Source organism: Lactuca saligna, chromosome 6, assembly GCF_052625555.1.
Source record: "Lactuca saligna cultivar CGN05327 chromosome 6, ASM5262555v1, whole genome shotgun sequence".
Lineage (NCBI taxonomy): Eukaryota > Viridiplantae > Streptophyta > Magnoliopsida > Asterales > Asteraceae > Lactuca > Lactuca saligna.
The window spans coordinates 9,429,503-9,501,591 of NC_136422.1; the positions used below are offsets into that span (position 1 = coordinate 9,429,503).

Here is a 72,089-nt window from a genome sequence, read left to right on the forward strand (position 1 = left end):
AGATCTTATTATTACCTACGCGTGGATATAAAGAACGTCAAAAACGGAGGTCGTATGTGAAAGTTACGGATTTTAGAAGTCGGAAGTGTGCTGTGCGAAAATGGGTGATGTGGCACAATCTTGGCCATTGCTTTCTCCCCAAGGCTTGCCACCAGATGGTGACATGTGGCACCAAGTTCAGCCACATTTCACCCTATAAATACCACCTCTCCCACCCTCATTTTCTTCACACCTTTCCCATTCTTTCTTCTCTTTACTCTCTCTCTCTCTCTCTAGAACCTCTCTCTAGCCCCGAAATCCCCCGAAAAGCCTAGGGAACCTCCCTAGCACGAGGCGGAAGCCCCGGAGTGCTCGAAGGCTCTGAGAAGAAGAGCTTTTCGGCTCGGGAACGCTGCTCCAAGCAAAGCCCGGTTTTCTATAAAACCCGCTGTAAGTGAGCTACGCCTACGCTATTTTTAATATAACTTTTATTTAATTATAGTAACGTTATTAGGAACTTATAATAAATACTTGGGCTATTATTATGGGTTATATAAGTATTTTTTTGACGCTTATATAATAATAATAATAATAGCTAGACTATTAATTAGTCTCGACGAATAATAAACTAAACTCTAGTGGTAATAATACTAGGTTTCGTCGAAGAAAAATTCTTTTTAAGAAGCGAAGCGCTGTCTGAGTTCGGAATCACCACCTTTTCCGGTGAGTGCATAGTTACCTTCAACTTACACATAGATATGAAGTATTTTATATAAATTACGTGCTATGTGTGCATATTATCTGAATACTTGCTATCTATGCTAGATGAACGTTGTTATACATGTTTTCAATGATTTAAACTGTATATGTATTTTATATCTACGAAAATGTTGGGGTAAAACATGGGTAGATGTAATAGGTGATGTGTGATAAAATGATGAGAGGCCTCGATGTTGTTGTTGTTGATCCAGTCATCTAGCGGAGTATAGATGACGACCACGGACTCTTCTAGACAGTCCAGTGGAACACTAGCAGGCTCGCAACCTGTAGGTGTTGTGAACGATGTGTTCACCGGTGTACTCCATCCCCCACATGGTTGCCTATTAGGACATTTATTGCTGAGGAATCCCCTTAGCAGTAGTGTCCGTCCCGATGATAATCCTTAGGCTAGGTCCCTTATGATAGGTGTTTAGGGACGTAAAGTGAGGATAACGGGAACGGGTAATCGGGTTATTGTTGATTGATGAAATTAATAAACTTATTTATTGTGGGTTGAAAACCCTATGTGCTCACCAGGCTCCCAAGCCTGACCCACTCAGTTTTATGCATTACAGGTAGTAGCGCATGAGCATAGGTGTGATGTTTTGGACGAGAGATTACGGATATAGGCCTGTAGATATGAAATAATGTAGTAAGGCTTATATTGTACTGTTTATACTTTTGATCTGTACGAACATGACATCCCGAGTCTTTTAATGAAATACATTTCTATGGAAATGCTTTTGATAAATCTTTATCATATTATTGTTTTGGGACAAATTCCGCAACCCTTTTATTAAAAGATAACTCTGATTTTGAAATAAAGTATAAACAAAACCGGTCTTTTCTGGCCGTGATTTTGGGGATGTCACAGTTGGTATCAGAGCATTAGTTTAAGCGAACTAGGAATTTGTAGGATTTCTAGACTTAAACTTAGAATGCTAAGCGATGATTGTGAGGGGTGAGCACTAGCTTATTTTAGGAATTGTGCCTAAAATGCTTTTATGTGCTAAATGTTTTATGCATGATATGCTGTTATTTTGTTCGGGATCTATGGTCTGTTGCCGACCGGATCTGGAACCTTATGTGTTTAGGATTCTAAACGTACGACTACGATATTAGAACTAGCATGTAAACGTTTCGGAGTGATAAGGATGATTTAAAACGTCTCTCCTAAATAAAGATCTAAATCCACCTTATTCGGTATATAGATCAAGATGGTAAGGACCCGTAGCGGAAACGTAAATGCAAATGGGAACGGACACCAACCCCCCGTGATCGAGCAAATACCAGTTGTGGAAGCCGCCGCCGGACCAATAACGATGGCCGGAGTGCAAGCGATGATCCAGGCAATGTTGGATCGTCAAATGGAGGAAACCAGGCGTTTGCTCCAGCAAAATCGAGAGGAAGCGACTATTCAGCTCGAACAGCCCGAGTTGAACGAAGGGCAGACTGAAGAAGGAAACTACAGTGGGACTATTGGTCAAGCCAACCCACCGATAGTTAGGCAAAACCACCAGGATGGAGGAAATGATGGACGTGGATGCAAATACAAGGATTTCATGGCATCCAAGCCACCGAGTCTATCCGGAAGCCCGACGCCGGTGGAAGTCATGAACTGGATCTCTGAGATGGAGACAATGTTTGAGAGTTGCGAGTATAGCAATAGGCAGAAGACTGCTCTTGCAGTTCCTCTATTGAAATCTGGAGTACTAAGCTGGTGGAAGCTATTAGCTGATTCAATGCCCAAAGGTGAAGCAAGCAAAATGTCGTGGGAGGATTTTCTGGTACAGTTGAAGATGCAATACTGCTCTGAGCAGGATCTTCTGGAGATCAGCAACGAATTCCAGAATCTGAAGAAGGGAAGAATGAGCGTTACTGAATACGCTGCAAGCTTTACCGAGAAAATGAAGCTTGTTCCTCACCTCGTCCCAACTGAACTCTCCAAGGTTAACAAATTTCCCCTCGGATTACCAGCGGACTTCGGTCCAATGGTCAAGCAAACTACCACTCTAAAAGCTGCCATCTGGGCTGCTAAGAATGTGGAGACCCAGATACGAGAAAAGGGTCTGGAGAGAGCGGAAGTGGGAGAGAAACGGAAATTTGACGGATCCTCGAGGTCCGGTAAGAAAGGTAGATTCTCGAAGTCTAGTTCGAGAGGAGGAGGATCAGAAGCAAAGTGGTGTGACAAGTGCAAGAAGAAGCACTCTGGGAAGTGTGATGGAGGGGTCACTTGTTACAAATGCGGAAAGCCTGGGCACTATGCCAACGAATGCACTCTTAACCAGAAGGCCTGTTATGGGTGTAATGAAGAAGGGCACATTTTGAAGGACTGCCCGAAGAAGAAGGAGGCAGGAAGACCCAACATACCACCAAAGCCGAAGGCGAGAGCCTTCCAGATGATGCTCGAGGCTGCAAAGGAGGCAGCAGACGTCGCTTCAGGTACCTTTCTTGTAAATGGTTTACCTGCAAATATACTATTTGATTCCGGAGCCAATTACTCCTTTGTATCGCATAAATTTGGTGGAAGATTAGCATTGCCTGTAGAAAAACTAGATAATGCCCTGATTGTAGAAGTTGCCAGTGGCAAATTCGTACCTGTTAGTAATCGTATTAGGAACATCGTCATTAACCTAAACGGAAACGAATTCCATGAGGAACTATTACCCATAGAGTTAAACGGTTTCGACATCGTTTTGGGTATGGATTGGCTTAGCGCCAACGATGCCGAGATATTATGCCGAAAGAAGATAGTTAGGATAAACCCACCCGGAAAGGAATCATTTATGGTGTACGGGGACAAACGCAGAGTGAATTCTGGAATCATCTCCTTGATGAAAGCCAGAAAATGTTTGTCCAAAGGATGTGCATCATACTTGGCATTCGTAATCGATGCTAAGAAGGAAAAGAAAGAGGTGCAGAATATACCGGGTGTGTGCGATTATCCGGAAGTCTTTCCCGAAGATCTTCCCGGATTACCACCTGATAGGCAAGTAGAATTTCGTATAGACTTATTACCAGGAACAACACCGATAGCAAAGGCACCTTACCGATTAGCACCGACGGAGATGAAGGAGCTCATGACGCAACTTCAGGAGCTGTTGGACAGCGGTTTCATTCGACCTAGTTCATCACCCTGGGGAGCTCCGGTGTTATTCGTGAAGAAGAAGGACGGAAGCATGAGGATGTGCATAGACTACCGATAGCTGAATAAGGCAACGGTGAAGAACAAGTATCCATTGCCGAGGATTGATGACCTATTCGATCAGCTGCAAGGTTCAAGCTACTTCTCAAAGATCGATCTTAGGTCAGGATATCATCAGCTGAAAGTGAGAGAGCAGGATATTGAGAAGACTGCATTCAGAACAAGATATGGACACTACGAGTTCTTGGTTATGTCGTTCGGACTAACCAATGCTCCCGCAGCATTCATGGATTTGATGAATAGGGTTTGTAAACCATTCCTCGATAAATCTGTGATAGTGTTCATCGACGACATTCTCATTTACTCGAAAAGCCAGGAGGAGCATGGCAAGCATCTACGAGAAGTGTTGGAGGTGTTAAAGAAGGAGAAGCTTTTTGCAAAGTTCTCCAAATGCGACTTTTGGATACGGGAAGTCCAATTCTTGGGTCATGTTGTTAACCAAGAAGGAATAATGGTTGACCCTGCCAAGATCGAAGCTGTAATGAAGTGGGAACGTCCGAAGAATCCCACGGAGATTCGAAGCTTTCTAGGATTAGCCGGATATTACCGACGATTTATCCAAGGCTTTTCTTCGATAGCTGCTCCATTAACAGCTTTGACCCATAAAGGAGCTACGTATACATGGAGTGAGAAACACGATGAGGCGTTCGAGAAGCTAAAGAAGAACTATTACCCGTCTTCATCTTCGACTTCATCGTCATCGTCTTCGTCTTCCGGAGGTGTTGATAAGCCTTGTGCATATTCTTCATCCATGATCTCCGGTTCAACATTTTGTGATAGTGGGCCTTCTAGTGATGCCAAGTGTTGTATACGTTCCACAGAATCCAAGTAATCCTTCAAGCAAACGCAAACCTCTACCGCAACCGGGGTAAGATTCGTCCTCAACTTTGATAAAACTCTTCCACTAAAAGAAAAAGCGGATTCCGAAGCTACCGTGGAAGCTTGGACGGTTAGTAAATCACGGGCCATGACGGAGAGAATAGGAAATTGTGCTTCCTTTTCTCTCCACCAAGCCAAAAGATCCAAAATTTTAAATTGTGGTGCACTCATGAATTTTAAAAAGTTTGAACCCATATAAATTCCAAGTTCGCTACTAGGCGTTAATGTGCGTGCTCTTTTGTTTTGCTCCTCCAAAAGGTAGTTATAGAGGTCGATATGAAAATCCGTTCGACCCCCACCACTACCCGATGCACCGCTAGTAGAGTCGGTTACACTTGCAAAAGTGTTTGACATATTGCCATATTTTGTAGCGTAAATGTCAAACAAATTAGTAAAAGTATCATTAAAAATGTTTATTTGGTTACGGATGTAGTTTGAGTTATCTTTGTGCAAATTTAAAGACATAGCAATTTTGGTAATCAAAGCCTCTACACCCGTAACATTGATACATGGGTTTAATGCTGCGGCACAAGTAAAAAGTGGTGGCATTTCTTTGAAATATTTGACTAGTTTTTGTCTCATTGGTCTCGTAACCAAAACAAATATTTCACTTCTTTGTTCAAAACGTTCCAATTGTGCGGACATCAACCATAATTCATTTAGTAACAACGGACTTGTAGGGTAATACACACCCGATAGAAAAGTGGTTGATTGTTTAAAAACTTTTAACATTTCCACAAACTCTTCCATCAAATCCCAATCATAATCCGAAACCGGGTTTTTTCCTTTTGAAATTGTGTCGTAAAATAATTGCAAAGCGATTCTTTGACGTGTCAAACTTTCAAACATCATGCATGTTGAACTCCATCTAGTGTCACAATCCCAATGAGGACTATATGGAGTTACGTTAATGGAAATGACAAACTTTCGATATTTTTCCATTGTAGCTTTATGTCTTCCAAAAACTCTAGTTAACACAGTTTTGAATTTTTCAATCGTCGAATCTATCATTTTTAAACCATTTTGTACCACAAGATTAATAATGTGACAAACACATCTAGTATGAAAAAACGAGCCATCCAAAATAGGTTTATATTTTGCAATTAATCTTTTTGCCGCGGCGGTATTGTTACTTGCATTGTCAAACGAAATAGAGAAGATTTTGTCGCGTAAATTATAAGTCTCTATAACGCTTACTAAAATTGAAAATAATCTTGCCCCCGTGTGAGGATGCGCAAAAAGTTCAAAAGCAATAACTCGTTTGTTCATTACCCAAGTAGAGGGATCTATCTAATGTGCCGTGACACAAAGATAGCTTTTGGGACAACTACCGGCGGAGGACCAAACGTCACAGGTTAAAGAAACACCGGTTTTTATATTTAAAAATCCCAATTGCATATCTTTTTTGGCTATATCGCAATACTTTAAAGCATCACGTCTAAGAGAAGTGCGACTTACTTGCCGGTATTGCGGTTGCATTTTTTCCCGCAAAATCCTTGTTAATCGTGGGTTGTCGAAGTGGTTGAAAGGATAGCCCTCTTGAATCACGAACTTGCAAAAGCTTTCACGAAGGTCATCATTGTTGTAAATGAAGATCGACCCGTCGGGAGTAATATTTGGTTGACTTGGATCGCTTTGACCTTTTACAGCCGGACAAGTTTTTGTTGTATGAGTCCTTAACGTGCTATTGCCATCTTTTCCCAAAAACATTCCGCACTTCTTGCATCTCGCTTTTTCCTTCCCGTTCGACAACAAACACAAATCGTAATGTTCCCACACTTCTTTACTCCGAGTGGTTGGTATGATTTTAACCACCGTTGCATCCGAATCTTGACCCGCGGTTGAATTTCTCGAGCTCATTTTTTTGAGTATTATGAGAATAAGTAGTAAATTTTTTGTGTAAAATTGAAATGTAGCAAATGAAAGGTATATATAGGTGTTTAGAAGTGCCAAAAAGTCAAAAAAAGTCATAGTAGCCGTTTTTTTATGTTCTAACGGCTAGTTTTAAAAAAAAAAAATCGAAATTTTCCGTTTTTTAACTGTAAGAAAAAATCCGGTTTCGGATCCGGTTCGGTCAAAATCCGGTTCTCGATCCGGGGGTCTAATCCGCTTGCTATCCGAACTCACAAACCGGTTTCGATCCGGTGGCCGGTTCAATCCGATCCGGTTCGGTCAAAACCGGTTTTGACCAAATCCGGTTTTCGGATCGGATCGGATCCTATAGCCCAAACCGGTTTTTGTGTGCATGTCTATAAACTCATAATGACCATAGCGAGTCCTAAAAGCTATCTTCTGCACGTCCTCATCCATGACTCGCATCTAGTGATAAACCGACTGTATATCAATCTTGGAGAACCAAGATGCGCCTTGTAGCTGGTCAAACAAATCATCGATCCTCGGGAGGGGATAACGGTTCTTCACCGTTACCTTATTCAGCTCCCGGTAGTCTATACACATGCGATGTGACCTATCATTCTTCTTCACAAACAGGATCGAGGCTCCCCAGGGCGAACTGCTCGGCCTAATAAATCCTTTGTTTAGCAGCCCTTGTAGCTGCGTAGTCAACTCTTGCATCTCGGGAGGAGCCAAACAATATGGTGCCTTGGTTATCGAAGCCGCACTATAGACTAGGTTAATCCTAAACTCAACCTATCTCTCCATAGGTACCCCAGGTAAATCCTCCGGGAATACGTTCGAGTACTCTGATACTACCGGTACATGAACAAATGTCGCCTTACCCTTATCCCGGGTATCCATGACATAGGCGACGTATCATGCGTAACCCTGATGAAGGTGATGCCTAGCCCTTGCCGCTGAACAGAAAATAGGTCCGCGTTGTGGTCTCTCGCCCTGGATTAGTAGCCTTCCCCTACTAGGAGTGTGAACCCTCACTAGCTGCTGCTTGCAGTCAATCACTTCCCCATTGGGGCTCAACCAATCCATACCCACTATAACCTTATTCCCTCACAGGGGAATAAGAACCAAGTCTACTGAGAACTGCTCATCGAACAATTGTAGTGTACATCCTCTGTGAACCCTCGTCACCACGTCAGGACCTGCTCGTGCCTCCTCTACAGTAAGTTAAATAGCCCTGCTCCGTGCCGTAGGCGTCCCAGCCCGGCCCTGACGGCCATCTGTAATCCTCAATGTGGCAGGAAAAGGTGCTGCCACCTTCCATGCCGCCGCTAAACTTAGGCACTGGGACCCCTTGTGTCCCCTCTGATTGTACTCAAAGCAAATCAGATCTAATGATTTCGTGGTGGTGGTGGCTGCTGTGCAATCTCAGCTCACATGACAGGTTCGGCCGCACTTTTAGTAGCCTAAACTCCCCCCTTTGCACGTTCCCTCGTGTATCCTACCGCATTTGCCACAACGTTCGTGGCTCTGCTGGCTCCGAGATCTGTGATCCGATACCTTAGGCTTCTTGCCTGAACTCCCTGACTGACCCCTTCGGGTTTTCTCTTCCTCTCTATCTCCAAATCCATCTCTCTCTCCCTCTCTCTCTCTCTCTCTTTCTTTCTTTCTGTCTCTCTCTCTCTCTCTCTCTCTCCCTCTCTCTCTCTTTTTCTCTCTCTCTCTCTCTCTCTCTCTCTCTCTCTCTCTCTCTCCCTTGCAATCATGTCCTCTAGCGTCTTGCAGTTGAAGCGACTCACAAACTGGCGGATATCGCTCCGCTACATCTCATGATATCGGGACTTTTTCATCTCCTTATTTGTCACGTACTACGGAACGAGAAGGGCCCTCTCCCTGAACATTGTGGTGATCTCGACCACCATCTCAGTCGGAGATCCTGGAACTCCTTAGCAAGCTGCTGCACCTCAATCACAGGTGCAAACTTGGCCCTGAACCTGGCCGTAAAGTCACTCCAAGTTATAGCATCAAGAGTTGCGTCATCACCAATGACATTTCTGACCTCCTCTCACCAGTCACGTGCCCCGTCCTTCAGAAGACAGGATGCAACTCCAATCTTGTCCCCCCTCGGGACATCTGTTGGTTTGGAATGCGTTGGCAACATTCGCCAACCATCTGGTGCTCGCAATGGGGTCTTGAACCCCATGGTAGTCGGGAGCTCCACAAGCTCTAAACTCCCTAAAAGTCATTGTACGCGATCCCATCATGGACACCACCTCGGTGCGGAAAGCACTCATCCTCTCATCCAAAACCTCTAAAATACCTTCCTTGATCATGCCGAAGATCACAGGAATCTGATCCAGGATACTACGCGTGATCTCAGAGGATATAAAGTCCCTAGTCTGGTCGTCTAGCTACATGGCTCCTGAGCCTGAGTCTGATCCATCACCGGCGCCTGAACTGCCGACTGGTCTAGTGCGTAAAACTACCATTCTAAAAAACACATCATAATAAACATCAGAATACTAATCATATCTCGAGGAATCATACATATACTACAAGTTCCTTGGATTAATCTTAGCCTTCCTTGACTTGAGTATGGATCCTATGCTTTCAGTAGTACGAGCCCATACTACCTTCCACATCTATCTGTACTTTCCTTAAGAACTGCCTTGACTTCACCAAGTCCCTGTCTACTTTTAATGCTTCATGCACTACTCTCATCCTAGGCTTGCCATAGGGTAATCACCATCCTACTCTCCACCATCAGTTGCATAAGAAGTCCCTACTATCTCCCCTAACTAGCTCGTGAATACCGTTACATACCATTAAGACTAGATAATTCTTCGAATGAGAGATCTTACCCTACAACGGTTGGACTCAGACAAGAGCTACGAAATAAAGTTAGACCTAACCTTATGAAACTATTTAGTCCTCGCAATATGTAACTTAACATATTCGTTTACTAGTTAGTAAAATATAACTAGAACTCCTAAAAGCACAAAGCAAGAAACATTCGAGCATTGAGTACACATAATCAAGCATATACTAACGTGGCTATCATACTAACTAATTTGTACTAGCATGCAATACATAAAGCTAATTTACACATAACAGGCACATAGGGCATCCTTCATAGATCCTTATCCCTAATCTAGCATGAAGTTCTCATAAACATATCATAACATAAACTTGTATGAGTAATTTAGGAGTACTTACTTGAGCTCGACTAATTGCATGCACCACACCCTTTTCTCTTTTTCAAAATTCTTTCCATTTTTCTAAAATTCTTTTCTTTTTCTCAAATTCCTTTTTATAAAAAATGATTTTCTTTTTGAAAATTTTCATACCAAGTCCTCAGTTTGAGTTCAGACACACCCGAGAGTGTGTCCGAATCCCTCAAACCAAGGCTTTGATACCAAAAAGGGTCAAGAATTAGCCGACGGAGTCAAAATGAAACTTGTAGATCTTATTTTTACCTACACATGGTTATAAAGAACGTCGAAAACGGAGCTCGTATGCGAAAGTTACGGGGTTTAGAAGTCAGCAGGGTGCTGCTGCAAAAGGGGTGACATGGCACAATCCTGGCCATTGCTTTCTCCTTAAGGCTTGCCACTAGATGGTGACATGTGACACCAATTTCAGCCATATTTCACCCTATAAATACAACCCCTTCCACCCTTATTTCTTCACAATCCTGGCCATTGCTTTCTCCTTAAGGCTTGCCACTAGATGGTGACATGTGGCACCAATTTCAGCCATATTTCACCCTAGATAATGCCCTGATTGTAGAAGTTGCCAGTGGCAAATTCGTACCTGTTAGTAATCGTATTAGGAACATCGTCATTAACCTAAACGGAAACGAATTCCATGAGGAACTATTACCCATAGAGTTAAACGGTTTCGACATCGTTTTGGGTATGGATTGGCTTAGCGCCAACGATGCCGAGATATTATGCCGAAAGAAGATAGTTAGGATAAACCCACCCGGAAAGGAATCATTTATGGTGTACGGGGACAAACGCAGAGTGAATTCTGGAATCATCTCCTTGATGAAAGCCAGAAAATGTTTGTCCAAAGGATGTGCATCATACTTGGCATTCGTAATCGATGCTAAGAAGGAAAAGAAAGAGGTGCAGAATATACCGGGTGTGTGCGATTATCCGGAAGTCTTTCCCGAAGATCTTCCCGGATTACCACCTGATAGGCAAGTAGAATTTCGTATAGACTTATTACCAGGAACAACACCGATAGCAAAGGCACCTTACCGATTAGCACCGACGGAGATGAAGGAGCTCATGACGCAACTTCAGGAGCTGTTGGACAGCGGTTTCATTCGACCTAGTTCATCACCCTGGGGAGCTCCGGTGTTATTCGTGAAGAAGAAGGACGGAAGCATGAGGATGTGCATAGACTACCGAGAGCTGAATAAGGCAACGGTGAAGAACAAGTATCCATTGCCGAGGATTGATGACCTATTCGATCAGCTGCAAGGTTCAAGCTACTTCTCAAAGATCGATCTTAGGTCAGGATATCATCAGCTGAAAGTGAGAGAGCAGGATATTGAGAAGACTGCATTCAGAACAAGATATGGACACTACGAGTTCTTGGTTATGTCGTTCGGACTAACCAATGCTCCCGCAGCATTCATGGATTTGATGAATAGGGTTTGTAAACCATTCCTCGATAAATCTGTGATAGTGTTCATCGACGACATTCTCATTTACTCGAAAAGCCAGGAGGAGCATGGCAAGCATCTACGAGAAGTGTTGGAGGTGTTAAAGAAGGAGAAGCTTTTTGCAAAGTTCTCCAAATGCGACTTTTGGATACGGGAAGTCCAATTCTTGGGTCATGTTGTTAACCAAGAAGGAATAATGGTTGACCCTGCCAAGATCGAAGCTGTAATGAAGTGGGAACGTCCGAAGAATCCCACGGAGATTCGAAGCTTTCTAGGATTAGCCGGATATTACCGACGATTTATCCAAGGCTTTTCTTCGATAGCTGCTCCATTAACAGCTTTGACCCATAAAGGAGCTACGTATACATGGAGTGAGAAACACGATGAGGCGTTCGAGAAGCTAAAGAAGAAGTTATGTGAAGCGCCGATACTTTCTCTACCCGATGGAGTCGAAGATTTCGCAGTTTATAGTGATGCATCTGGAGTCGGGTTAGGTTGTGTTCTGACCCAAAGAGAAAAGGTGATAGCATACGCATCTCGACAATTGAAAGAGCACGAAAAGAACTACCCCACTCATGATCTGGAGTTGGCAGCGGTAGTATTCGCCTTAAAGATATGGAGGCATTACCTCTACGGCACGAAGTGCAAGCTCTTCACTGATCATAAGAGTCTCCAGTATCTCTTTAATCAGAAGGAGTTGAACATGAGGCAACGACGCTGGCTAGAACTTCTCAAGGACTACGACTGTGAGATACTTTACCACCCAGGTAAAGCAAATATTGTTGCTGATGCTCTCAGTCGGAAAGTCAATCTTGAAAGAAGAAGGCCAAGAGCGTTAAGAATTGAAGTCGTCTCGACGATTGTGGAAAGTATCAGGAAAGCTCAAGAAGAAGCCTTAGAAAAGAATGACCGAAAGGAAGAACGTTTGGGAAAAACGTTAGTGTTCGGTACGAACAGTCGAGGACTGAAGGTATTCCAAGATCGAATTTGGGTACCTAAGACGGGAGGAATAAGAGATCTTCTAATGGAAGAAGCACACAAGACCATGTACTCGATTCATCCCGGTAGCACTAAAATGTATAGGGACCTAAAACCCTACTACTGGTGGCCGACGATGAAGCTCAATGTTGCGAAGTATGTGGCTGAGTGCGTAACATGTGCGAGGGTTAAGGCACAACATCAAAAACCGTATGGGAGTTTAGAACCCTTACCTGTACCCATGGGTAAATGGGAAGACATCACCATGGATTTTGTGACTAAACTGCCCAGAACGAAGAATGGTCACGACATGATTTGGGTAGTCGTGGATCGTTTCACCAAGAGTGCACACTTCATAGCCGCCAACGAGAAGTGGTCTATGGATAAGCTCGCAAATGCTTACGTGAAGGAAATTGTAAGACTTCACGGTGTCCCTCTTACGATTGCGTCAGATCGTGATAGTCGTTTCACGTCAAGGTTTTGGAGGAGTCTACAAGAGGAGTTGGGTACAAAGTTGTGTTTGAGTACTGCTTACCATCCGCAAACTGATGGTCAGAGTGAAAGAACGATTTAGACGTTGGAAGATATGCTGAGAGCATGTACCCTCGAATTCCAAGGGAATTGGGACGAGCACTTACCTCTGGTAGAATTTTCCTACAACAATAGTTTTCACTCGAGCATCAAGATGGCTCCTTATCAAGCCTTGTATGGGCAGAAGTGTCGTACGCCGTCTTGTTGGCTTGAAGCCGGAGAGAAGCAGTTTATGGGCCCCGAGATAGTCCATGAGACTGCTGAGAAATTGAAGGTGATTAGGGAAAGAATGTTAGCAGCTCAGGATCGTCAGAAGAGCTATGCCGACAAGAAAAGACGACCGATAACCTTCGAAGTTAGGGATTCCGTTTTACTTAAAGTCTCACCGTGGAAGGGACTTATACGATTTGGGAAACGAGGAAAGTTGAGTCCAAGGTTTATTGGACCATTCAAAGTTCTTCAGAGGATTGGGAACCAAGCTTACAAGCTGGAATTGCCCGAAGAACTCAATGGTATTCATAACACCTTCCATGTGTGTTATTTGAGGAAATTCATGGGAGATGTTCCCGACATAATTCCAATCTCGGAATTAAGGATGGATGAGAATAAAAGGCTGATCGAAGAGCCTGAGGCAATTATTGACCGTAAGACTAAGAAGTTACGACGCAAGATGGTCGACTTGGTGCTAGTCCGATGGAAACATTCGAATGGGCCGAATCTCACTTGGGAAACAGAGGATGACATGATGAGTCGCTATCCACATCTGTTTGCTGATGCATGATTCCGGGACGGAATCATCCTAAGGGGGTGAGAATTGTAACGCCCGGGTTTTCAGGGCTAAGCATTTTTGTCAATGTAATAGTCTAGGTCAACTATTGTAACTCTTTTTGAAGTAATAAAAATGAAATATTTGAGTATTATGTGAATTATGTGTGTTTATGTGTTTATTATTTAATTATAAATGTATAATTAATAAAGAATAAAAATGAGCATCAAAATTAAAGTGTGAGATAATCCCGATATCTCTACATAAAGTTGTAGAATATGTCTCAAGGTTTCCGTGCATATAAAGAATGCCGAAATCCGAGCTATAAAGAAGAAGTTATGGCCCGCCGAAGTTTTACGACAAAACCGGCACGACACCGGGAGACGTAAATAGTGAATTTACGATAGAAGACTTTTTAGCCTTAGCAATCTAAACAAAAGTCGTAGAATATGTTAAACTAAGAACATCGATAAAAAGAACGCCCAAATCTGACTTCGTATGAAGAAGTTATGATTTTTCTAAGATTCGGCTTAGCAGTGCACGGCCTGAAACTCGAATTTTAGTTCGAGCGGTTTTTGGCTTACGCAACGTAAATGAGAGTTGAAGATCTCATTAATAGGAAATCAACGGTAAAAAGACAGACAAAAACAAAGTCCGTATGTAGAAGTTATTAATTTTACGTAGACGTTTAACAGTATAATCTCCTTGTACTGTTAAATTTAAGATCGGTCGAGAATTAGCTGACGGTGTCAAAATGAAAGTTGTAGATCTTATTATTACCTACGCGTGGATATAAAGAACGTCAAAAACGGAGGTCGTATGTGAAAGTTACGGATTTTAGAAGTCGGAAGTGTGCTGTGCGAAAATGGGTGATGTGGCACAATCTTGGCCATTGCTTTCTCCCCAAGGCTTGCCACCAGATGGTGACATGTGGCACCAAGTTCAGCCACATTTCACCCTATAAATACCACCTCTCCCACCCTCATTTTCTTCACACCTTTCCCATTCTTTCTTCTCTTTACTCTCTCTCTCTCTCTCTAGAACCTCTCTCTAGCCCCGAAATCCCCCGAAAAGCCTAGGGAACCTCCCTAGCACGAGGCGGAAGCCCTGGAGTGCTCGAAGGCTCTGAGAAGAAGAGCTTTTCGGCTCGGGAACGCTGCTCCAAGCAAAGCCCGGTTTTCTATAAAACCCGCTGTAAGTGAGCTACGCCTACGCTATTTTTAATATAACTTTTATTTAATTATAGTAACGTTATTAGGAACTTATAATAAATACTTGGGCTATTATTATGGGTTATATAAGTATTTTTTTGACGCTTATATAATAATAATAATAATAGCTAGACTATTAATTAGTCTCGACGAATAATAAACTAAACTCTAGTGGTAATAATACTAGGTTTCGTCGAAGAAAAATTCTTTTTAAGAAGCGAAGCGCTGTCTGAGTTCGGAATCACCACCTTTTCCGGTGAGTGCATAGTTACCTTCAACTTACACATAGATATGAAGTATTTTATATAAATTACGTGCTATGTGTGCATATTATCTGAATACTTGCTATCTATGCTAGATGAACGTTGTTATACATGTTTTCAATGATTTAAACTGTATATGTATTTTATATCTACGAAAATGTTGGGGTAAAACATGGGTAGATGTAATAGGTGATGTGTGATAAAATGATGAGAGGCCTCGATGTTGTTGTTGTTGATCCAGTCATCTAGCGGAGTATAGATGACGACCACGGACTCTTCTAGACAGTCCAGTGGAACACTAGCAGGCTCGCAACCTGTAGGTGTTGTGAACGATGTGTTCACCGGTGTACTCCATCCCCCACATGGTTGCCTATTAGGACATTTATTGCTGAGGAATCCCCTTAGCAGTAGTGTCCGTCCCGATGATAATCCTTAGGCTAGGTCCCTTATGATAGGTGTTTAGGGACGTAAAGTGAGGATAACGGGAACGGGTAATCGGGTTATTGTTGATTGATGAAATTAATAAACTTATTTATTGTGGGTTGAAAACCCTATGTGCTCACCAGGCTCCCAAGCCTGACCCACTTAGTTTTATGCATTACAGGTAGTGGCGCATGAGCATAGGTGTGATGTTTTGGACGAGAGATTACGGATATAGGCCTGTAGATATGAAATAATGTAGTAAGGCTTATATTGTACTGTTTATACTTTTGATCTGTACGAACATGACATCCCGAGTCTTTTAATGAAATACATTTCTATGGAAATGCTTTTGATAAATCTTTATCATATTATTGTTTTGGGACAAATTCCGCAACCCTTTTATTAAAAGATAACTCTGATTTTGAAATAAAGTATAAACAAAACCGGTCTTTTCTGGCCGTGATTTTGGGGATGTCACAGTTGGTATCAGAGCATTAGTTTAAGCGAACTAGGAATTTGTAGGATTTCTAGACTTAAACTTAGAATGCTAAGCGATGATTGTGAGGGGTGAGCACTAGCTTATTTTAGGAATTGTGCCTAAAATGCTTTTATGTGCTAAATGTTTTATGCATGATATGCTGTTATTTTGTTCGGGATCTATGGTCTGTTGCCGACCGGATCTGGAACCTTATGTGTTTAGGATTCTAAACGTACGACTACGATATTAGAACTAGCATGTAAACGTTTCGGAGTGATAAGGATGATTTAAAACATCTCTCCTAAATAAAGATCTAAATCCACCTTATTCGGTATATAGATCAAGATGGTAAGGACCCGTAGCGGAAACGTAAACGCAAATGGGAACGGACACCAACCCCCCGTGATCGAGCAAATACCAGTTGTGGAAGCCGCCGCCGGACCAATAACGATGGCCGGAGTGCAAGCGATGATCCAGGCAATGTTGGATCGTCAAATGGAGGAAACCAGGCGTTTGCTCCAGCAAAATCGAGAGGAAGCGACTATTCAGCTCGAACAGCCCGAGTTGAACGAAGGGCAGACTGAAGAAGGAAACTACAGTGGGACTATTGGTCAAGCCAACCCACCGATAGTTAGGCAAAACCACCAGGATGGAGGAAATGATGGACGTGGATGCAAATACAAGGATTTCATGGCATCCAAGCCACCGAGTCTATCCGGAAGCCCGACGCCGGTGGAAGTCATGAACTGGATCTCTGAGATGGAGACAATGTTTGAGAGTTGCGAGTGTAGCAATAGGCAGAAGACTGCTCTTGCAGTTCCTCTATTGAAATCTGGAGTACTAAGCTGGTGGAAGCTATTAGCTGATTCAATGCCCAAAGGTGAAGCAAGCAAAATGTCGTGGGAGGATTTTCTGGTACAGTTGAAGATGCAATACTGCTCTGAGCAGGATCTTCTGGAGATCAGCAACGAATTCCAGAATCTGAAGAAGGGAAGAATGAGCGTTACTGAATACGCTGCAAGCTTTACCGAGAAAATGAAGCTTGTTCCTCACCTCGTCCCAACTGAACTCTCCAAGGTTAACAAATTTCCCCTCGGATTACCAGCGGACTTCGGTCCAATGGTCAAGCAAACTACCACTCTAAAAGCTGCCATCTGGGCTGCTAAGAATGTGGAGACCCAGATACGAGAAAAGGGTCTGGAGAGAGCGGAAGTGGGAGAGAAACGGAAATTTGACGGATCCTCGAGGTCCGGTAAGAAAGGTAGATTCTCGAAGTCTAGTTCGAGAGGAGGAGGATCAGAAGCAAAGTGGTGTGACAAGTGCAAGAAGAAGCACTCTGGGAAGTGTGATGGAGGGGTCACTTGTTACAAATGCGGAAAGCCTGGGCACTATGCCAACGAATGCACTCTTAACCAGAAGGCCTGTTATGGGTGTAATGAAGAAGGGCACATTTTGAAGGACTGCCCGAAGAAGAAGGAGGCAGGAAGACCCAACATACCACCAAAGCCGAAGGCGAGAGCCTTCCAGATGATGCTCGAGGCTGCAAAGGAGGCAGCAGACGTCGCTTCAGGTACCTTTCTTGTAAATGGTTTACCTGCAAATATACTATTTGATTCCGGAGCCAATTACTCCTTTGTATCGCATAAATTTGGTGGAAGATTAGCATTGCCTGTAGAAAAACTAGATAATGCCCTGATTGTAGAAGTTGCCAGTGGCAAATTCGTACCTGTTAGTAATCGTATTAGGAACATCGTCATTAACCTAAACGGAAACGAATTCCATGAGGAACTATTACCCATAGAGTTAAACGGTTTCGACATCGTTTTGGGTATGGATTGGCTTAGCGCCAACGATGCCGAGATATTATGCCGAAAGAAGATAGTTAGGATAAACCCACCCGGAAAGGAATCATTTATGGTGTACGGGGACAAACGCAGAGTGAATTCTGGAATCATCTCCTTGATGAAAGCCAGAAAATGTTTGTCCAAAGGATGTGCATCATACTTGGCATTCGTAATCGATGCTAAGAAGGAAAAGAAAGAGGTGCAGAATATACCGGGTGTGTGCGATTATCCGGAAGTCTTTCCCGAAGATCTTCCCGGATTACCACCTGATAGGCAAGTAGAATTTCGTATAGACTTATTACCAGGAACAACACCGATAGCAAAGGCACCTTACCGATTAGCACCGACGGAGATGAAGGAGCTCATGACGCAACTTCAGGAGCTGTTGGACAGCGGTTTCATTCGACCTAGTTCATCACCCTGGGGAGCTCCGGTGTTATTCGTGAAGAAGAAGGACGGAAGCATGAGGATGTGCATAGACTACCGAGAGCTGAATAAGGCAACGGTGAAGAACAAGTATCCATTGCCGAGGATTGATGACCTATTCGATCAGCTGCAAGGTTCAAGCTACTTCTCAAAGATCGATCTTAGGTCAGGATATCATCAGCTGAAAGTGAGAGAGCAGGATATTGAGAAGACTGCATTCAGAACAAGATATGGACACTACGAGTTCTTGGTTATGTCGTTCGGACTAACCAATGCTCCCGCAGCATTCATGGATTTGATGAATAGGGTTTGTAAACCATTCCTCGATAAATCTGTGATAGTGTTCATCGACGACATTCTCATTTACTCGAAAAGCCAGGAGGAGCATGGCAAGCATCTACGAGAAGTGTTGGAGGTGTTAAAGAAGGAGAAGCTTTTTGCAAAGTTCTCCAAATGCGACTTTTGGATACGGGAAGTCCAATTCTTGGGTCATGTTGTTAACCAAGAAGGAATAATGGTTGACCCTGCCAAGATCGAAGCTGTAATGAAGTGGGAACGTCCGAAGAATCCCACGGAGATTCGAAGCTTTCTAGGATTAGCCGGATATTACCGACGATTTATCCAAGGCTTTTCTTCGATAGCTGCTCCATTAACAGCTTTGACCCATAAAGGAGCTACGTATACATGGAGTGAGAAACACGATGAGGCGTTCGAGAAGCTAAAGAAGAACTATTACCCGTCTTCATCTTCGACTTCATCGTCATCGTCTTCGTCTTCCGGAGGTGTTGATAAGCCTTGTGCATATTCTTCATCCATGATCTCCGGTTCAACATTTTGTGATAGTGGGCCTTCTAGTGATGCCAAGTGTTGTATACGTTCCACAGAATCCAAGTAATCCTTCAAGCAAACGCAAACCTCTACCGCAACCGGGGTAAGATTCGTCCTCAACTTTGATAAAACTCTTCCACTAAAAGAAAAAGCGGATTCCGAAGCTACCGTGGAAGCTTGGACGGTTAGTAAATCACGGGCCATGACGGAGAGAATAGGAAATTGTGCTTCCTTTTCTCTCCACCAAGCCAAAAGATCCAAAATTTTAAATTGTGGTGCACTCATGAATTTTAAAAAGTTTGAACCCATATAAATTCCAAGTTCGCTACTAGGCGTTAATGTGCGTGCTCTTTTGTTTTGCTCCTCCAAAAGGTAGTTATAGAGGTCGATATGAAAATCCGTTCGACCCCCACCACTACCCGATGCACCGCTAGTAGAGTCGGTTACACTTGCAAAAGTGTTTGACATATTGCCATATTTTGTAGCGTAAATGTCAAACAAATTAGTAAAAGTATCATTAAAAATGTTTATTTGGTTACGGATGTAGTTTGAGTTATCTTTGTGCAAATTTAAAGACATAGCAATTTTGGTAATCAAAGCCTCTACACCCGTAACATTGATACATGGGTTTAATGCTGCGGCACAAGTAAAAAGTGGTGGCATTTCTTTGAAATATTTGACTAGTTTTTGTCTCATTGGTCTCGTAACCAAAACAAATATTTCACTTCTTTGTTCAAAACGTTCCAATTGTGCGGACATCAACCATAATTCATTTAGTAACAACGGACTTGTAGGGTAATACACACCCGATAGAAAAGTGGTTGATTGTTTAAAAACTTTTAACATTTCCACAAACTCTTCCATCAAATCCCAATCATAATCCGAAACCGGGTTTTTTCCTTTTGAAATTGTGTCGTAAAATAATTGCAAAGCGATTCTTTGACGTGTCAAACTTTCAAACATCATGCATGTTGAACTCCATCTAGTGTCACAATCCCAATGAGGACTATATGGAGTTACGTTAATGGAAATGACAAACTTTCGATATTTTTCCATTGTAGCTTTATGTCTTCCAAAAACTCTAGTTAACACAGTTTTGAATTTTTCAATCGTCGAATCTATCATTTTTAAACCATTTTGTACCACAAGATTAATAATGTGACAAACACATCTAGTATGAAAAAACGAGCCATCCAAAATAGGTTTATATTTTGCAATTAATCTTTTTGCCGCGGCGGTATTGTTACTTGCATTGTCAAACGAAATAGAGAAGATTTTGTCGCGTAAATTATAAGTCTCTATAACGCTTACTAAAATTGCAAATAATCTTGCCCCCGTGTGAGGATGCGCAAAAAGTTCAAAAGCAATAACTCGTTTGTTCATTACCCAAGTAGAGGGATCTATCTAATGTGCCGTGACACAAAGATAGCTTTTGGGACAACTACCGGCGGAGGACCAAACGTCACAGGTTAAAGAAACACCGGTTTTTATATTTAAAAATCCCAATTGCATATCTTTTTTGGCTATATCGCAATACTTTAAAGCATCACGTCTAAGAGAAGTGCGACTTACTTGCCGGTATTGCGGTTGCATTTTTTCCCGCAAAATCCTTGTTAATCGTGGGTTGTCGAAGTGGTTGAAAGGATAGCCCTCTTGAATCACGAACTTGCAAAAGCTTTCACGAAGGTCATCATTGTTGTAAATGAAGATCGACCCGTCGGGAGTAATATTTGGTTGACTTGGATCGCTTTGACCTTTTACAGCCGGACAAGTTTTTGTTGTATGAGTCCTTAACGTGCTATTGCCATCTTTTCCCAAAAACATTCCGCACTTCTTGCATCTCGCTTTTTCCTTCCCGTTCGACAACAAACACAAATCGTAATGTTCCCACACTTCTTTACTCCGAGTGGTTGGTATGATTTTAACCACCGTTGCATCCGAATCTTGACCCGCGGTTGAATTTCTCGAGCTCATTTTTTTGAGTATTATGAGAATAAGTAGTAAATTTTTTGTGTAAAATTGAAATGTAGCAAATGAAAGGTATATATAGGTGTTTAGAAGTGCCAAAAAGTCAAAAAAAGTCATAGTAGCCGTTTTTTTATGTTCTAACGGCTAGTTTTAAAAAAAAAAAAATCGAAATTTTCTGTTTTTTAACTGTAAAAAAAAATCCGGTTTCGGATCCGGTTCGGTCAAAATCCGGTTCTCGATCCGGGGGTCTAATCCGCTTGCTATCCGAACTCACAAACCGGTTTCGATCCGGTGGCCGGTTCAATCCGATCCGGTTCGGTCAAAACCGGTTTTGACCAAATCCGGTTTTCGGATCGGATCGGATCCTATAGCCCAAACCGGTTTTTGTGTGCATGTCTATAAACTCATAATGACCATAGCGAGTCCTAAAAGCTATCTTCTGCACGTCCTCATCCATGACTCGCATCTAGTGATAAACCGACTGTATATCAATCTTGGAGAACCAAGATGCGCCTTGTAGCTGGTCAAACAAATCATCGATCCTCGGGAGGGGATAACGGTTCTTCACCGTTACCTTATTCAGCTCCCGGTAGTCTATACACATGCGATGTGACCTATCATTCTTCTTCACAAACAGGATCGAGGCTCCCCAGGGCGAACTGCTCGGCCTAATAAATCCTTTGTTTAGCAGCCCTTGTAGCTGCGTAGTCAACTCTTGCATCTCGGGAGGAGCCAAACAATATGGTGCCTTGGTTATCGAAGCCGCACTATAGACTAGGTTAATCCTAAACTCAACCTATCTCTCCATAGGTACCCCAGGTAAATCCTCCGGGAATACGTTCGAGTACTCTGATACTACCGGTACATGAACAAATGTCGCCTTACCCTTATCCCGGGTATCCATGACATAGGCGACGTATCATGCGTAACCCTGATGAAGGTGATGCCTAGCCCTTGCCGCTGAACAGAAAATAGGTCCGCGTTGTGGTCTCTCGCCCTGGATTAGTAGCCTTCCCCTACTAGGAGTGTGAACCCTCACTAGCTGCTGCTTGCAGTCAATCACTTCCCCATTGGGGCTCAACCAATCCATACCCACTATAACCTTATTCCCTCACAGGGGAATAAGAACCAAGTCTACTGAGAACTGCTCATCGAACAATTGTAGTGTACATCCTCTGTGAACCCTCGTCACCATGTCAGGACCTGCTCGTGCCTCCTCTACAGTAAGTTAAATAGCCCTGCTCCGTGCCGTAGGCGTCCCAGCCCGGCCCTGACGGCCATCTGTAATCCTCAATGTGGCAGGAAAAGGTGCTGCCACCTTCCATGCCGCCGCTAAACTTAGGCACTGGGACCCCTTGTGTCCCCTCTGATTGTACTCAAAGCAAATCAGATCTAATGATTTCGTGGTGGTGGTGGCTGCTGTGCAATCTCAGCTCACATGACAGGTTCGGCCGCACTTTTAGTAGCCTAAACTCCCCCCTTTGCACGTTCCCTCGTGTATCCTACCGCATTTGCCACAACGTTCGTGGCTCTGCTGGCTCCGAGATCTGTGATCCGATACCTTAGGCTTCTTGCCTGAACTCCCTGACTGACCCCTTCGGGTTTTCTCTTCCTCTCTATCTCCAAATCCATCTCTCTCTCCCTCTCTCTCTCTCTCTCTCTCTCTCTTTCTTTCTTTCTGTCTCTCTCTCTCTCTCTCTCCCTCTCTCTCTCTTTTTTTCTCTCTCTCTCTCTCTCTCTCTCTCTCTCTCTCTCTCCCTTGCAATCATGTCCTCTAGCGTCTTGCAGTTGAAGCGACTCACAAACTGGCGGATATCGCTCCGCTACATCTCATGATATCGGGACTTTTTCATCTCCTTATTTGCCACGTACTACGGAACGAGAAGGGCCCTCTCCCTGAACATTGTGGTGATCTCGACCACCATCTCAGTCGGAGATCCTGGAACTCCTTAGCAAGCTGCTGCACCTCAATCACAGGTGCAAACTTGGCCCTGAACCTGGCCGTAAAGTCACTCCAAGTTATAGCATCAAGAGTTGCGTCATCACCAATGACATTTCTGACCTCCTCTCACCAGTCACGTGCCCCGTCCTTCAGAAGACAGGATGCAACTCCAATCTTGTCCCCCCTCGGGACATCTGTTGGTTTGGAATGCGTTGGCAACATTCGCCAACCATCTGGTGCTCGCAATGGGGTCTTGAACCCCATGGTAGTCGGGAGCTCCACAAGCTCTAAACTCCCTAAAAGTCATTGTACGCGATCCCATCATGGACACCACCTCGGTGCGGAAAGCACTCATCCTCTCATCCAAAACCTCTAAAATACCTTCCTTGATCATGCCGAAGATCACAGGAATCTGATCCAGGATACTACGCGTGATCTCAGAGGATATAAAGTCCCTAGTCTGGTCGTCTAGCTACATGGCTCCTGAGCCTGAGTCTGATCCATCACCGGCGCCTGAACTGCCGACTGGTCTAGTGCGTAAAACTACCATTCTAAAAAACACATCATAATAAACATCAGAATACTAATCATATCTCGAGGAATCATACATATACTACAAGTTCCTTGGATTAATCTTAGCCTTCCTTGACTTGAGTATGGATCCTATGCTTTCAGTAGTACGAGCCCATACTACCTTCCACATCTATCTGTACTTTCCTTAAGAACTGCCTTGACTTCACCAAGTCCCTGTCTACTTTTAATGCTTCATGCACTACTCTCATCCTAGGCTTGCCATAGGGTAATCACCATCCTACTCTCCACCATCAGTTGCATAAGAAGTCCCTACTATCTCCCCTAACTAGCTCGTGAATACCGTTACATACCATTAAGACTAGATAATTCTTCGAATGAGAGATCTTACCCTACAACGGTTGGACTCAGACAAGAGCTACGAAATAAAGTTAGACCTAACCTTATGAAACTATTTAGTCCTCGCAATATGTAACTTAACATATTCGTTTACTAGTTAGTAAAATATAACTAGAACTCCTAAAAGCACAAAGCAAGAAACATTCGAGCATTGAGTACACATAATCAAGCATATACTAACGTGGCTATCATACTAACTAATTTGTACTAGCATGCAATACATAAAGCTAATTTACACATAACAGGCACATAGGGCATCCTTCATAGATCCTTATCCCTAATCTAGCATGAAGTTCTCATAAACATATCATAACATAAACTTGTATGAGTAATTTAGGAGTACTTACTTGAGCTCGACTAATTGCATGCACCACACCCTTTTCTCTTTTTCAAAATTCTTTCCATTTTTCTAAAATTCTTTTCTTTTTCTCAAATTCCTTTTTATAAAAAATGATTTTCTTTTTGAAAATTTTCATACCAAGTCCTCAGTTTGAGTTCAGACACACCCGAGAGTGTGTCCGAATCCCTCAAACCAAGGCTTTGATACCAAAAAGGGTCAAGAATTAGCCGACGGAGTCAAAATGAAACTTGTAGATCTTATTTTTACCTACACATGGTTATAAAGAACGTCGAAAACGGAGCTCGTATGCGAAAGTTACGGGGTTTAGAAGTCAGCAGGGTGCTGCTGCAAAAGGGGTGACATGGCACAATCCTGGCCATTGCTTTCTCCTTAAGGCTTGCCACTAGATGGTGACATGTGACACCAATTTCAGCCATATTTCACCCTATAAATACAACCCCTTCCACCCTTATTTCTTCACAATCCTGGCCATTGCTTTCTCCTTAAGGCTTGCCACTAGATGGTGACATGTGGCACCAATTTCAGCCATATTTCACCCTATAAATACAACCCCTTCCACCCTCATTTCTTCACACCTCCACCCTTATCTCTCTACTCTCTCTCTCTCTCTAAACCTCCCAAAACTCCCCTAGCGCTAAAAAAAGCCCCGGAGCGCTCGACGGCTCCGAGAAGAAGAGCATTCAGCTCGGAAATTCTGCCCCTGCAGAGCCCGACTTCTAGCCAAACCCCCTTGTAGGTAAGATATGCCTACCTAATTTTTAATATAGCTTTTATTTAAATATAGTAACGTTATTAGGACCTTATAATAATTATTTAAGTTGTTATTATTGGTTATATAAGTGTCGTTATAATATCTTTTTAACCACTCGCGATACGGGGAATCCGGTTTGAAGGGCCGCATGGGTTGTTGGATTTCAGAAGTGCTATATGCCAAAATGATCATTCCCTATGGTGTTTCATGTCTGGTCCCTGTCTGTACATAGTGGATGAAGAGTATTGTTTAAGGCTTATATAATATTAATAATAGCTAGACTATTAATTAGTCTCGTTGAACATTAGACTAAACTATAGTGAAAGTGATACCAGGTCTTGTCAATGGAAATTTGTTTTAAAGTAAACGAAGGGTTGTCCCTGTACCGAGTCACCACCTTTGCAGGTGAGTGCATAGTCCTTTTCATGAACACGATTTTAATACAAGTAGTGATTGAAGTATTAATTATATGTTTATGTGCGAGTTAATTGATGTTGTCTGAAATACGTGTTAAAGAACATACCTGATTATATATGATGATTTAGGATAAAGAGTACACCTAAATTAATTATGAGGAATATTGGGTAGTATTTTCTTACGAGTACGAGTGAGTTATACTCAGAGAATAGAACTTTAGTATATGTCAATGATTCGGAAGCATGGATTAGACATAGTCATTGTCCCGAGTCCGAGAGTATGGATTGGACATAGTCAACTGTCATTAATCCGAGAGTATGGATTAAGACATAGTCAATTGTCCTTAGTCTGGGAGTATGGATTAAGACATAGTCAGTCGTCCTCAGTCCGAGAATATGGATTAAGACATAGTCAGTCGTCCTCAGTCCGAGAGTATGGATAGAACATAGTCATTTGTCGTTAATTCGGGAGAATGAATTTACACATAGCCACTTGTCCCTAATCCGAGAGTATGGAATGAGCACAATTATTGATCCGTGAGCATGAATTAGATCCGAGAATATGGGTTAAGTAATAGGTAAAATTTAAGGTCCGAGAGTATGGATAGTCTCGATGTAAGGATTAACGGGGTGGGTTAAGAGTTGCTTATATATATGGTGAAATTATATATTTTGTGGGTTCTAAATTATATATATGATATAACATTGTGGGATTGAAATCCATGTGTACTCATTAGGTTTCCCAACCTGAACCACTTAAGCTTATTTGTATCACAGGTGTCGATACGAAGTTACATTACATTGAGAGATTAAAGAGATGTAAATCACTAGTGTAAATGAATGTAAGTTCTGTTTATGTTTATGTTTATGTATTGGCGATGAAATCCCAAATGTTTTAAAATAAATAAAAATACATTTCTTCGGAAATGTTTGATAACGTATTTATCATGTTTTACTGGGAACAAATTCTGCAATATTATCGTTTTTCAATCCAATGTAAGATTTTAATATTATCGTTTTTCAATCCGATGTAAGATTTTACACACATGTGTGGTATATATTATCGTTTGCTATGTTTTTTTAGTAAAAATAAAGTATTTTCTCAAAATGCAAGAATTGTTTGTTTCAAACTTCAAATTTCAGGGCTTTAATATTATCGTTTTTCAATCCAATGTAAGATTTTAATCCCTTGTTTGGTATATATTTCTCATTTGCTATGTTTTTTTAGTAAAAATAAAGTATTTTCTCAAAATTCAAAAATTGTTTGTTGGATTTCGATATTGATCTTGAAATTCCGATATATATATATATATATATATATATATATATATATATATATATATATATATATATATATATATATATATATATATTCCGAAAATGACATTGAGCTTAGTAGTGGAAGTTTGCTCTACCATTAGACCCAATCTAAAATGACTTGTGGGTTTTAAAGCTTATTTTGTTTCAAACTTCAAATTTCAGGGCTTTAAGATCATCGTTTTTTACTCTGACGTATGGTTTTAATCCCTTGTGTGGTACATACTTCTCATTTGCTATGTTTTTTTTTAGTAAAAACAAAGTATTTTCTCAAAATTCAAGAATTGTTAGTTGGATTTCGATATTGATCTTGGATTTCGATATTGATCAAGAATTGTTAGCCCAGAATGCAGAATCTCAGTTCAAAAATATACTTTTTTGTCAGAAAAAAACTTCAAAATAACAAATTCCTGAATATTTGGTCATTTATCAAAAAACAATTAAGTTATTTTCTTTAATATTAACTTAAAATATGGTTATTTTAGTTAATATCTTTTTCGATATTTTGGATCCTAATCATGCTCTTATATGTCACGTTAGCTTTATTGAATGAGTTAAGAACCATTTTTTGAAATTAAAGAACTATTATGAGGTTAAAGTTCACAATTTAAGATATAATAGCAGTATAGGTCTTGAATGCTAAAAAAATCACAAAAAATAGACTTTCACATAGTTGAGAAGTAACTGATCAACAAAGAAGAATTTCACTGATTTACCTTGCGATCATTTCAGAAAGGGTATTTAATGATTGCAAAGTTCATAAAATTTTTATTTTATTTTAATAATATGTTTAGTAGCGATATGGGTGTGATGGCGACATGTGTATTGCTTGGTTACACACTTACACTAGATTATTATTATTATTATTATTATTATTATTATTATTATTATTGATATGGGTGTGATGGCGACATGTGTATTGCTTGGTTACACACTTACACTAGATTATTATTATTATTATTATTATTATTATTATTATACATCACAAAAAGAGAAGAAAAGAAACACATATCTAGTACAAGATCCCTTCATCATTTCCATCATAAGCTAAGGTAAGCCATAATAACATCCCTATTAGGTTGCAAACATCGAAAAACCCAATTTATACTAAAATAGTCTATTGAGTTGCTAACAAAAAGTCTAAATCATGAAGAGAACCCTCATATTGAGGAGCATCGAACATCTACTCCCTAACAATGAGTCGATTGCAAGTCCAACACACGACCCATCCTAGTGGAAACCAACACCTTATCAACCACAAGTACTAAAAAGAGAGAGGAGGACTATACCTCCAAAATGATGTATGTCAAACTGCTTAACACAATCCAACATATCTCACAAGTTGTAGATGTTTTTCACACATCATCTCATATCTGACTTCGTGACACTCAATCTCTCACAGATAAGAGGAATATGATGCAGTGTACCAAATGAAACAAAAATTCAACATGTACAATTGCATTATCAACCCTTAAATAAAAAGCACAATTTTAAACGGTCCCCTAAAGAGATATGAACAAAATGAAACAAAGAATTGCATTATAACACTTAAAAAAAAGCATAATTTTAAGCGGTCACCTAAAAAGACATGGGTAAAAAAATTTATAGAAAAAAGCACAAAACATCTATAACTCCATTTAGAAAACGATTTTGGAACTAAAAAGGGGTCAGTCCATATTGTGTACTTAGCATGATCTGCTCCTGTTTCAAGCTTTTGATTGACTGAGCCGATCGCAAGCCAAAAACTAAGCATGTAACCAAATTTATGGTCATTTCCGTAAAATCCCTTTAATCACTCAATCATAGGCCCCTAGAAATATAAGGTTCTGTTTGCTTTTTTAAGCAAAAATCCATAAAATCTGCGGACCATCTCTGCAACCCTCTGTAGTAGAAGAGGTGGACCAAACGGTTGCAGACTGTAATAAGAAGCGTGCTTGTTTTTTTTAACATGTGCATGTTGTTGTAGATATTAAAAAATTAAAATAAACTGATTTTATAATCTGAAAGTAATTTTTTAATACCAAAAATTTAATAATTTATGATATTTCGGCAAAAATTTATGATAAATATAAAGATATTTTAGCTTAAAATAATGATATTTCATCAATAAAGTATTATTATTCAATATGAAAAAAAAAGAAAAAAAAAATTTCAGCAATAAAAAAAACGAAAAAAAAGTGAAATAAAATTTTAGCAATATATAATAAATATTTTAAAAAGAAAAAAAAAGAAGAAAAGGTAAGAAAAAGCAAAACAATTGTTGCGCCAAGAAGAACACGCACATAAGTTTTTTAATCTGAAGACTTCTGAAAAACAAACAGCTACGAGATTAAAAGTGTTGCACGTGTGTTGCGCCGCACAACAATAAAAGGTCAAAAAATATTTTTTCCAAAAAAAACAAACACCACCTAAAAGTTTGATATTCATGATGCTATGCCACACACCACACTAAATACTAATACAATTAATAAAAGTGTTAATTTAACTAAATATAATAAATGTATTGTTCAAATATGCTAATAAAAGTGTTAATTTAACGAAATATAATGATATGCATTATGAACAAAAGTTTCACGTTTTTTAAATATACTATTTTTATAGCTGGTTTTTACTACTAAAATAATTATATTAAAAAAAACATAAAAAGTATTATCCAAAATTGCTAATAAAATTGTTATAACTATTTAAATGAATAAATGATAAAATAGTTTTTATACGGATTTAAGTGTCTTTTTGGAAGATAAAGGAGAATGTCACATCTCACATGGTGTGCCGGATCATAACGAGTATGTATGGCCTAAATATTATTGAACATTGCTTTGACACACAAGTGTGAAGAGTGGGGTATTTTAGCTTTTAATAACATATTCCGTGTCAAAGGATAATACATAATTTTGGGAAATGTTAGGTTTTTACTTTTTAATAACAATCTTATATAATTATTATTTTGGTTCTAGTCTACGTTAGGTATAATAAAATAAAATAAAAGTATCAAATGTTTGATATGATTACGGACATTTTCATTGTTTTAAACAATTAAAAAAAGAATGTGTATAAAACATGATATCCAAAATAAAGAACAAATTGATTTAAAATCATAATAATGTTGTTTTGCTAAATAACTATAAGTAAGCGAGTTTTGAAATCATTAATGGAACTCACTCAGGAACAATGTGTAATTGAAAATATACCTATAATATAAATGAAAAATAATTATAAATAAAAAAATAACTATAGCTAATTAAAAGATAAATAAAACCTCAAAATAAAAAGGCTAAACACAACTTATATGCTACATCTCTCTCAAAATCACAATATCATAGCAGCAAACATTAAGAGTTTGTTAAATGAGAATTGAAACGCTAAACCAATTAAACCTTAGTGAAAATATCAATAATCTGTAAAGTTTAAGGAACATAAAGCAATAAGATAATTCGAAGTTAAAAATAATATCGAGTGAAATGACACCCAATATGTATCATTATTATATATATATATATATATATATATATATATATATATATATATATATATATATATATATATATATATATATATATATATATATATATATCATACTTTTGTTGTCACAATGTAAAGAAGTTGGATGAGAAGCATCAACACCCAAATATTGAAGTAACCAAACAATCTCATTAATATTCATATCCATAAAATAATACTCCATCAATATATTGTTTCTTACTCTTCCATGAGATAAGAAAATCTCCAAGAAAAATACAAAAACTAATAGCATATTAAGATATCCTAATACACACTGCTATAAGCCAACAACTCTAAAGATGACATTTAGGAGGAATAAAGAGTTTAAAACCGAGTGTCATGAAGATATCTGTAATCGACTAACCACATGACCTATGTTGAGACGAGTAAATTTAAGATAAATTTTTTCTCGCAATATTACAATATAAGATCAGTGTTAGTGTATCCCACATCGATACGACACAGTAATATAAGAGACTATATATGTTGGAGTTATTCTTCTCTCTACAATGGTTCTTTTGGAGAGACAATTTTGAGATTAACATGGTATTAGATTCGGTGACTTGCACCTCAATGGCTCAGCACATCCATGTCTATGTTCATCGAGCCTCCGACTTTAAGGGGGAAGTATTAGTGTATCTCACATCGATACGACACGGTAACTTAAGCGATTATATATGTTGGATTCACCATTCTCTCCGCAAAGGCTCTTATGGAAAGATAATATTGGGCTTAACATTTATTAACAATCGGCTCAAATCACACACTTTAACAATATAGGTTATATCCTAATATAGTATATGCATATCTCTAGTTTAGAATAAGTTAGTATTGTAATTATTGTATTTCTAGTTTGATTGTTTAAAAAAATCGCTAAAATGAACCATATAGATAGCCTATACCGAGCTAACCCCAAGCTCATAACTCAAGGTTAAATATTGAAACACTATTAATCTTTTGGACATGTAAGTTTTAAACCTTTATGGAATTTGACACATCAATCACTAAACAATTATCGTTAGACATGATTTTATTTTCTAAATTAAAAAACAAGAAAGGCACACACAAAAATTAGGCAATAACTTATTCCAAATACATTCTCTTAGTTTTTTGCAAAAGAAGTATCAAATTTTATTTAAAATCATTATATTTTAATATGATATGCTCACAATATATGTTAACAAACGATGTAATTAGTTTGTAATAAGATTACAAATATAAATATTTATTTATGTAAGTTACACTGCATTTACTTTCTTTGGTTATATATATATATATATATATATATATATATATATATATATATATATATATATATATATATATATATATATATATATATATATATATAGATCCGGTAATAAATTTTTTTTGGTAGGAAGGTAAGAAGTTTATTTTCTACATATTTTTTTTGACGAACAAAATAAATGAATCACTAGATGATTCATTTGTAAGATAATTCACAAGAAAAAATTCCCAAAAAAACATCTTTATAATTCATTTTTAAGTAAATTAAGGAAAAATTCATTTTTATGATAATTTTAGTGAATAACAACAAATTCATTGTATAAATGAATCATCGAGATGTTTTTTTGAGAAATTTTTCTTGTGAATCATCTAATGATTCATTTTGTTTGTTCGCGAAAAAAATATGTAGAAAAAAAAACTTCTTACCTTCCTACCAAAAATTTCCTTCTTATTTGATCTTGATTATATATATATATATATATATATATATATATATATATATATATATATATATATATATATATATATATATATATATAGAGAGAGAGAGAGAGAGAGAGAGAGAGAGAGAGAGAGACAGAGAGAGAGAGATAGGGGGAGAGAGAAATATATATATATATATATATATATATATATTGAATGATGGCTATAATTGTATGTATATATTAAATGATATTTATAGTTATAATTATTTTTTATATAGAAATTAATTAAATTCATCATTAATGTTAGCAATAATATACTTTCAAAATGAATATGCATGTATGTTTTCATGTATGAGTTCTTGTTTTATTTTTGGACCCACTCACTCAAAATACAACAAAATTGTTTGTAATATGGTGAACGAGAGTTTATATTCTAGCAGAATGAGAGTGCATTTTATTAGAATACATTATCGTTCTCTATGTTCCAGTTAACGTTGTTGTATTTTAAGTGAGTGAGTCCTGAAACAAAACACGAACCCATATATAAAATATAGATGCGAATTCATTCTGAAAAAAATATCATTACTGACATTAATAATGAATTTAATTAGTTTCCATAAAAAATATAATTATAGATATCATTTAATATACATACAATTATAAAAATCATTTAACATCTATTTTTATTTGGTGCAATCTAGCACACAATAGATGTAAGGAATACATGAACATAGCCATATATATATATATATATATATATATATATATATATATATATATATATATATATATATATATATATATATATATATAACAAATAATAGCAACGCGGTTTTCTTCATAATGATTAAGAGCAATATACTTGTCTTTTTAACCTACAATAACAACCTATTTATCCGTTTAACTAGCAACATACTTTTCTTTTTTCACCGATAATAGAAACATTATTTTTCTTTTTGACAAATAGTATAAATATAATTACCATTTAAACAAATAATAGCAACATATTTTTATTTTTATCTAATAATAACAATGCAATTATATATATATATATATAGACCTATTTAGGACGTTCACTCTCTTTTCTTCTTTATGTCGACTCTGTTTTTTTTCTTTCACTTGAAAATTTTCATCTTATTCTTTTAACAATTTTACAAAATAAAAGTAGACATATTTTCTTTATAATTTACAAATAAAAAGTTAATGACATGCAATTGGTAAATCTAATAGGATTAAAAGTAGACCTATTTAAGACGTTCACTCTGTTTTTTTTCTTTATGTCGACTCTGTTTTTTTTTTTCCTCTTGAATCAATTTTCATTTTATTCTTTTAATAATTTTACAAAATAAAAGTAGATCTATTTTCTTTATAGTTTACAATGAAAAAGTTAATGACATGGAATTGGTAAATATAATACGATTAAATAGAAAATAAATCAATTTATAAGACATTTTTGGCCAACCAATAAGCAAAAATATAAGACATTGCTTTGTTGTTTTACTATTAACAATTTTTTATGAAGTAAAAAATTACCTAATAGATATTAAAAGTAAAAACATAAATTTGTTCACATGCATAATATAAAAATATAGTTTAAATAAATTTGATTAAGACTCGTAAATTTCATTGAAATTTCTTTATAAATGACTTATAAATAACGTTCCGAATGAATTAAAAGTTTTGTTGCATCTTGAAAACTGTTGGGTCATAATAAATTCCAAGATTTTTCAATTGTAACGCTTATTAAATGTTTTGTAAATAAATGTTTAATGTTACACTTTTATATATATATATATTTTAAATCAATCCGTGTAGTATACAAGTCTCACACCTAGTATATATATATATATATATATATATATATATATATATATATATATATATATATATATATATATATATATATATATATATATATATATATAAAGTCACCTAGTATATATATGTATATAGTCTTCAAAACATAACAAACGGGAAAATGAAATCAGTGATGAGTTTGAGTTTTGGCAAATTCCTTATTGTTATGTTGTTCATTTCCACAAATTCATTGGCATCTTCGTTTACCACTATTGGTTCAGGTATTCTTTAAATTTTTTGGATTAATAGATGGTATGTAATGTTGTGTGTAATTTATATAATCATATGTTTTTCTAATTAAATATAAAAGCACGAATGCATATAAGAGAATCGTATGAACCGCATTAACCCTGTTAGTGGGTGTTTTATCTTTGAAATAAAGTTCTTTATTTTTGGAAACTATAATAATAGTTTCACAAATTTAAGAACAACTCTCCCATTACAAAGTAATATTATTCAAAACTTGGATTCTTGAATTTTCTTTTTATGTGTTGGGGGTTTTTAATAGATATCCCTCATTTTATTCTTATAAATAACAACAACAAAATGATGGCCAATTTGTTGAACAACAACAAAAAGATGATCATTTTTATAGATATCCCTCATTTTATTCTTATAAATAACGATTTTAAAATTTTGAATAACAAGAAATTTATTTAAATTATGTGATATAAAATAATAATATTAAATCATATGTTAAATGATAGGTAAAGAAAGTATAAAGGTGTTGTGCAACACTCAAGCGACTTGCAAAGTGGGTGACATAAGCTTTGCTCTATGCGAGATGTTTTGCAACGATAACAAAGGACCGGATGGGTGGCATGCTTTTTGTGAGGGAGATACCTGCTGTTGTGTAGCACCAGACTTAGCATCAACACAAAACCACAAACTCATTGTTTAGTATACTATTGATTACATACCATAAATAAAATTATGTTGGTAATTAATGAAAACTTGACAAAAGCATTGTTTTAAATATTTAATAATATAGTTGTTAATGAGAAAAAAAAATCATACGTGTGGACAACATTTATTACATGTTACTATATCCAAAGGGAGGTGATAATTCACCGATGTAATTGACTCTTCCACGGACATTTAAAGCAAAATGACAATTGTGTTCCTTTGTAATTAATTATTCTTTAAAAATTCCAATGGTGTTTCTATAGCACTTGTGTGAGTGCCACCCCTATCTCTCCTCCTTCCCTAGACCCCCGCCACCCACCCCTATTTCATCCTGTGCTACGCATATAGCAGCCACCGATCATTGGAACACCGGGTTTAACTCGCCACTGTAGAATTCCACCCACAATGAAAGAACACAATGGAAGGGTATTTTGGGAACTTTTTATGTTGGGATTTTATTCAACTGAGAAACTGTCGCTAAACATAAAAACAACTCTTATTTATAATAGAAAAGAAAAGCTAACTAACTATTATTATCTGCTAACAAATTTGCAGGAAAAAGATAATTACTAAAACTCTAAAACGGATATCCAAAGTTCGAATTTTCCGGATTATTCAAACAACCGTCTCCCTCGGTGCCCATAAACTCACGATCTGCCCTACTTGCTTAATTTATCCTTTGATCAACAAACCTATTTAGCAAGCACACTTTAGGATCGTTTAAGTCGACCAAAAAAAAACTAGAAAAAGAAGTAGCAGCAAAAGCGGAGTCAATCAGAGTTCGCATAACCATAATGAAACGTTGCTGATTGATCAGTTCTAAACCTAAAGCCAACTTGGACCTGAGTCATTTGGTTGTCTATCAAAGCCATGTCATAACTTCTTTCGCTTTTGCATATCCATCAGAAGCCGATTTAATCCATTTCCGTGAGTGGTCCAATGTGATAAACCGACTAAAATGTCGCTCGAAAATTTCTTTCCTTTTTCACTTGCAAGAACTTCTTAGCATTCGATTAAGTAGAAACAAGTTCATCAGAATATGAATTCATTTCAGAGCAGAGAGTAGAGAGCAAGCAGAGCTGCTCACGTAAAGAACAAATTAAGGTAAAAATGATGGTGAAGGAAGACAGGATTCTTGTGGAGTGTATTTCTGAAACCTCGTATCTCCTTTGGTATAATGGTTTTACTAAAATCCTTTGAATAATTAATTAAACTATAAATAGAATTAAGGGCATAATTGTCATTTTAAAAAAAATCAGTGGATGTATTAATAACATCAGTGGAATTATCACCTCTCATATCCAAAAGATATCACTTAAGCATCCTACTCATACATAGGTGTTATAACACTTAAGATAGAAATGGACAACATCTAATAACATGTGATAACACTAATTATTTTCTATTTTATTTTTTAATTTATTTTTGATGTTTTTCTTTTCTATATTTCGAATTTGTTTTTTTTTTTTTAAATTTATATCATAAAATAATTATATTTATAATATAAATTAAAAATAACATATGAAAAGTAAAAATAAAATTTTAATAAATCTTAAATTAGAAGTAGCATTAAAAAAATTACAACAAAAGACAAAAACATTAAAAACTTATATAACAAAACAAAAAAAATGATAAAACTTACATTTTTTGACCTAAAACTATTCATCTTCATCTTCGTGACCAACATAGATGTAATCCGCCAACTCTTCACGCAGTTGCTTGTGTTTTCGTTGATCTTGACTATAAACCTCTCAATGTAAATATTCCGATGTCTCTGGTTGAAATTGCACATGTCTATGTTTCGTAGGCGAATACGTTGCAATATTGCGTCCTTTATCTTCGACAACCATGTTATGCATTATGATACACGCATACATGATATTTTGTAGAGTATCTAACTCATAAGGTCTTGCCGTATGTTCAACTATGTGCCATTTTGATTTCAAAACCCCTAAATCACGTTCAACGTACTTACGTGCTCCTTCTTGTCGTTTCTTGAAATATTTGTCTCTTGGGTCTATTGTGTGTCGAAATGTCTTTACAAACGTGGAATATTGTGGATATGTTCCATCTGTAAGGTAATACCCAAACATATATTCATTTCTATTCACTGTGAAAGGAGAACTCGAGGCTTTTCTTGACAAAAGATCGTCAAATATTAGTGATTGATCGAGAACGTTGACGTCATGGTTAGAACCCACAACACTGAAAAAAGCATGTAAAATCCATAAATCTTGTGAAACAACAACCTTTAATACCAACGAAGACACTCAATGATGACCGCTCAAATACTGGGCTTTCCACGCCACGGGGTAATTTCTCCATTTCTAGTGTGTACAGTCAATGCTCCCAAGCATACCCAGAAAACCATGTCTTTCTTTATGCGCCGCATATAGTTGTTGCATATCATGCAATGAAGGTTTGCACAAGTATTGGTCGCCGAAGGTTTCAAAAACACCTCTTGCCAATAAATACAAACTTTCTTGTGCGGTTCTCTCAAGCATTCTCATATAATCGTTAACAGAATCGGGTGACTCCCCCATTGCCATAAGTTTAATTGTAGCAACACATTTCTGCAACCCTGTGAAGCCTCGTTTATGTAACACCCGTGCTTCCAGGTATTATATTTAATTATGTTTTGAGGACTATTGAGTGAATCGATGAGTTGGTGCTACAACTCGTCGAGTAGGGTCGAGATGTGCCACGTAGATTAATGATCTACTCGACAAATCCGAGAGCCGACTCACCGAGTAGACGCTGTGAAGAGAAAACCTAAATCCCCGGGTTTGGGGCCTATTTAAGGGCACTTATAGCCTCATTTGTGGCTCATCAGTTGTTCACCTTCATTGAGAGAAAACCCTAATTAGCCATTGAGCTCAAAGAGAATATTTTGAGCTAACTTTGAGTGTTTGGTGCATCTTTTGAAGAGAAGGGAAGGATTCTATGCCAAGGAACGAGAAGGGGGTGTTAGATCCATGGTTATTTCACCTTAGAGCTTCTGGGAAAGGTATAAAGCTCTCATCTTTCTCATTTTGTTGAGTAGATCTCATGATTTTGGGAGTTTAGGGCTTTTTCCATATAAAATGAGGACTTTGTGTGTTTTGAGTTCATATAGAGGTTTGAACTTCATATTTGGACCATGTGAGGTCCCTAGAGTCCAAAATTCCCTGCTTTATTCAGCCATAATAGGGCTCTTGAGTGAAAAACTCTTAATAGAGTATGCTTTTGGCATTTTAAGCCCTAAGTGCCATGCATGGACGTAAAGCTCATGGGTTTACGAGATAAATGATCCCTAAGAGTTTAGATCCAGAGTTGGGAAGGTTTTCTGCCTTGAAATCATCTGAATGAGAAAATAGTCTAAATGGACTCGCCGAGTCAATGAGTCGACCCGACGAGTCGGTTAGGGTTTGTCCCGATGAGCTGTATCATGCGATAGCTCGACGAGTTAGGGGTTAACTCAACAAGCTAGACCTTCACAAGATTTCTGAGGAGAATAAGTGGACTCGCCGAGTCACATGGGTGCACTCGGCGAGTCGATTCAAACATTGACTATTGACTCGAGTTTAACTTTAGTTGACTTTAGGGTTTGGTCAAGTATGAGTAAAATAATAATTAAAGATAATTATCCTATGTGTTAGGGGAGGCCAGTTATATATTTCCAAGTACAACACTTTTACTTGCTAGCTTACGAGGTGAGTCTTCTCCTTATACATACCTAGAGTGGTAATATGAGTTGTGTGTTACCGGAAGGTCTTATGTGTTTATTTGAGTACTGTAATATCCTACATTGGGTGATTTATGCCATGTATTATTATGAGTACCAGAGTTAGGACTATATCGTCCATAGATTTAGGGCCGGAGGGTCTCACTAAGACACATTGACCAGAGGGTCTTATAGAGTTATATCCTCAAGTGGCTAAAGAGTTGTATGTAGTATTTTGAAACATCCCACAAATACAAGCCAAAAAATTTCGTTTTCAAAATCATTTAAAAACATAAACATCTTCACCATAGTATAAAATCATAGAACATGTATCTCAAAATCTCATAAAATCTGTCAACATATCATAGTCTCATATAAAATATCAGAGTAGACTTCCAGGCTAAGAAAACTATGGTATGTGCCATGCCATCAACCTGAGCCCTTCCCTTTTGCTAGCTGAAGTACCTAAAACTAAAACTGAAACTGTAAGAATGAAGCTTAGTGAACTCCCCCAAACTACCACATAACATACAAGCACAAATAACAGATAACATAACTCTGGGACTCTTCCAACTGCATCAGGACGAATCCCAACATCGGGCTCACCCGACATCGAACTCCTGTCCGACATCGGGCTCTCCCCAGCATCCGACCACATTAGGCATCGGGCTCACCCCGACAACGGGCTTGCCCCGACATCGGGATTACCGCGACACATACACAACATAAAATATATCATAAAACATAACATAATCACATAATCTGCATCGGGCTTTCCCCGACATCAGACTAAAATCCGGAACAACAATATATAACACATAAACTAGCATACATTGGGCTTGCCCCGAAATACATAATACATGGCATAATAACTATGTAACGCCTGTAGATCTGGGCTAGTAAATTTAGAGATAATAGGGGTCGAAAACGACTTTTCGACAAAAGATTATGTAGAATAAATAATCTTAACCAAGTTGTAGAATATGTCTCAAGGGTTCTGTACATATAAAGAACGCCAGAATTCGAGTTATAACGAAGAAGTTATGGTCCGTCGAAGTTTTTTGGCAAAACCGACACGACACCGGGAGACGTAAAAAGTGAATTTATGATAGATGACTTTTTGACTTAGTGATCTAAACAAAGTTGTATTATATGTTAAACCAAGAACATACAAAAAAAGAACGCCCAAATCTGACTTCGTATGAGGAAGTTATGAATTTTCTAAGATTTGGCACAACAGTGCACGGCCCGAAACTTGAATTTTAGATCAAGCGGTTTTTGGCCTACACGACCTAAATGAGAGTTGAGTATATCATTAATAGGAACTCAACGGTAAAAATACATACGGAAACGGAGTCGGTATGTAGAAGTTATGAATTTTACGCGGATATTTAACAGTATAATCTCCTCCTACTGTTAAATTTAAGATTGGTTGAGAATTAGCTGACAGAGTCTAAATGAAAGTTGTAGATCTTGTTTTTACCTACGCGTGGAAAAAAAGAACGTCAAAAATGGATCTCGTATGGTAATGTTATGAATTTTTGAAAATCGACTGATTTCCACCCTATGTGCGATGTCACGTGTCAGTACCAGGCTGTGCCTGGTTGTCTCCAGCTGGCTCACAATGTGGGCACCAAGAAACTCATGATGTAAGTGACTTTCCAGCCCCTATAAATAAGAGGTGAATCCATCTTCATTCCTCACACCTCCCATCACTTCCCCCTCTCTCTAGAACTTCTCTTTAGCCCTGAAACCCCCTGAAAGCCTAGGGAACCTCCCTGGCACGAGGCAGAAACCCCGGAGTGCCCGATGGCTCTGAGAATAAGAGGCTTTTGGCTCGGGAACGCTGCTCCAGTGAATCCCGATTTTGAGAAAAACCCACTGTAAGTGAGCTACGCCTAACGTATCTTTAGTTTAGCTTATATTTCAATATAGTAATGTTATTAGGACCTTATAAGGAGTATTTGAGCTATTATTATCGGTTATATAAGTATTGTTTAACACTTATATAATATTAATAATAGCTAGACTATTAATTAGTTTCGTCAAATGTTAGACTAAACTCTAGTGGTAATGATACTAGGTTTCGTCAAGGGATAACTGTTTTAAGAGTAACGAAGTGTTGTCCGAGTACCGACTCACCACCTTACCAGGTGAGTGCATAGTTACATTCATCTTACACATAGATATAAATTATTTAATATACATTACATGTTATGTGTGCATATTGTCTGAATACTTGTTGTCTATGCTGGGTGAGAGATTTTTATACATGTTTTAAATGTTTTAAACTGTATACATATTTTTATATCTACAAAATATGTTGGGTAAAACATGGGTAGATGAAGGACGAGGGGTGAAAGCTGAAATAGAGGAATATTAGTGGTATGGACCTAGTTCCGTATAGGTGAACATTGGCAGCAATGGACCTAGTACCCTGTAAATGAGCACTGGCAGCTGTGCCACAACCTGTAGATGTTGTTGATCTACGATAAACATCCTAGTAGCTACGCTCTAAGGATAGTATCGACAAATGCACCTAATAGAGAACATTATAACCATGATAGTAGCGTCTAAAGGACAATACTGGCAGTTGCGCCTCATATAGAATGTCAGAATTTTGGCGGTTGTGCCTAAGTGATAGAACTAGCAGCTATGCTTGACAGCTGTGTCATTGACAACGATAGACTTCGTACCTATTCCTTAGGATAATCCTTAGGAATGAATGAATGAAAAATAGTTGATTCTTAGGGTAGATCCTTAAGAGTAAAAAAGATAACGGGGATGGGTAATTGAGTTAATTGTTTGATGATTAAACATAATAATTATATTATTGTGAGTTGAAAACCCTATGTACTCACCATGTTTCCAAACCCGACCCACTTAGTTTATTTATATCACAGGTGTTGATATAAAGTAACATTACACTGAGAGATTAAGGAGATATAAACCAATAGTGATAACGAATATAGGTTCTGTTTATGCTTATGTTTCTGTATTGACAATGACATCCCAAATGTTTTACAATGAATAAAAATACTTTCTATGAAAATGCTTTGATAACGTATTTATCATGTTTTACTGGGAACAAATTCCGCAACATTTTTATTAAAATAGGTACTCTGATTTTTATAAAGTATAAACAAAATCGGTATTTTCTGGCCGTGAAAATGGGGATGTCACAGACTAACTTACATCGAGCTTTCCCGACATCAGGCTTATCCCAGAACACATATCGCATAACATGTAAACTACATGAATCACAAAGACATCACACATACTTAACTACTTCTCGGGACCGCCCTGGCATTGGAACAAAGTCCGGTAACATATAAACTGCATCGGGCTAACCCGGACATACTCTACTACTTAAATGGGTCAACATTGGTGCCTTAGACCCATTCCTACTGAAGGGAAACTCACCCCGTATATCTGACTGCTGAAACTCTGAGTGAGAAATCTTCCTGCTACTCCGACGACTGTTCGACTATAATTTCCATAAAGACACTTAGTAAAAAACTGATAACTGATCTTAGGGTAAAACGACCATTTTACCCCTGGCTAAAGTCAACATACTGGTCTTAGTCAAATTCCAGTTGACTCGACTCCCCGAGTTGGCCTGCCAACTCACCGAGTCCCTATTCTTTCACCTGCTCCCAAACCGAATCTAACCGTTAAGTCTAGCAAGAATTCGACGAGTTCTCCTTCGATCATAACTTTGGGACAATCTTCAACCAACTCGCCGAGCTCTTGCTTGAACTCGTCGAGCTCATCTTCATCATATGAACGTGTCTAGTCTGTGACTCACCGAGTTGTATGAACAACTCGTTGAGTCCACCTTCATGGGTTGGGAGATTGCCTTGGACTCAGCGAGTGTGTTCATACACTCGCCGAGTCCCATGGTTTCCAGGTCCATAACTTCATCTACTTCGCTGAGTAATTCATCTGGTCTTATCTAAATCCCTTCTAAACTAAACTGGATTCCTTCGAATCATAAAAGCTTGGGAAACCAAACCACCAACTCGCCGAGTCGACTAATGTCCATGTCCAAAACTCGATTTTTGATGAGCAAAACTCTTTCAAAAGGTATATTTGGGCTCCTACAGTCGATATAACACGTAAAGTCATGAACTTTACATAGATGCATGGGACTTTAAGCTCAAAAGACCCAAAAATGAGGTCTACAATGTGCATGGGGCTATCATGGTCATAAAGCTTGCATCTTTATGCCATGTACTCCTCCCTATAACCTAGATCTGAGATATGAACCACTTGGGATGTCCCAACATCAAGGACCAAGGCTTTTGAGCCAAAAACCCTCTTATTATGGGGACAAATAGATCTAAGAGAAACAAGACCAAGTTGTAAGCTTGATTACCAGAAAAGATGGCAAATGGGTTGTAGCTCCTGGATCTACTCCTTCTCCCTTGAGTCTTCTGTCTCCTACTTCTCCCACTAGCTTCAAAATACACCAAATAACACTCAAAACAACCAAGAAAGCTCAAGTTCACTTATGGAGGATTAGGGTTTCGAGTGTAATGCTCTAGAGGTGATGAAGGATGGGGTGGAAGTCTCATAAGATGTTTAAATAGGGTGCAAACCCTCTAATTTAGGGTTTCATTCAGACAGCTCCTACTCGCCGAGTAGGTCACTTAATCCCCCAACCCAGAGTCGATCCTACTCGACGAGTTGAGCCCCCAACTTGCCGAGTCCAAGAGTAAAATATGGGATTTGACTTGAATTTAAATGCGTACCTGAGACCGGGTGTTACATATTTTGGGGAACTCACTAAGCTTCATACTTACCGTGTTTTGTGTTATGTGTTTCAGGTACTTCTCAGGATCATGGGAAGGCGCTGGCTTGATTGTACACACATCAAAGATTGAGTTATTTGAGAGGATCCTGGAGTTTGATATATACAGTTTTGATTTTAAGATTTGATGATTTGACATTGTGACAATTTGAGATTTTATTATTGTGATAAATGTGTTTTAAAATTGAAAATTTTGGTTTGCAAATTTACGTCGTTACAGTATACCTCTAGCATCATATCAATTGGAGAGATTCATACAACATGTAAAAATTGTATATATTTTATCTAAAAGTGATATTTATAAATTAGAAAGGTAGAAACAAACGTTAACTAAATATATATTAAATATGTAAAAATTGTATTTATTGTATCTAAAAGTGACATTTATAAATTAGAAAAGTTGAAACAAACGTTAACAAAATATATATTAAACATGTAAAATTTGTATTAATTTATCTAAAAGTGATATTTTATAAAGTATAAAAGTTGAAACAAATGATACCTTCCATGACGTTGGCTGTCCTTTCAAACATATTTTTTCACAAACGAAACATTCTTTTGAAATTGCTTGGCTGCAGACACAATTTTCTGCAAAGTAATCGTTAACTAGCTGACTATGCTCTTCATCACAATCTCTATTTAACGCCACACGTCGCGTGAGTAGTGGAGTTGGATCTAGCAGTAGTAGTCTGTTTGTATAATACCAGTACATCATACTCACGAACATATCGTGTTCGTCGTTATCATCGTTGTACGGATGAGCAGCATCAAACTGATCCATATTTTGGTTTTAAATTATTGAAAAAATATGTAGTTGAGAGAAATTTATGTTTTTGTAGTTAAAATTGATATAAATTCTATGTATTTATAGTGTAAATAAAATTTGTTTTTTTTAGTAGGTGACCGTTTAAAAATGATCGAAATTGTGACCGTTTGAAGAAAAAAGATGTGCAATAACTCGCGTTACCTCTTGTGTTCACGATAATGTATTGTAACATAACACATAATAACGGCTCGAGGGCGGTTTTCCTCCCGTTATGGCACCGTTATTAGGCTAACACATTAGATAACGCCATAAGTGCGTTGCCCATACCCGTGTCTCTTACAGAAGATGTATTATTCTAAAATAATCTAACAATTATTTAACCTGTTGGAATGCATAAGTAAACCTGGAACTAAAAGTCATTGAAGATGTATTTTTAAAAAACAATCTTAAAAATTATTGCATTCATTAACTAGAATGAAAATGTTGGTGATGTAGTGGTAACCAAATGGCCCATAAGTGAATGAAATTTGATTTAACATTTTGAAAATCTAAACAAAAATGGTCATGATTGTTTTGTGTTAATTACTTCCTCCGGTAACTTAAGAAGGTTAATATGGTATTTTGTTCAATTTATTTAATAAAAACAAGAAAAATCAGACAAAGGAATTGATTGTCAATAATCTTGAATGGTTTTTTTTTTGGGAAAATATGTATTACAACTAGCAGTCATGTTTTACCATTTGCAAATCCTAAGATTTTGGCTTCAGGTGCTAGAAGGAACGACATAATAAGGATCTTTTGGTCATTTCATTTTCTTGATTAAAATTTAAGTTAACTAAGGCCAATATTGGAAAATGAAACTTCTTATCCGGTTGAAGAATTGGAGAATTATTAATGGTGAATTATTGAGTTTCACATTGATGACCAAGTTACTCCATATAAATATGATGATATTATCAACAAAATATAAAGTACATTGCTATTATCCATGGAAAAATGTAAGTATGTTGCTAAAATATAAGTGTGTTGCTTTTGTGGGTAAAACAATAAAGTAAATTTGCCTATATTGGTAGTGAGACATTGTTATTTCCCATAATTTTAGGTTCATATGGTGTCAAAATCTTAGAAATTTAGAAATCAAAACGTTCTTTAGGGAAAATGACATATTAGCCTTATTATGTATTGTAATGTTCGGACCCTTGGAGGCATTTAAAATTTATGAATTTTGGATTTTGGGCAGTACCACGTCATGGTAAAGGCATTCCACGACGTGGTGAGGGTTGATGGGTCACGGATTTTAAATGGCCGCCACGTTATGACCACGATGTGTCAAATATTTATTGAGAAACTCTAAATTTCTAGGGTTTGCATCCCATTTAAGGGGATGTGATGGCTAGGGTTGCTCACCCTCAGCCTCCATCACACGCTCTCAGCCTCCAAGCAAACCCTAAATCCTGTTGTTGCTCTCTAAGCTTTTTGGTGTTCATTTTTGAAGATTAGAAGAAGGAGGAGGTGACTTCTAGAATTGGAATCAGCAGCAACTCTTATCACCATCTTATTGTGCATCATTTGGACTCTTGTAAGTCCCCAAGTTCCAAGCTTTCTGATCATAGAGTGTTAGATCATGTATTTTGTCACATTTCTTCGTGATATTTGTAGATGGGATGGAGAGACTTCATAAATGTTGCAACTTTATGAATCTTTGGATCATTTGGAGTAGTCCATGGTTTGGATCTGAAGTTTGATGGTTGGTTTGTGCCATGCATAAGATTATGGTCATAAAACCCCATTTTTGACCTAAGTTGAGTCCAAGACTTGCATTGGACATGCAAGTCTAAAAAGCATCAAACTTTAGGATGGTTTTGGTGTTATAAGCTCTTCTGGAGCAAATGAGATTGAGAATCAATTATGAGTCCTTGCCACTCTTTAGCTTTTTGTGGATCTAAGACTTGTGATAAGTCTATTTTATTAATGTACTAAATTGTCATAAATCTGTTGAATTAATGTATAATTATCCAAGAAAGACACTACTTTGATGACTTCTTAAACTTCATATGCAGGTCAATATATCATACTAAAAGTGGGCGGAACCTGCAAGTAAAACGAATTGCAATAATGAAGAAACGTTGCTAGGAAAATTGACTATGCTTCAATGTTTTGGTTACATCTCAAGTTATGTAGCTCCGATTGACATGAGTAAAGAAGTTTTGAAAACCAGACAAGATTTTGTACAACTTTCGTGTTTTGAGTTTCTACTAATTCTGTCGTTTTGACCACCAAAACTTGCACGGAAGGTGAAGGATGCCTCTAACTGTCTAAGACGCCCCTAGGACATCCAAGTCAAACGGTTTGCGTCCGGGCGAATTTCGGAGCAGAAAAGAATAGGAGGACCCCATCGACGTCTTACATGGCGTCTAAGACGTCCCCTAGGATGTCCAAGCGTTTTAGGGCATCCTGTGTTGGAACGACATGTTTCGAAAAGTTTCGAAATCAAGGAAGGACGTCCTAGAACGCGTCTAAAACGTCCCCGAAGACGTCAAGCATTTTTGGCCAATTTTTAGTGCAATTCTAGGATGTCAGAAGGCATGCAGAGACGTACAAAAACACCAAGGCATTATACATGATGTATAAAGAAGTTTCCTAAGACGTCCGACGTCCCACATCGCCCGGTTTCACTATTTTCTGCCAAATAATATAAATAGGGACTTATGCATTCGTTTTTAGGGTTCCCACCTCCGATTTTGAGACCTTTTGCCTGCGTTTTTTAGGCTTCCAAACCCTTGGAAACATTGGGAAACACATATTCATTCCATTTCAATCCGAATTCAAAGCAAGATTCGATTCAATTCATCATCAAGCAACATTTGAAGTCCATTCAAATGGTGATTCTCATCAATTCTAGTAATTTTCAGAAATGATTACTCATTCCTCAAGGTTTATTTGTTTCTTATTTTGATAATCATTAAGTTACAATTTTTGGATGATTTTAAGTTTGTTTATGAATTCTATTATGCATTTTATTTATTTCATCCAAGTTAGTGTTTTTATGAACTCAATGGAAGGCTAAATCATTAGGTTACTTCTGGGGATGTTTATAAATTTTAGACGAACACACTTGATTATTAGTCGATTCTAGTTAATTTCAATTGTTGTTTTATGCTTCATGTGATGATCTTTGGTAATGACAATTGAAATTGGGTTGTATGAATTTGTTTGATGTCATAATTAAGATAGTCTATCATCAACTCATTATTTGTTCCAAGTTCAAATAGTTTAGGACTAAAGACAAGTGACTGAATCAACATATATTATTCCAACTTATGATATTAAAACTTAATATGGTAATATGTAGCTGCAAGACACTTTATTGCTAGTTCACTAATTGTTCCTAATCCTTTTAGACATAGAGAGTAAGACAACTAGTTGAATGAACATTTCGTGTGCCCAAAATTATGTGTTACAAGATAATAAACCCTAATTGCATCTAAGTAATTGAATTTGGATTCTAGGGAAGAAAGTGTGTGAATCTAAACTGTCCATAACTAAACCGGGAGTACTCTATTTTTCTCATTAAGATTTTCGTTTTAATTAATAAATTTCCAATCTTTATGTTTGATATTTGCTTTTATCTTTTTTTTGTGCCACATCATTTAAAATTTCTACGTAAGAACTGAAGGGGTCATCTGGTAACATTTGTGCCACATCATTTAAAATTTCTACGTGTAAATGTTGACCGTGTCTTGTTAGGGTTTTTAATGAGATAGAGACAACACTTCATCATCTCTCCATCTACTACATTCATTTCCAATCTTCCATTTTCCTGCTTTAACCATGGCTATCTACATCACTATCATTATGCACTTTCAAGGAATCTTTTCAAGGTATCCCATATAGAGACTAGTGAACATTGATTTTGCAGGCATGGACAAGAATGAGTGCTACACGTTCATGGAAAGATTCACAAGAGAAAAATGTGAGAAACTCTATTACTTTCTTCCTGATATCGGTTTTCCAAAATGTTTGAGGTTAATTAGGAATAGACTTGATTATTCCACTTTTATATCCATTATGTATGAATGTGGTGTTGAAATCTCACTGTATATATGTCACACCTCCAAACCAGAATGGCGGAAACATACGGGGGTGGATGACTTCACGTAGTACCATAACAATTGAATATCGTAAAGAAAGTACACAACCATCATATATATAATAAAAACGTATATTGTTGCGTTATACATATTTCCAAAAGAATATTACAATATGATGATGTAAATGTTTAATAATAAACGTCCTTAGCGTTCCTTCTTCAAAAGTTGGTAGTTACCTGTATTACTGATTCCCTGAGAAATACAAGTGGTTTCAAAAAAGTGTCAACAATTAAGTTGGTGAGTTCATGAGTATTTTGTATGGAAAGAGTATGTCCTTTTGGTAGCAAATCAATGAACGAAGTTTTCAGAAAATCCAATATTTTCTATAAATAGTTTGATAATTTCTCAAAGTTGGAGTGCGTTAGTATTTTTCTTTCTTGAATGATAAAGGTAATCTTTGTGCTCAAAATAATGTAGAAAACTGAATGCATATATGAATCTCGTAAATCAAGCTTGTTTTTATACTTTCATGTGAGTTTTATAACCAGGTTATTGACATTGAATGCATGTAACAACATTCTTCAGGTGTTGTAGTGTTATGACATTTGTCAGCCCAGACCTGCCGGTCTAACTATAGCTAACAGTTTAGGTGCGGGGTTGTCAATCCCGTATAGATCTATACACAAGTATCAAGCTCTCCCTCCAAGAGATTATAGTATATAATACATGGCTTGAAATGCATACATAAGAGTACGTTGAGGTCTGAATATCTCACATGCTTTAGTATAAATAGATTTACAATAAGACTGACTTTACTTCTTTTGAAAGTATTTCGTTTATCAAGATGTATATGTAAAAATGTACGATTGACCTACTAACTATACCCATTATAGTTTTTCAGAAAGTATGTTCTATCTGGTGAAAATAATTTGGTGATGTACTAGCACTTTATACATAAAGATGTTTGTATCGATATTCTATAAGATAGATATTACATTTATGTTTATAAAATGATACTTTAACCCGTAATGTACTTGTATTCCCCCCTAAAACATGAAAAGAATTGAAAGGTAGGGGTATGAACTCACTCGTTTGGTTTGAAGAGAGAGGCTAGAGTTGAGCAGAACTTCGATCGCGGAAAGCTGCGTCTTCAGGCTCTTCGAGGATCTCGGAAGCGTAGATCTTTCGTCGGGGACTCGGGTACGGAAACCGAGGGCGTCAAGATGGTCTCTGGAGCTTGAAAGTATGAGAAGATGATTGGGAGTTTGAGAAAGTGTGCAAAAACCCGTAGCTCAACCTATCTATTTATAGGCTGGAGGATCCACATACGCGGGGCGTAAAAATGCGTCACGGCTTACGACTTCAGTCTAGCTAGCGTAGAGCACTCGAGCCGATGTGACTTGACACTGGGCCTAGTACGCGGGGCGTACTCTTGGATTACACAGGGCGTAATCCAGTCTTCCATCTTCTAAATTCCGTAACTTTCGCATACGGGCTCCGTTTTTCGCGTTCTTTATATCCACGCGTAGGTGAGATTACGCTCTACAACTTTCATTTAGACTCCGTCGGCTAGTTTTGACTTTATTTTTATTGATATATCGTTAATAGGCCGGGACTACTAAAGTCCTTTAAAAATTCATAGTTTCTTTATTCGACGTCGGTTTTCGTTTTTCTTTTTATCATTTTATTACTATTGTGGAGATCTTCAACTTCCGTTTAGGTGGCGATAGCTAAATAACACTCAATCTTCAATTCGAGTTTTTAGCCATCTACTACTGTTACGAAACTTAGGAAATTCGTAACTTCTTCATACGAGGTCCAATTTGGGCGATCTTTTTATGCACGCTTACCATTTAACGAAATCTATGACTTTTGTTTAAATACTTAAGGATAAAATGCATTTTATTGAGATTTCACTTTTTACGTTAAATAACGTTTTAACGGTGTGTTGTAAATATACGAGTGGTTATAGTTTCTTCAAGATAACCCGGTTTTGAACGTTCTTTATGTTTCTGGAAACCTTGGCACGATATCTAATATTTGATGCATCCCAACTTAGATATTTAAACGCTTTTAGTTTTGAGGTTAGTTTCGTTGGCTCTAAGTAGTTTTCGTTGTATTTGACTTTTCAGCGTTACACTGCTTTTGGAAAAATATCGGGTTGTCACAATATAGACCATTTTGGTACTACTAACGTGCATGCATGATTGGATGAAGAAAGAGAGAAAGTAATTGATAATATCCAGGAAGAAGTTATTGATGATGTCTAGGATGATGGTGAAACCGATGAGACAGAGCATATGATAATGCAACCCTCATTTTTTCAAAAAAGATACTCACCCAGATAGTGAGATGAATGAGAATATAGGTCAAGGTGAACCTGTTGATGCTGAAATGGGGGAGAATGAAGTTAAGGAGGTTGATGTTGCCACTAATTTGCCAAATATTTTCAATGAAGAGCAACCATAGAAGGAGCGACAACCTATGTTAGGTATGAGGTTGAGAATCCTAAACAACTCAAACACATAATATAAAATTACGAAGTTGCTAATGGTTATCAACTATGTTTTATGAAAAATAATAGTAGAAGACTTTTAGTTAAATGTTAAGATGGAAACTATAGTTTTAGGCGTTAGGAGTTCATGGACGAGCGATGATTAGTATTTCCAAACCAAGTCTCTAATAAGTCACCACAATTGTGCTAGGTATTTCAAATTTAGATCAGTTGTCACTTACAAATGGATATGAAGCCGTTTCACTCAAGACTCTATTAATAAGAAGAAGATGTGCTATTGACTGCTTAGAGTGATGGTGAAAACACATTTCACATTGAAGTGTAGATGAGTCAGTGTAGGAGAGCCAAGAAACATGATTTAACTCTAGTTGAGGATACAATTACAAACAACTATGCCACGTTATGGTCATATGGAAAGGAGATAAAAATTTGAATCCATGTTCAATTGTAATATTTTCTGTTGATTTAATGCATGATGGTAAAACTTACTTCAATAGGATTTATATATGTTTTCAAGGTGTGAAAGAGGGTTGGAGGTCAGGATATAGAAGGATAATTAACCTTGATGGTTGTTTTTTGAAAATTTATTGTCGGGGTAAGCAACTTTTTTCGGTGGGTAGGGATGGTAACAATGACATATTTTTAATTGCTTGCGTTGTTGTATGTGTTGAGAACAAAAATAATTGGAAGTGGTTTATTGAGAATCTTTGATGTCCAAATTTATACCTACTAGTTTTAAATTTATAAACCTAACCTCTTAACTAGTTAATCATATACTTAGACAGTATACCTAGTCTGATTATAGAATAGTAAAGTAAGTCGGGTGTCGAACACATGGAACAATATTTTATTAATAAAATAACTACTGAAATCTAAACTAAGAAAAACAACTAAAGTGAGGTTTTTATTTGATTTTTCCAAGATTCTAAATACCGTAAGACGTGACTTGGCAGCAATGTCAAGCCTCAAGTTTTTTTGAGTCGTGGCAAGCCACATCATATGTAAAGCGCGACTTAAGGTGGAAATTTTGTATATAACTAATAATTTTATATATTTTTTCTACTAATATTCATTTTTATATGCATATGTGAATTAAGGCGACATTTTTGTTGAAACTTGGTGGCAAGTAAAAGCCTTGGAGCCATGTCGAGCTTTTTAGAATTTAGATTTTGCAAGTTCAGATTAACTTAATTACTCAAGCAACTAAGAGAACTCAAATAAGCAAATAACCAAGATGACTATAAACCAAGAGAGTAAAGACACTTTTGTTAAGCTTTGAATCACCCTTTTTCCTATGGTTAGTTTCAAGTCGTGGACAAATTTCAGTTGGTTACCAATATATAAGTTATTAGTAGTCTTGGTTTGATCTCCTAACGTTTTCACCAATTTATGAACTATTATGCAATGGTCTTACACAATTAGGATACTAAATTGATTATTATGATTATTGGGTTATGAATGATAAATTTAAGATTAATTATCTATGATCCAGACAAATAACCAAAACATAATTTACGATCTAAGTGTGTTCTCTAGCACAATTAGAGCAACTATCTTTATTACATAATCTAGGATTTGGTCCATCATTAGCTCTAGCAATTTCAGATTCATAAACAACAAGGTAACAAGTTCATATAATTAAATTGATCATTCAACTACACAAAACTTGGAATCTAAGCAATAAAGACTGAAACTTTTAACATACTAGTCTTTGATATATCAAACACAAGCTAAACCAACTTCATAAAATCCATGAAAGGAGAAACTATTACGTAGTATTAGGGTTCATCATTTCCAAATGAAAGTCTATTGATTTAGCTCATAAGTGTAGAAAAGAAACACATAAACACATAGAAAACTAAGGTAGACATGATAAACGTAGGCAAACCGAATGAATGATGTGAATTCCTTGCCCATGTTTTCTTATGCCTTCCAAGGGGTCTTAGAAGGTTGTTTTTCGCTCTTTAATCGCAACTTTCTGCCCCGGAACTCTTACTTTCAACATAATGATCAGGATATATATACTTTCCAAAATCTGGTCACCACAACGTGGGTAATAGGCATCACGTCGTGGTGGTGGGTTTCCTTGTCGCACACAAACTAATAGACCATCAAGGGGAGTTTTTGGCGATTTTTTATTCGTCAAGTCGTGAAAATGCCTTTTTCACAGCATGAAACATGGAAATTTTTTTGGAACATGAACGAAAGGCATCCGAAATTTTATCTAGTTTCCAGAACATTTTGATTATCGTCAATCGGAGTTATGAGTTGTGACAACCCAAAATTTCTATCTTGTGCAACCATTCAATTCAATCAAAGTCAGACTCGTTTCTTCTATCTTTTAGCATTGTTTAGGGTCTGTTTGAGTGTTCTAAGCCTAGTACATTCAAGTTTTAGGTTTAGGGATGAGTTAACTTAAGTTCACCGTGTTGCATTCGAGCCAAGCACTCCATCAGGAGGAGTTTACGGCCACAAACATTAGTTTACGGTCGTAAACTCAAGGTGGCCGTAAACTCATTCCCTTAAGTATGATTTTCTGTCACTATTCTTCATTTCTCACCCTTCCAACTCAAGAAACTCGATTCTCTCTCAACTATCATCAAGAGTTTTCATCTTGATCTTCAAGTATGTAAGTGTTTCTTTCGTTTATTAGTTGTTATCCTTCTTGATGTATTAAAACCCTTTGATTTCATCCATGTAATTCATCTTTTGGGTTAGATATTCAAGATCATCATCTTTCACCAAGAACACCCACTAGTTCTTGGGCTATGAACACCCCTTCAAGCTTAAAAAACGTAAGTATCTTTTCCATATACTAGTTTCCCATTAGAAGCTTGAATTACACCCTTGAAATAAACCACTTTTAATGGATCATCAAGAGTTTACGGCCATGAGCATCTCCCTTGGCCGTAAACCTTTCTCAAGAACACCATGTTCCGTAAATAACATTGATGGAAAACCCTCCCCATGATATTCTTAGGCCGTAAACTCATGTGGCCGCAAACTTCTTTGGCCGTAAACACCATGACCATAAACTCCATGCGTAACCACCAAAATTTCAATAGAATTTAAATTTTTCAAAAACATCCCAATTCATTAAGTTATTACAAAAAGGTTTTCAATACATTTATTATCAGAGTATTCCCAGGTCCATTTCATAAAACATAAACATGAGGAGCGGTACGATCGCGCCTTTGCCTTGCCACAGTCACCTGAAGAACCTGAAAAACATTAAACCACAACTGTAAGCCCGAAAGCTTAGTGAGATACCCCCAAAATACCAACCACATATACCATACACATAAGATGCTATATCATAACAAATCACAGAACAACCATGCATATCGGGTCTACTGTGAGACTGGTCCGCCGTGTCGGGACTTCAGTCCACCTGGTCCACCCTCCGAGTCCAGTCATGTCCCTCGAGTCTGCAGTGTGGTTGGTCTGCCTGCACCGGGCCTTCAACCCACCTGGTCCACTCTCTGAGTCTACAGTATGACTGGTCCGCCCGCATCGGGCCTTCAGTCGGCCTGGTCCACTCTCCGAGCCTCGGCATGTCTGGTCTGCCCTCGTGGGGCCTACAGCCTATCCGGACCGCTCGTTGGGCCTTCGGAACAACCGGTCCGCCCTGGGTATCTTGGCCTACCGCACGAAGCAGGACCCGCCTCAACCCAACTCCAGTCCAAACAACCATGTGCACATAACATTCAATCACATAATAAATTCTCATTTAATCGAACCTATATAACAGATCACGTAACACAACATACTCAAGGCAAGATACCGACCTAACCGGTCACTAGCATAGCACCACCCTATATACCAGGATACCGACCTTAACCAGGTCTCTAACGAATACCATCCTAACTACCAGGATGCAAACATATCAAAGCAATAACATAACAACAGATACCCGGATCTCAATCCGATGAAGGGCTGACCTTGGTGCCTTAGACCCTGTTGATATAGTGAGGATAACTCACCTCGCAACTGCTGACTGAAAGGATAAGATCACGCTGCTGAAATCTCCGACCCGAACTCCACCACTGGCTAACATCAACACAAAAGCCAACAATTATCAAAATGCCCCTGGAAGTCAACTGGTCAACCCTTGGTCAAATTCAAAGTCAAAGTCTACCCCTGACTGACTCTACTCGCCGAGTCAACCCGATGACTCGCCGAGTCCCCATACACAGAACCTCCTTCAATTCGTGACTTAACTCGCCGAGTCATCCCTTGGTTCACCGAGTCACAGTCTTCCCAAAAGAAACTTGGACCCTACGACCAGACTCGCCGAGTCCAAGAACAGACTCACCGAGTTGTTCTTCCAACTCGCCGAGTTCCAGGCCATCTTCATCCAACTCGCCGAGTCCACCCATGTGACTCGCCGAGTTCCACCGGGTCTGAATCCATACAGAGGCTCTCCAAGCCATGCAGATGATCCAAACCATAAATCTACCCCTCCTAAGGCCATCCATCACGTAAAGTGGCAAACTTTACGTGAATCTAAAGAGATCTAGGCATTTTACCCTCTAGGGCTAGGGTTTGGGATATGATGGCTTCACCAATTACTCAAGAACAGGGACTTTAATGCACATAAGACCTTCTCCACTCCAGATCTGAGGTAGCAACCTCAAATCTATCCTTCAAACTCAAGATACCACAATTTAAGCTTCCCACACAAACCCAAAATAATGAATCTATAAGAATACAACCCAAGAACGAGATATTACCTCAAAATGAAGCCCCCAACAGCAAGGAATCCGAATCTATGCAAAGCCCCTTGCTCCAAGCCTCCTAACTCTCCAATATCTCTTCAAAAATCATTTCCCCAAGATCCAAATGCACTCAAATCCTCCACAATTTCGTATCTAGGGTTTATGGACTTCAAGGGAGATCAAAGAGGCTGGGGAGAGGGTATAATGTCCTTTAAGTAGGGCTCATCCTCCGGATTTACGGTTTTCTCCACTCAGCACCTACTCGCCGAGTCCATCTTTGGACTCGCCGAGTAGGCCACTTAACACGCGATCAAAGTCGCGACCCTACTCGCCGAGTCCACCCATGGACTCATCGAGTTGCCCTTATACAATTTCACTTTTAGCCCTTCAACTCTACTCTTGTTATTCTGGGATGTTACAATTCTCCCCCACTTAAATTAGGCTTCACCCTCGAAGCCTGCGGCAACTCAACTCTAGAAATTCTCTTGCATTACAACTCCTGGAATTGACCCAACCAAGCTCCTTTAGGCACAACCATGGAAACCAGAAACTCACTTTCTCCTTCCTCGCGGTGTCCTGACTACCGTTACAAGCCGACCACTGGCTTTACCATCTGATAACCACACATAATAACTGGGTACCACGCATGATGCAACACTGCTCCAAATCACATCCATCACTCGACCCATATGAGCTATAAATAACTATGCACCACCGGATTCCCAATCCGGGTCCAACTCTATCCATTCCAAGCTGACAGAAAAACACATTCTTTAGGGCAACTCCCATGAGTTCTCCTCTTGCAATCACATGCACGTGCTGAAGTAGCTCTGACACCCTAGGATTAGGAAAACCCATCCACTGATGACCCTCAAAACATCCCTCAGGACGAACCACTGCTACGCAATTCCTTCACCGAAATCAAGCTGGGAATCCAAAACTCCATCCCTGCATCCCTTACGAGCCTCTTGACTTTACACCCTCGGAATTTCCTTCCTTGACCTCAGCAGACATCCAAACCGGATGTGATTCCATACCACCGCCACACACACTGCACTATAACCATAATTGGAACACCCCCCAATCATATCTTCGCACTACTAATTCACTTCCGTGACTTACATTCCCTCTCGGAGCTACATTCCTTTCCCTTTTTCCTTACCAAGGAGATCCACTTGGCAGTCTTGACACTACCACAAATGCCACGGTGCTCACCCACTAATACACCGTTTCCTTATGGCATAACCGCCATCCTATGCACCATACATACTCTGAATCCACTCGCGAAGACTCTCAAGTCCATGCTCTACTTCCTATCATGATCATTATCCGGGGCCAGACCTTCTAATGCTAACATAACGCGACATACTCAAACCATTTCCCCGAACCAATCTAACAACACATGCAGAGACTTCAGCATGACTGGACCGCCTTACCCGGCCTTCAGCCAACTGGACCACTCTCGTAACCTTCAGCAGACCTGGATCGCCCTCCAGGGCCTTCAGTCTAGCTGGACCGTCCTCCGAGCCTTGGGTCTGACTGGTACGCCTTCTGGCCTTCAGTCTATCCAGACCGCTCAATTAGCAATCAACATTCCGAGCAACCTCTCTGGGAAATCCTCCCATGCATACTGTTCTAGCCCCCCAGGGGTTCCGAACTCTATCTCCATCATACATACACGATCCCAGCCTGATCCCAGTCCCTTCACAATCAATACCAGGTCTGTATCCCACCTCGGACGCCTGCTACTCATCCATACCAGCCTGCTCTCGGCTAAAAGAATACCGCTGAAACTCAAGCAGCTAAACGGTCTCTCAAGCCTATCGATCATTCAGAGAATTTCCAATTCTCCCCCACTTAGGGCACTGACTATCAACCACCGGTCGCTATCACCGACCACCCAAAATAACCTTGCACAAAACCCAACCTATACATGCGACCTGATTCCCACTAGCACTAGCAACCTTCGCAAAAACACATTCCCACACTGATCAACCCACTCAAAAAGAACCCAATCTTCACTTATCCACTCCTCAGACTGCAGATGCTACCCGACATTCAAACCAGTGCCGCATTCACTAATAACCCTCACAAAAGATATCCAACGAAAATCCGAAACGCTAACCCATAACCATACCAAACCCTCAAGGAAACATGGATACCAACACAAAACCCAAACAACACGACTGGCGTAAAATAACACACCATAATAATCACAAGATAACGAGATATCAAGAAAGAAACATACCCGCAGCTGCATCTGGCACTGTCCTGACCTCCTCTGCTGAAAGCTGAAAAGCACGTCCCTGAGCCCTTGGGGGCTCCGCTCCACCCTGACCTCCTCCTGTGATCCTCAAAGTGGCCAGTGCTGGAGCCTGCACCGGTCCTGCAAAAAGCTATGGGCAGTTGACCCTCAAGTGCCTAACCTGATGACAATGATAACAAATCCTCAAATCCCGAACACTGCCGACAATCCCTCGCATAGTGCCCCTCCTTTCCGCACTTGCAGCATGCACTACCAGACCGACAAACTCCGGTGTGACCCCTCCCACACTTCCAAAAAACGTGGCTGCCCTGATCTCCCATCCTGGAATCAACGGTCTTAGACCGTTTCGTTACCGGCTGCGACTATACCGGAGCTTGCCTCAGCTCACGCAAGTGCAACTCAATCTCTAACTCACGCCGCCTGGCGGCCTCCTGCAACTCCAACAAGGTCTTGCACCTCTGCGTGGACAGAAACTGTCTGATATCTCTCTTTATCATACTCAGATATCGGGACATCTGAGCCTGCTCCGAAGCGAACTCAGGTCAAAATATCGCCCTCTTAGTAAAAAACATCCTGGTGATTTCCGTCACCGACTCCGAATCCTGCTTCAGCTCAAGGAACTCCTGAGCCAACCTCTCCCTCTCAACCTGCGGAACATAACGAGTGCTGAACATCTCTCTAAACTGATCCCATGAAACCGCAGCCCTCTGCGCATCCGAGTATGACCCCGTGGTCAACCTCCACCAATCCTTTGCCCCGAGCCTTAACAAGTTCAGAGCACACCTCACCCTCTGATCAGCAGGGCATGAGCACGTGAAGAAACACTCGTCCACGTCTGATAACCATCTCATAGCAACGATCGGATCTTGAACTCCATCAAAGGTGGGAGGCTTCGTATTATCGAAGTCCCGATACTGAAAACCCCTACTAGCTCCCCCCCTGCCGCTGCTACAGCCGCTGTAGCCGCGGCGGCAGCCGTCTCCGTGAGAACCGCATAGCGCTCATCAAAATCCTCCACCATGGCGGTCTTGATTGACCCAAACAGTTCCGACAGCTCGACCCGGAACAATGCAGCAACCTCATCATGCGGGATCTCACGAATCCTCGTATCCAAATCACTTGTGCTCATCTGACCAACAGCCTCGGGCGGTATGGACCCGCCCGAAACTCCCTCTTCTGCTCCCGATCCTGACCCGGATCCACTCCCAACATGCCTTGAAATCTCCATACTGAAAATAAATCACCAAAATCTCAAACACTTCCCACTATCCCGGGAACCAACTCTCAACCCAACCCTAGAGGTCATGGTTTCCCTGATATGCGTATGGGTCCTGTGCTTTCAGTATTACGGGCCCATACTACCTTCAGCACCTACCCATATTTGTATGAAGTACTACCACAACACCGTAGTGAAAACATACATAGCAACGCTCTATCCTCACTACTAGAGGAACACTACAAATCTCTCACAAGGAAACCCTAGGCTAACAGGCATCATAAATCAGGCAACACATCATGAAATCCTGAAGATCCCTAGCCTAACACTAGCATGCTATTCTATCAAAGCTCAATAAAACAAATATCATGTATGGTATTTTGGGGTTACTTACTGGCTCCGACTGATCGTACCTCCGCGTCCTCCTTTACTTATTTTGAAAACCATTTTAAATTCTCTTATGAAAACCCTCCTCGATTTAAGATTGGAGCACACAAGTGTTCCTCCAATTCACTCAAACCAAGGCTCTGATACCAACTTGTAACCACCAAAATTTCAATAAAATTTAAATTTTTCAAAAACATCCCAATTCATTAAGTTATTACAAAAAGGTTTTCAATACATTTATTATCAGAGTATTCCCAAGTCCATTTCATAAAACATAAACATGAGGAGCGGTACGATCACGCCTTTGCTTTGCCACAGTCTCCTGAAGAACCTGAAAAACATTAAACCACAACTGTAAGCCCGAAAGCTTAGTGAGATACCCCCAAAATACCAACCACATATACCATACACATAACATGCTATATCATAACGAATCACAGAACAGCCATGCATATCGGGTCTAATGTGACACTGGTCCGCCATGTCGGGCCTTCAGTCCACCTGGTCCACCCTCCGAGTCCAGTCATGTCCCTCGAGTCTGCAGTGTGGTTGGTCAGCCCGCACCGGGCCTTCAACCCACCTGGTCCACTCTCTGAGTCTACAGTATAACTGGTCCGCCCGCATCGAGACTTCAGTCGGCCTGGTCCACTCTCCGAGCCTCGGCATGTCTGGTCTGCCCTCGTGGGGCCTACAGCCTATCCGGACCGCTCGTTGGGCCTTCGGAACAACCGGTCTGCCCTGGGTATCTTGGCCTACAACACGAAGCAGGACCCGCCTCAACCCAACTCCAGTCCAAACAACCATGTGCACATAACATTCAATCACATAATAAATTCTCATTTAATCAAACCGATATAACAAATCACGTAACACAACATACTCAAGGCAAGATACCGACCTAACTGGTCACTAGCATAGCACCACCCTATATACCAGGATACCGACCTTAACCAGGTCTCTAACGAATACCATCCTAACTACCAGGATGCAAACATATCAAAGCAATAACATAACAACAGATACCCCGATCTCAATCCGATGAAGGGTCGGCCTTGGTGCCTTAGACCCTGTTGATATATTGAGGATAACTCACCTCGCAACTGCTGACTGAAAGGATAAGATCACACTGCTGAAATCTCCGACCCGAACTCCACCACTGGCTAGCATCAACACAGAAGCCAACAATTATCAAAATGCCCCTGGAAGTCAACTGGTCAACCCTTGGTCAAAGTCAAAGTCAAAGTCTACCCCTGACTGACTCTACTCGCCGAGTCAACCCGTTGACTCGCCGAGTCCCCATACACAGAACCTCCTTCAATTCGCGACTTAACTCGCCGACTCATCCCTTGGCTCACCGAGTCACAGTCTTCCCAAAAGAAACTTGGACCCTACGACCAGACTCGCCGAGTCCAAGAATAGACTCGCCGAGTCTACGACTATCTTTAACCTACTCGCCGAGTTGTTCTTCCAACTCACCGAGTTCCAGGCCATCTTCATCCAACTCACCGAGTCCACCCATGTGACACGCCGAGTTCCACCGGGTCTGAATCCATACAGAGGATTTCCAAGCCATGCAGATGATCCAAACCATAGATCTACCCCTCCTAAGGCCATCCATCACGTAAAGTGGCAAACTTTACGTGAATCTAAAGAGATCTAGGCATTTTACCCTCTAGGGCTAGGGTTTGGGATATGATGGCTTCACCAATTACTCAAGAACAGGGACTTTAATGCACATAAGACCTTCTCCACTCCAGATCTGAGGTAGCAACCTCAGATCTATCCTTCAAACTCAAGATACCACAATTTAAGCTTCCCAAACAAACCCAAAATGATGAATCTATAAGAACACAACCCAAGAACGAGATATTACCTCAAAATGAAGCCCCCAACAGCAAGGAATCCGAATCTAAGCGAAGCTCTTTGCTCCAAGCCTCCTAACTCTCCAATATCTCTTCAACAATCACTTCCCCAAGCTCCAAATGCACTCAAATCCTCCACATTACGTATCTAGGGTTTCTGGACTTCAAGGGAGATCAAAGAGGCTGGGGAGAGGGTATAATGTCCTTTAAGTAGGGCTCATCCTCCGGATTTACGGTTTTCTCCACTCAGCACCTACTCGTCGAGTTCATCTTTGGACTCGCCGAGTAGGCCACTTAACACGCGATCAAAGTCGCGACCCTACTCGCCGAGTCCAGCCATGGACTCGCCGAGTTTCCCTTATACAATTTCACTTTTAGCCCTTCAACTCTACTCTGGTTATTCCAGGATGTTACACCATGGCCATAAACACCTTTGTGTCACCGTAAACCCCTTTAATACAATCACATGTGATTGTAACACTTCAATCCAAGTGTTTCCTAGCCCCTAAGGTGGATCCCTAGCATAATTAGTTGTTATATACACTAATTATATCCATATATGTGTCATTATATGATTAATAGGATCCGTTTGTGCCCGAGACTTCACTTGACACTCAACATCCTATACCGATCTTACATTCAAATCAGTCACTACAGGTGAGGTTATACCCCTAACTTGCCTTTTAAATGATTTTAAATGCTTTTATGGGGGGATACAAGTAGAAACATCATAGTTATTATATCAATCACATGTGATTAATAACCATCAAACAGATGGTATACTTCAAAATTGTGTTATCAAACAACTATTTCAAAATGTTTTATCAAACTCTTTTATATGCTAAACTCTTTATCAAACTCTTTTAAACTTATATATTGTCAAAATCATGTCTATACAGATATAGTTATATAAATAAGGTTGAAAGGACTTAGGACTAACAACTCACTTTATTTCTTGCTCCTTGTTTGGTTGTGGACTTAGGGTATCGTTTGTTTGTCAGTTTGCCATTTGGATCTTAGTTATATATTATGTATATATGTATAGATATAAAAGTTCTTACATATGTTCAATACCTTTGGGTAGCAAAGGTGTACAAACATACTCAGTCATTCAAACAACATTACTAGTAAACTATAATAGGTATAGTTTAGAGGATTACTACTCACTATTTCTAGTACAATGAAACATGCAAGAGTTAGCTCATACATGAGTCATTTCAAAGATACTATAACAAGAAACAGAAAGAACATACTATAATGAGAAACAGAAAGAACATACTATAACAAAAAACAGAAAGAACATACTATAATGAGAAACGGGGAGGAACATACTATACAAAAAGAACATACAATACACTAGAACATATAAAGCATACTATATAAATACAAGAATACTATAACATTAATGTGAGCCACTACTTCATGGCATGACATTATACTGCTGTGTCACATTTTGTAACCAGAGTCTCCTGGAGGGAGAGCGTGAATCTGTGTATAAATCTGTACTAGATTGACCATCCTACACCTTGCTGCTAGCTACAGTGGGACTTGCAGGTCTATGGGTAAGGAATGTCATACCATTTCGACGTCTTCCAACATCGTGTTTACTAGTCGATCAAGCATGGTTACAATCATATCACATTATACCTTAATTAATAATTGGTTTAAGGTAGTTAGTACAACAATAGTTACTATATACAATAGTACATTACATCATTATTTTCCCATTGCATTCACATTGTGATCTTCTCACATAAACGGAAATGTAAACTATATTTTGGTAATGATAGTCATACTTGGGAAAAACACTCACTTTTACAAACAAACAACATACAGAACATTCGGGTCTTGGTAAAAGGCTACATTTCAAGTGGAAAATATAGGATTTTCTAGGAGATACAAACATTTACTACAAAAACTTACAAACATTTACAACAAACATTTACAAACACTTTCTTCAAACTTATACAACAATTGACACTAAATACTTATGAACTCACCAGCTTAAATGTTGATTCTCTCTTTCAAAATAACTTGTATTCTCAGGTCACCAGTAGACAGGTACAAATGACGGGTTTTGAGAAGACGGAGCACTTTCAGACTCGTCTTTTATTTATTTTGATATTTATATTTTTGGTGTCTTGCAAGTACATTCAGAACACACATATATAAATTATACTATTAATGCAATGGACGATGTTGCTTGTTTTACTATTATGCATTGTTATGATATTGTACATGACGTCCTCCAACCCCTAATGTTTCCGCCAATTCGGTTTGGGGGTGTGATAGATTGGTATCAGAGCATTGTTTATAGTGAATTGAGTATATCAACCCATAAAAGATATAAAAACTATAAACACATCGAGATTAAAATACTCTGACCAAGAGTTTATACTTTTAAATAATAAAATATTTAACCAAAGTATATATATACCTGCATTCATACTAAAATCAGTGTCATATTAGGACAGAACAAAAGTATTGAGATTGTTGGACAACACAAGTAGGCTTGGGGACATATAATCAGATCTGGGAGTGATATAGCCTGATCAACTATATCTTTCCGAGAAGTGACAAACATGTGGCTAGGAATGGTTGTGGTGTTGCAGCAAGTCTAAAAACTTACCAACACTACTATAATGAAAACTTTAGAACATAACATAAAATTAAAATACTATAGGAGTATTTTGTGTTACTATAATGACTTGTTTGAGAACTAAAAGGTCTTTACTTGTAGGTCAACAGTTGTTGAATGGATACACTAAGATTATATGTGAGTAAGGTGTCATAGACTTAGAATCTGTGATCTTTGCTTTATTTTATGTTCCTTGTTTGATTGTGGACTTAGATTTAGGGTCATTTATTCAAAGATCTATTTTTTTTTGGTTACATATGACTGTTATGCACTACGCAAGTATTAAATTAACTGGTAAGGATCATTCTATAATTATCTTAAGTTGTATGCCTATTAAATATCTCTTTTATCCATGTTCTCACATAGATAACATGGCTAGATTCCATCCCCCTGGCGACCCGTACTTTCCCAACCAAGGCAATAGTGGATGGCTCGATGCAGAGCCAGAAGAGAATGAGACAATTCCATTGGATGACGACTTTGCAGAGAATCAAACAGTCTGGAACTTCACAAAATCAGGTGCTACCAAAATACATTTGATGGTAAAACTTCATTTCACTTCTTAATGGCTTAAGACCCTTTCTCAACCTCTTTATCTATAAAATCTCTCTTAAACTCCTCTCATCACTCGATAGTCACTCTACACAAAAGTTGTGGTCTTCAATTTGGAACTTTCAACTCTCACAACTTTTCTCGAGAATGAAATAATTTTTGCGATCAACAAAAATAAAAAGAAATCTTAGGATTGAAACAAGGAAACAAAAATAATCATTCAGTTATAAAATTGAAGCAAAGAAATCTAAAATAACAATTTAAAGGATAAACATTTCTTTAAACATCGGGTTGTCTCCCGATAAACGCTTCTTTTTGTGCAGGTCTTGAGTTGGACTACTAACTTAATAAACGTTAAATCTACTCATTGTCAATCCATTTGTTTCATGGAATACTCTTTTCAGTTCAACTCGTAAAATTTGACCTCTTGTTTTGATATTCGGCCATTCAAGCGTGAATGTATAAACCCCAAAAAATGAAAATGGTGGGAACCGATTGGATAGTAATCAGAAATGGATCACATAGAAAAACCCTCTTCAAATATGGAATCACTATTCCATGTTTCGAAACAGAATCTGAAAAATCAGGAGACCTCATCGTGGTAATAATGCAATCACATCATGGTTCTTGCAATTCAGCTTGTTCTCGTTCTTCATTCAAGTTTTTTACTAGAAACCTCTCCAGCTCCTCCAAATATCTTTCTGGATTAAAATCCTCCTCTTCAAGCTCTATTTCCTAAATTTTGGCTTATTCTTGTTTGTCTGGAGAGATGTAATCAAACCATCTCCCCAACTTCTTCAGGTCTTTGTCAAATTCATATCCCTCGTCTTCAGACTCTAATTCATGTTCCACTTACTCAAGAAAAGCATCAAGAGCATCGAGAGTTGGAAAATATGTAATAAACAAAATAAAAATAAAAACTAAAAAACATCAGCTCCCACATCATGGCAAGGAGATCACCACATCGTGGAACCTGATTAAACAGAAAACAGAAAAATAACTTCCTATGGATTTTACCCCACAAAAATGATCTTTAAACTAATAACAATTAATTTAAAAGTAAAATAATTTGTTCTTGAAAACGATGCCAAAAACTTGACATGTAGATTTATACCCACTAGTTGTAAATGAATAAACCTAACCTCTTAACTAGTTAATCGCACTTAGGCAGTGTACCTTTTCCAATTATAGTATAGTAAAGTAAGTCGGGTTTCGAATACAGGGAATTGTATTTAATTAATAAAACAATTACTAATAGCTAAACTAAGAAAAACAACTAAAATTTGGGTTTTATCTGATTTTGCAAGTTCAGTTTTACTTAATTACTCAAGCAACTAAAAAAACTAAAGTAAGAAAATAACTAAGATGATTGTAAACCAAGATTATTGGGCTATGAATGATAAATCTAAGATTAATTATCTATGATCTTGACAAATAACCCAAACACAAATTATGATCTAGTTATGTTTTCTAGCATAGGTAAACCAACTATCTTTATTACGTATTCTAGGATTTGGTTCATCACTAGCTCTAGCAATCTAAGATTCATAAACGACTAGCTAACAAGTTCATGCAATTAAAGTGATCATTCAACTAAATAAAACTTGGAATCTAAGCAACAAAGACTGAAACTTTTAACGTACTAGGCTTTGATATATCAAACACAAGCTAAACCAACTTCATAAAATCCATGATAAGAGAAACTATCACATAGTATTAGGGTTCATCATTACCAAACAAGAGTCTAATGATTTAGCTCATAATTGCAGAAAAGAAACACATAAACACATAGAAAACTAAGCTAGGCATGATAAATCTAGAATAACCTAATTAATGATGTGAATTCCTCGATCCAATCTCTTAATATCTTGATCTCCAATCTTCTTATGCCTTCCAAGGGGTCTTAGAAGGTTATTTTTCGCTCTTCAATCGCAACTTTCTACCCCAAAAATCTTACTTTCAACCTAATGATCGGGATATATATGCTTTCCAAAATCTAGTCGCCACAACGTGGGTAATAGGCTTCATGTTGTGGTGGTGGGTCTCCTCGTAGCACACGAACTCCTAGACCGACACATGGAGTGTCGAATGCAGCCATGAAGGAGATTCCAAAATTTTCATCTGAGTCTCAACTTGTTAATGTATGGTACAATGTGAGACTTGGAAATTTTCATCTGAGTCTCAACTTGTAACTCAGATTGACAAGAATCAAAATATTCCTCGATTTTTAATTATGCTAATATCTAATCAACACAAGGTATGGTACAATTTGTTAATGTATGACAATATATGCTATGCAAATCTAACTTTTTATATGATTGAACATATGTACGGATTGGTTGAGGCAATGAAAGAGGTGCTAGCATTAGCAGAACATAGACTGTGGGTAAATAATATATATGCTAACTTTAGAAAGAAATTTCCTGGAGCACAATTTGCAAATATTTTTTGGAGGGCTAGTAAAGCAACTACTGAGGAACATCTCAATGCAGCCATGAAGGAGATTCAAGAACTAATTCCTACTGCCTTTGTGCATCTTATATATAGGGATCCTAAGACATGGTCTTTGGCATTCTTCAAATTTTACCATGCTTCTTGTGAATCCGTGGAGAATGACTACTTAGAAAGCTTCAACAGTTTTTTAATGGATGCTATAAAGAAATCCATTATCAGCGTGTTAAAGGATATTCAGATTTATGTCATGCAAAGGATGCTTAAAATGCAACTTAAGGGACAAGGATGGGATCGTATCAATGTATATCCAAACTTCAAGGCAAGTCAAATTTGTTAAAAATTAAGCAAAGGTATGTCACTATACTATTCAATTACTAATTGATAAATTTGAGTAATAGTCAATTGTTTTTACTAAATTTAGGTCTTGGCAAGTGATTTCTTGTGGGTTGATGAAGTCTTAAACAAGAAACATGGATAAGTCTGTAACATTTAAAATATTAATGGTAAAAAAACTATTTATCAAACACCAATACAACCAATTTGTTCCAAATAACCATAATATAAAGTATTCTCAACATCAGATTGAATCAAAAGCCAATATGGAATCAAATCAAGGGGAATTGTAACATCCCAAAAATGCTATGTAAAATTTTTATTTTTTAAACTATCAAAACCATCATTCATTCATTCTAAAATCCATCAAAATGTGATAATGTATAAAATAGTCATCAATGTACAAATCATATCATAAAATGCAAAATACTGGTGGATGCAGTGTGATCATGTCGGGTCTTTCCCTTTCGAACTAGAGGTACCTAAAACCATAAGCATACACTGTAAGCACAAAGTTTAGTGAATTCCCCAAAATACCACATAATTAGCATACATAAAAGTTGGAAGCTAAACCGAGTATATTTCACCCTCGTGTCCCTTTCGACTCCTTTAGCATCTTTCAAATGGTATGATTCTATTTCACCCCTGAGTCTCTTCTGACTCGTTCAATATATCCCAACTGGCATGGGTCTATTTCACCCATGAGTCCTTTCTAACTCCTTCGATATCTTTCAACCGGTATGGATCTATTTCACCCCTACCTTTAAGAATACAGTCATATAAGCAAGAGTGACAAAGACCACAAGCACATACAGGTATATCAAAAAGTGTCACAAAGACAACTATCATCCTACAAACATAAACTACTGGGCCGACATTGGTTCTTTCGACCTATGAGTACAGTGAAGAGACTCACCTCTGAAACGACAATCAACTGCGACTGCTCTCACTGCCGAATCATTGGTGCTATATGAAGAGTGTTTAAATCAAGTTTAGAAAATGAAATCAATTACATAAAGCATTAAGAACACTATCGTAAATAATATCTGTTTGGCTCATTAATTTTCTGAATGAGTACAAAAATTATAGAAAGAGAACAAAACGAACGTGCCCAAAATCTTCTCTCTACTTCTATATTAAATCTATTTATAGAGTGATACAGACTCTCAAAAAGTATGCAAGGACTAGACATTAACCTCGACATACACAAATGCCTTGAAAAATACATACACATCATAGTATTAGACTTCTCACCTATATATACCAAAAGTATTTCGACATCTCACCAGACATTTAACACCTACAATGTCTCCCTTAGTGAGAAGTGTTGAAATAACATCATCAACTTCATGGTCTGGAGAAGTACTCGACGAATCTCCATATACCAAAGAATAATCTTTCGAATTTCAGCCTTGTCCACTGCATCATTATTTTTGTAATTCTTGATTTGAACAAGAAGGTTTGTATATTGGACATTCGTGTACCTCTCTACATCATCAACTTGGAACAAAAACTTTGTCATTCTCTGGCTCTTGTTCTTACCATGAAACACTACCCTTAAAGGCCGATGAACAATTTTTTCATCTTCATATTTATCAATGTTTATCTTCCCCTTTAGCAAGGATTAGGGAACTTTCAAATTCTTATTGACGGCCGTTGCCAGCTCAATATCAGTGATGACGAGGCAATCTGTAACGTCCCAAATATATAACCCAAAATTTTCATTTTTAATTTAAACAAGACCGTATTCCAAAAACATTGTCAATACCATCCAAGTGAAAATAAGTGTAACACACATCATATCAATCAGAGTAAATCACAGAAGTGGAACTACACTATGTGCGATTTATAACTTCACTAAATAAATGAAGGTTTATTTTGTTATTTTATCAAAATCAAGTGATTTTTAGGGCTTTTTGGTATAACTAAAAATATGTAGGGGTTGTTTAGGTTAATTGTACAAAGAAAGGGGCGTGTATTGTTTAATGGTTCAAACTTAATAAAAGTAGGGCTTATAAACCCCCGTTTTTGTCTAATCGATCAGTTGAAAGAAAGTCGAACACGAAGGAACGACATAGAAATGAACGACGACGGCGGCAGAATGGAGCATAAGGCTCGCAGGCAACATTCAGCGATCGATTGACGAGGGGAGGTCGTTGTCTCCGGAGTCGGCGAGGCCGAGGCAACGAAGCTGCCCTCTTCTCAACCGATTGCAAGGTGCGAAGTCCAGCATCGCAAGCAGAAGTAACACCGAGGCAGGCGTGGTTTCAGTGATCGATCGCGAGACGGATTGTTGTCTCCGGGGTTCGACGGGCTGGAGGGAAGAAGCAGCAAAATGGCAGTGCTTTCGGGCTTGCTGGGTCGTGGGTGAGAAAGGGGAAACACCCTCGCTGTTTGTGGGAACCGAAGAAGGGAAGAAAACGGGGCAGTGAGGCTGTCGTGGGACTTGGTGGGTTCAGCGAGGGCTGCTAAAGCTGCTCTTGGTTGCCTGTTTCTGCTTCGGCTATGGATAACGAAGGGGAGGAGGGAAAGAGAAATGAAACATCGGGGCAAGTGGGGAGGCTGTGACCAGAGGTTTGTTCAGGAGTGAAGGTGGCAGCTTCCTGTTTCCCCGACAACTTCTTCGTCAAGAGGAGCCCTCAACGAGACAGTTAGAACGACAGGAATAGCAGCAGCGATCAACACAGTTAAGGCTTCCCTTTTCTCTTTTCTCTTTATTTTGATTGTAAATCAATGTGGTTTAATCCATAAACTTAGGTGGTTTTTTAGGTTTGCTTGTTTGCCAGAAATCGATGGATGAACTTTGGGGTTTGGTTTTGGTGTTCGGCTGAAAATCAAAGGAAAATGAAGAGCATTAACAAAGATCTTTAGGGGTGATTTGATTTTGATAACGTAAAGAAGGGAGTGTTTGGGGTTGCTTGGTCAATGAAAAGAAGGGAGGAGAGATGTTGAGTGTATTGGAGAGATCTTACGTAGATGTGGGAAAGATATATGGGAGGATTGAGAGATATACATAGACATGTATATCTATGATTTTTGAAAGATATTTGATGCAAAATCAAATAATGTGTACTTTATTTAATTAATTATTTATTTTGTGATGTAATCTCGATTTTTTGATTTCCGTGTTATTGATTCCGACTCCGTAATATTTTTATGAAATTGCCGGTTTATTGTTTCGGTTGTGATGATTCCAAAAATGTAAACCAAACTCCATAAATTTACGTTTAAAGTTTCACGATTAATTAGTTCGGATTTAATAGATTTTTACGAATCTGATTTTGGGTGTGGTTAAAAATATTATACAAATATAATAAAATAATAGATTGTATTCTGAATTCAAAACGTGCTCAAAAGTGATTTTTGAGGTTCGTACTTATTCCAAATAAAATAGTGCACAGTTTGTTTAAGAAAAATCAGATAAATACTGATTTTTGTAACTTTAAAAAGACATAATTTTCTCATATGACATCCGTTTTGGACGTTCTTTATATCCACGAAGTCAGGAGAACATAATCTATTTAAATATCTTATACATACCTCTCAAATATATTAAATGCAAATATTTTAGTTTTATGCCACAAATAGATTTAGTTTTTTTGTTAATTTTTTATTCGATCTTCAACGATAGACGGTTTAAGCAGTTTGGGATGTTCTAAAAGAAATTATAAATATGATATATTTAATACACATTATAAACATAAAGTTACACACAATTAGTCATTTATGCCTAGCGGTTCGTGGTGGTTTGATCGCTAAACTCTGGCAGTTGTTACATTATCCCCCCGATGAAAGGAATTTCACCCCGAAATTCAACATGTAGATAAAATATTATAAAACAGTTGGTGATTTTTTTGTTTCGTTTGATCCATACATGATCTTTCTAAAGTCGATTTAAATCGCATAGCTATAGGTTAGGTAATCGACCTAATAGGTGGGTTTACTATAAGTATGTACCCAACGTAAAAGAGAGAGAGAAATAAGATCAAATCAAGTATTTAAAAATTATTGAATTTCGTATATAATTCTATGTACGTACTTTCGTAAACTTGAAATTTTAGTATTATTTCTTAATAAATTTCATTGAAAGATATAACAAGTGTGTCATTGGATGGACGCTCTTTGAGATTTGGCGTATAGAAATCGTCGTGCATGTCGTATAGTTTTTGATATTACTTGATATAAATATTAGGACAAAATTCTATCTAAGTATCTCAAAGGTCCTTTGAGCTGCATGTTTAACCTACCTCGTTTTCTAAGTCGAAAATATTCCTCTAAAAGAGAAGGCATTTTTAAAAGCTACACAATCTCTAACTTGGAAGTCGAGAGACTCACATCTTTTATCCATGTAACTCTTTTGTCATTCGTGCAGTTGGTAATAGTTATTAGGTTCACACAATCTTTTCTGTAATCTCTTCTGTGATTCATGGATCAGAATGCAACATATCACTTGCATGCACTTTGTTTAGTTTCACATTTTTAATCATCGCTCAACATGTGCGTATTGACACTCTCGCTCATATAAGGCTCCAAATTGTAATCTCCGCTTTCATACATGTTTATCACTTTAATTCTTTCAAATATAAGCACATTAGTTCAGCGCCTGGATGAATGGGACACTTTAACCTGTGAGCTTTATTGAAAACTATGCTCACGTGTTCACTGTTCTTAGGGATACTGATTTGGTTCATAAAATATCGTGTTCCGTCTTCCCTGAGCTTGACCTGTTTATTCATCCTTCACAAAGCTTCACTTGCGATGCGTTTCCTCTCTCAGAGTCTCGAGTTAAACTTCTCGAATTTAAGTTACAGTTTGTGAATGAATATCCAATGATAATATTTGTACCCCATGGGGTTTGGTACATTCGTTTCAGCTCAAGACATTTGTTACAATGTTAATCTCATTACTATTTTAACGAATCTCATGCACCATGATGACAACAGATCTCATTTATGTCATTTAACGAAAAGCATAGACAAAAACCTTGTCCAATGCATCTATGTGCACCTCATTTCTCTATGTACGTATCGTCGTACATTCGTTTCGGCTCAAGA

The 72,089-nt window shown here is 38.3% G+C and overlaps 3 protein-coding genes across 3 annotated transcripts; all 3 read right to left on the minus strand.

Moving 5' to 3' along the window:
* Positions 1–6,112: 6,112 nt before the first annotated feature.
* Positions 6,113–6,682, minus strand: LOC145002291 (uncharacterized). Its single transcript, XM_078961589.1, has one exon. The coding sequence runs from the start codon at positions 6,680–6,682 to the stop codon at positions 6,113–6,115; it is 570 nt and encodes a 189-aa protein (XP_078817715.1).
* A 13,821-nt stretch (positions 6,683–20,503) lies between these two features.
* LOC145002292 (uncharacterized) lies at positions 20,504–21,073 on the minus strand. The gene has a single exon (XM_078961590.1). The coding sequence runs from the start codon at positions 21,071–21,073 to the stop codon at positions 20,504–20,506; it is 570 nt and encodes a 189-aa protein (XP_078817716.1).
* Positions 21,074–36,472: 15,399 nt separating this feature from the next.
* LOC145002293 (uncharacterized) lies at positions 36,473–37,264 on the minus strand. The gene is made up of 2 exons (XM_078961591.1): positions 37,197–37,264; positions 36,473–36,926 (listed from the first exon to the last, which is right to left on the minus strand). Exons 1-2 carry the CDS (start codon positions 37,262–37,264, stop codon positions 36,473–36,475), a joined length of 522 nt encoding a protein of 173 aa, XP_078817717.1.
* Between the last annotated feature and the right edge of the window lie 34,825 nt (positions 37,265–72,089).

Excerpts from the sequence above, each read along its gene's own strand:
- LOC145002291 (XM_078961589.1), bottom strand. The coding sequence starts at position 6,682 with ATGAGCTCGAGAAATTCAACCGCGGGTCAAGATTCGGATGCAACGGTG.
- LOC145002292 (XM_078961590.1), bottom strand. The coding sequence starts at position 21,073 with ATGAGCTCGAGAAATTCAACCGCGGGTCAAGATTCGGATGCAACGGTG.
- LOC145002293 (XM_078961591.1), bottom strand. The coding sequence starts at position 37,264 with ATGGGGGAGTCACCCGATTCTGTTAACGATTATATGAGAATGCTTGAG. Across the intron at positions 36,927-37,196 it reads AGAACCGCACAAGAAAGTTT|TGTTGTGGGTTCTAACCATG; the intron begins GTATTTATTGGC and ends TGCTTTTTTCAG.